Source organism: Merops nubicus, unplaced genomic scaffold, assembly GCF_000691845.1.
Source record: "Merops nubicus isolate BGI_N331 unplaced genomic scaffold, ASM69184v1 scaffold641, whole genome shotgun sequence".
NCBI lineage: Eukaryota > Metazoa > Chordata > Aves > Coraciiformes > Meropidae > Merops > Merops nubicus.
The window spans coordinates 8,827-80,915 of NW_008590045.1; the positions used below are offsets into that span (position 1 = coordinate 8,827).

The 72,089-nt window shown below is 41.4% G+C and overlaps 1 protein-coding gene across 1 annotated transcript; it reads right to left on the reverse strand.

Moving 5' to 3' along the window:
* Positions 1 to 18,783: 18,783 nt before the first annotated feature.
* On the reverse strand, positions 18,784 to 51,548 carry LOC103782034 (protein arginine N-methyltransferase 8). Its single transcript, XM_008949766.1, has 9 exons — positions 51,359 to 51,548; positions 44,218 to 44,373; positions 38,692 to 38,755; positions 34,462 to 34,604; positions 33,982 to 34,069; positions 31,030 to 31,145; positions 24,398 to 24,548; positions 20,893 to 21,014; positions 18,784 to 19,120 (listed from the first exon to the last, which is right to left on the reverse strand). Exons 1-9 carry the CDS (start codon positions 51,437 to 51,439, stop codon positions 19,037 to 19,039), a joined length of 1,005 nt encoding a protein of 334 aa, XP_008948014.1. The 5' UTR covers positions 51,440 to 51,548; the 3' UTR covers positions 18,784 to 19,036.
* Between the last annotated feature and the right edge of the window lie 20,541 nt (positions 51,549 to 72,089).

The window sequence follows — 72,089 nt, forward strand, 5'->3', positions numbered from 1 at the left end:
TTGCTTATATTGTACGGTGCTCCTTCTGGGCAAAAGGTTTTGTTTCTCTGAAGTAGCATTTTATGTTTTGGAAACAAGTCAAAATAATGGTAAAGGGTCTATATAGTTCAATAATAGTCCTGATACAACTGCTAATGTCACTGCTGCTTACATGCAAACACTTATAAAAGCAAATCCTGCAGTCACAAACGTTAGCCAGAGTTGTTGCCCAAAGTCCATAACTGGCCAAATTGTATTTGTATGCAGTGAGAATTGATTGTTAGGTTAGAAAGGACAGAATCTGTGGGGAAAACACACACTCAGAGACACATAAACACTTGTACCACCATCCTGCTCAGGTGTTAGGTAGGTCAACAGTCTCTTGAAGACTCAGGTTTCTTGGTTTACCTCTGTGAGGTCGTTTGGGGTTTTTCCAACGCCTGGATTTGTGGATTCATGCAGGGACAAACGGCAGCTGGGGAGTGAGAGGTCCCTCTCCAGCGTGTTGGGTAACCTGTTTGGGAATCATTACTGCTCTTACTTCAAGCATCTTCTCTTTTTCTCCTGTTTCCCAGTTACTATTGTGGAGCCTGCTTCTTATGTACAACCTGCATTTGTTTCCTTCTTTAGTTTTAGGTATTTTTCTTTTTAGGTATTTTTGTTTAGTTGTTTGGGTTTTTTTTCCCTTAACCAGTCATATTGTGAAAATGAAGAATTCCACTTGTATGATTTTGATGTACTTAGAACCCACAACATCTTCTTCCAGATCTTCTTTTCCTTCCTTGTTTTCAGCTCATCTCCCTTACTCTGAAATAAATCGGAAGTAATTTTATGGAAATCTCAAAACTTCATTATGCAGAACATAGAAGTAGGTGATCCTAAGGGTTCCCTTGATCTATAAGAGCTGCAGTCAGGGCTGGTTAGGAGAGTTTCTGTTAAGACTGATTGTAAACACAAGTTGGTTCTCCTTCACAAATTTACTGATAGGAAAGGAATTTCTACATAATTTTTTTTTTTTTTTTATTTTAGGTCAGTGGATGCAGGATTCTTTTCTTGTCTGCCTTTGCTGCTTCCCAGCAATTATTTTTGTGACATGTTTCTTTCAGATTATTCTTTAATAGTTTCTCACAGGGACTCCAGCCTTTCTTTATCATTGGATGTTTTTCCATGCCTAGTTTGTCTGCTGTGTTGGAGCACAAGAGTGTTACTTCTTGTCTATTGCATTATGTGCATGGGGAGTATTTTTCTCCCATCTGTATCTAGCAAACTTCTATGTATTTGAGGATGGTTATTGTGCTCCCTTTGTTCTTAGCAGTACTATTCTTGTCTTTACTTATTATTAAGTTTGATTCTTGATTTTTCTTCAGTGTGTTTCCTTGATGGGCCACCTGGCCATTGAGCTAAATAAACTACAACTATCTAGATGAGATTGAGATTCTACAGCAGGTTTCATTGCCTAACTGGATGAGCCCTTGTCCAAAGGCATGGCACAACAATAAGGAAGAAAATTACTTCTTTCATCAGGCTTGTGCTGGATTAAAATAGTTGTGGTGGTACATTTGAAGAGCTTTAGAAGCTTCTCAGCTTAATGCTAAAAGATAATGAACTCAGGCATCAAGTTAGCTCTGAAGAGGTGCCTGTTCATGTGTCAGGCTTACAGCAGAACAGCTGCAAGGCTTTTTACAACGACAATTGGAGTGCAGGAAAATGCATTTCTTGTAGCAAAAGAATGCAACTGAATTTTTACTTTCCAGTATTTTAAAAACATAAATGTTATCTCTCATAAGAGTGTTTTAGATAAATCCAGGGTGACCTCACTATTAAGGTTACTACATGTTGATTCGTGTTTTCAAGTGTGCACAAAATTTGTACCTACAGGCAGGTCCTAAAAAAACCCTACCGAAACGTACCAACTCAGGCACGAGTGCAGGCAAACCAGCTCCCTGAGCTTCTAACTATCACAGTTAGGGAGAATGGGGTTGTCACGATGGAAAATAGTGATGAAAATGTCATTTGAAATACTAAAAGTGACTTGTCTTTTGCAGACCAGTGCAAAAATAATGATCTGTGAACTCTTCATAAAGCCCACAGCCTTCGTTAGTAGTATTTGGAGCTGTGCTTGTTTGCATCAGCTCGTGTCTTGACCTGTTTTGCCAGTCCTGTGTTACCAGGAGATTCAGAGAGGAGGACTGAAGAATGAGAGCCAGGACTGCCCCTGCTGGGAAAAGCACATGAGTTCTTTCAGATTTGTGCTATGGAAAGCAAAGGCTTCATCACTCCTCAAGACATCCAGGTAAACCAAAACAGGCTCTGTGAAATGCACAAAGCTCCTAACACCCTTAATGAGTTGAAGTGGAATTAATTTAGAGTTAAAAATTGTAACATCCTCCTGACAACTTTATAGAGGTATGTAAGATTTAAAATAATCTCTTTGAAGTCTTGCATAGTGTTTGCATTTGTTTCCATAGAGAAAGTAACAAAAAAAGTGGAAAATAAAAGTGAAGTTTAAAAAGCTGCCCCAGGGATTCAATTCCATTCGTGTTGAGAAAGCTGAAACTCCAGTATATTCATTACTTTGTGATTTGCCACAGTATCATGAATGTATTCAGTCTACCAATTTTATTTGTCTGGGGTTTTTTTTTCAGCAAAGTAGTGTAAATAAAGTCTTTCACTTTGGTTTCACCTGACAGACAATGGTGACCTCTCAGCTGGATCACATGTGTATGTAGGAAGTACAGAAGGACAGATCTTAGCATTATTCAGTGTTTACAATAATCTTACCAAGTTGTTCTTAAATTGTTTGAGGGGCCAAAATGAGATTTGCTCAAAACATTGATGAAAAAAACCCAACTATAAAAGCAAAATCTTTTGGAAATAGGATTACTAGCTATCAAGAGCTTCCCGTGCAGTTGCTGAGTTTTGTGTTGACCTGGGCTAGCTGAAGAAAGGACAGAGGCTTGCTGTGCTCTGGGTTTTACCAGTGTGCATTGTCTCACTGAAGCAACAATGCAAACAAACAAATACGTTGTTAGTGGTAATTTTGGTAAATCCAGATGCATAGAGAGTTTCATGGATTATAATTTTGTTGTCATTCCAAAAACTGAATGGCATGTATTTTCACATAGTTGAAGACCTGTATATCTATATGTATATGTATATTAAAAGTTTTAATATCTGTTTTTACAAGGAACATATAATATTTATTTCTTTTTGATTCTAGGTTTTATGGTTAGAGTGCTGACAAAGTTGTATTTCAGGTTCTAAACCAGATATTGCCAACGATGCTGCAGGGAAAAGGGTTGCAAAGAACAGACAAAGTAAGTTTCCTCTATTTTACCATGGATGTTTGTTTACCATATTGACAACTTCAGTATGTGTCTGGTTCATTTAAATACAGAAATAAGGGTGCTCAGAAGACTTTACAAGATGTTTATTTATATTGACTTTTATTTCCTGCTGGGCCGAGTAAAGATCAAATACAAATCAAAGACCTTCTAAACATACTGTATTATTCTTATTCCACCCAACGCTTTGGTAAATCAAGAGTTAATTCAGCTGAAATCAGTGCAGTTCCATTGATGGAAAAAAATGGGTTCAGACACATCTCCTCCATTTGACTTTGCAGCAATTTAGTGACATTGAATAAAAATTACAAACAAAAGTCTTTTGTGTTAATTGCAGCAATTCAGACATCCTGATCCTTTGAAGCCAGTGATGGCTTTCACGTTGTGCCAGCTTCCTTGTAATCCAGTAGTGGATTAACAGAGATTTATTTGGACACCAGTGACAGTAATCTACAATGTTTTCCAAGGGGTTTGGTACCTGTTATTTTATTAATATACATAATGCTGTCTTGTACTGAACATACTGTTAGTTATTCACTATGCTTGATTAGAATGACTAGTTAACTAGAATCCCTGTATTGTGAACATGAGTGTGAAATCAGTGTAGCTGATTTTAATTGCACTTTCATGCTGTTCACTCCCTCTGCAAAGACATACATCAATAAAGTAAACCATTTTTTTTCCTTAAAAGTTACCAAGTGTTGGTGTCTTTTGCATCTTGCTGTTTGTTAGCTCAGTACTGCCTACCACTAATGAGGCATTGCTAACATTGAGCTTTTTAATCCTTAGTCATGTGATATAAGGCATGATTTTCAACAGAGTGCTGAGTATCTTAAAAGTGCTGAGTATCTAAAATCAAATTAACCTAAGTGGAACAAACAAAGTTTTCCAATGTGTCTATAATATAGTAATTAAAGATTTACTCATTCCTGATTCTATCATGCTGTTTGGTTTGGTGTTATGTCAATACAGTTTGTTCAGAATTTTTCATTCCATTTCAAAATATCAGATGTGCTCAACTTTGAAACAAATGAGATTTTCTGAAATTGTAAGAAAGCCAGTTCTACCTGAGCCTTGAAACCATAGCGTTGCATTTTGGGCCTTGAGGTTATCACAAGTAATGAGAATTAGTGTTGCAAAATGTTTTGATTTAATGCATATAGCAGAATTGGCTTCAGAATTTGCTCTTGGCTATTTGAATTCTGTCTTTTCATTTAACAGAATAAAAGCTTGGTATTTTCAGATGAGTAAGCACAGAACACATTATGTGGCAGTGCAAATTACTCTTTAAGCCCCAGTGGTATCTTTGGATATGTTTTCTTTCTGTTTGTTTTTTTTTCCTTCTTTCTTTCTCTTTGTTTCTCTTTCTTTCATGCCTTCCTTCTTGCCTTCCTTCTCTAAGAGTCTCATATTCAAAGGTTCTATGTATTTTTCCAGTAAGCCCAAAATGAGCAAATAAACAAAAACGCACCTATGATACCAGCATAACATCTTGTTTTCCTAACAAAGAGAAAGCCCTTAAAATTTCTTTGAAGAATAAAAGCAAGAGGTTGGGAAAACACTGACTTAATCTTAGTAGCAAGGCAAAGTGTGGCCTCAATTTATCTGTCTGTTGATTATCCACAGGGAATTCAATAAAGCAAAATGTTGGTACATTTTTAAAATCTCCTCTCCCTCCCCCCCCCCCCCCCACCCCCCCCCCCCCCCCCCAAGGAAACACACATAATCTTGGGGTTTCTACTGCAAAACTAGTAAAATTTGGTTCAGACTCCAGCTGTAGGTGGAGAAGCAGATATTTATCAGTCAGGTTTGCAGCAAGACCCACAGGCTGTTGTACTGAAATAGCAGGTGGGTCTGTGTTTAAGGCATGATCAGAAGAGAACAGACAGCTCTCAAGAAGCACTTCTTCAGCAGGTCTCAAAGAGCTGGCAGTAGGAGTACACTTTCTGTTTTTCTAAGTGTAAAAAAAGTAATTTTTCTGCAGCACCTCCTCCCTCATCAGTGCCATGTAGGCTGTAAGAATTTTACAAGGGAAGACAAGTTTTAAAAGTTGCAAGAGGTTCAGATCTAAAGCTTTGAGAAAATGGATCTGTTTAAGGTGAAAAACTGATAATAAATAAGGTGTTTTGTTGATTAAGTAACAGATTAAACATGCATCAAGTTTTTGTAATTGTTTGGAAGCAGGCACAATGCATAATTAATGCTGCTGAGAAATCCTTTGGGGACTATTCTGGATGGTTGTGTGCTTTAGAGGCTCTGTTGCTTTCCCTTCTCAAGAACACCTTGGAATTCCTTTTGCTGCTCTTCTGTCCAACACAAACAGGTTCACAATGTATACCCTGTACCTTTTGTTTGAGCCAGGGAAGTCCTGGTTAATTCCCCCAGCCAGTTCTTACCTTGGCTTGGTGTATTAACCAGTTCCTATTGTTCCTGGGTTGCAGGAAAAGCTTTCTTTGGCCCTAAATCCCTTCTTCACAATGGGACAGATTAGCACTTCTGTTCTGATAAACTTTATCAACCTACTAGCTTTCCATTTTAGTATGTTGTACATACAACAGGAGTTTAGGGAGGGCATTAAAGCAGAGGATGTCACCAGTGTGCATTTATTTTGCTTCCCAAGCTGAGAAGAGGTTTGACTTTTCCTCGTGCTTTCTCCCACTGGAAATACTCGTGATTGTAGCTGTTTGCCACTTCAGTTTCTCCTGTTTTTGAGAATCTGTCTATACTGTTAAAAGAACCAGAGTAAAACTAATAGGGCCAAATTTAAAGACAAAATTTTTCTTTTTTTTCTTTTTTTTTTTTTAAAGCCTGTCTTTAGATTCTCAGGAAAATATAAGTGGTTTTGTGGAGCTGACTTCCTAAAGTTTTGTCTTTTTTGTTGTGAACAGGCTGCATTTCTGAAGCAGACAGTCATGAACCACATTTAACTTGTTAAAGGAGCAGCAGGTTTGCTCCTTGCACCATGCAGCTTTTTTAGCTTTGTTATATTTATTCATTTATTTGTTTATTTGAACATTTTAAAGCAGCTTTAATTAGGACAATATACTCTCTATGCCCTCTTCCCAATAAACTCTCTTCTTGCTTGACCTCATGGTGTGGAAGGCAATAGACATACAGTTCTGCCAGGAAGTTTTTCTAGCTGTGTGAAAATTAAGGCATTTCTCCAAGGTAATCAAGCCACCAGGATGCTGAGACTCTACTTCAAGTTCTACCTCTTCCCTATGTGATCGGAATCTATATCCTCATTGTAAAGGGTCCATAAAGGGAAATCATGGAGGCATAAAAGCAAATCTCACTCAGTTTATTTTGTTTCAGTCTATGATGTATGGGAATTTTCACTCTGGGAAACAAAAGGACCTATCCTGTATTGTGGAAGTTCTGTAAAGTCTAGTCCTCTTGTCATGCTGTAGTGCTGGGTAGAGTTGCTCCATGTTTTGTCATTCCAGAGTGTTGAGGGACCCGGTAACAGCAGCAGGAGTTACACCGAGAAGGTTCTGCTTGTACTACTTTATTTGCTCAAATAGCCCAGCTTATAACAAGGTCCAAGTTGACCCTGCCTTAGGTTATTGCTAATTGGTTACAGTTCTAAGTTCTCTCCCCCCCCTGTTATCAGTTCCTGTTTTGTTTCCTGGCTATGACATCAGTTTCTTTTCCCGACTACAGCGCACTACAGCATTAGTTTTGTTTCTTGACTACAGCCTGCTAGCAGTTAAGAGCCTTTGGTTCATATCCCTGCACAGATTCATAGCCTGGGATCTCACTGCTGTGGAGGTATAAAAGTCGTGCCCATTTTCCCTCAAAAATCCCTCCACACCAGAGACTGCATCCTGAGTTACCTTTTAGCCTGGAAGAGCTTGAAAAAAGGTTTTGTTACACTGGATACTGATGGCAACGGTTCTCTTACCCTGCAGGAGTTCTCCACAGGGTTCAGTGGGTTTGGAAAGCATGGCTCCTGTGTAGAGCTTTATTAATGTTCTGTACTCTTCACAGAAACAAAGAAGCATTTTATATTAACAGTACACTTAACAATGCACACAGGAAGCCAAACTACTCCCTAGACAGAGCAGATACATGTAGCAGGTGAAGAAGTGGTCAAATATCTACAAATAGACAAAGGGCTCCCAGGTCTTTCTCTTCCATATACATTTGCATACTGTGGCATGATACAAGATGTAACCATCTGAATTACACCTTTTAACCCATAGATCTATGATTGTACCCTTTTTAAGAACAGATCTATGAACTAATTTTGGAAAATTGCCCTTGGGGGGCAAAAAACAGCTTGTGTTTTATTTCCTGTCAGGTCATAAGAACTAAAAGGTAATTAAGATTATCTCGAAGATTAATGTAAGACAGTGTTGAAAATGTGTTAATATCACTGTCCTTACAGTTGTGGGAATGCTTTCTGCAGCTAATTAATTCTTCAAATGATGCTACTTTATTTTAAAACAAAACAGGATGAGGCAATTATTATTACTGCATGACGGGAGCCAAGTCCTTTGTAACAGCACTCTTACTCATCTTCTCTGCTCTGGTGAGTTGTTCTCTCCCAGCTGTCAGGTTCCTGATAAGATGACAAGGTCAGTTAAGGAGACAGTGTCTGGTTGTTTACACAGAATCAATTTTGTACTTAAATTTTAGCTCTGTTAATTGTAAGCATCAAGTTCAAGCATTTTCTCTAGAAAACCAGTTCTCTTCTGTGTGTGAATTGTGTGCATGGGCCTAGCAAACAGCACCTTCATTTTTGTTTGCAAATCATCCATCATTTGGAATTTGAATGTTCTCATGTTCCACCTCTCCCACTTTAGAGCTAGATGAAGTACCTTTAATGAAGGATATGCTTTAATCTGCAAATTGCCAGTATCTGAAAATGAAATAATGTATTGCTGTTTCACTTTCCATGAGTAAATTTTATATATTTCTTAGTTAAATGAAGATTGTATTGATAAACAGTCCCTGCAAAATCAAAGTTTTGTGTTAGGTGAGGCTGTAGGTGACTGCCACCTCCAGCAGACTCAGAGCCTGGGGATGTCTCCTGCCCAGCTGCTGGAGCCCAGTCCAGAGGCTCGGATGGATGCTGCCACTGCTTTCCTGTCTGCAGCTTCAACTGTACAGCCCTAAATCCCAGAGACACCTACACGTGAGGGGACGCAGGCACACCAAGGGCACAGACCCAGGGCTGCACAGACTGCCACAGCCAAGGCGTTGCCTTCGGCAGCACCTGTGTGTGGGATGCACAGAGAGCACAAGGCTGGTGCAAGGTGTGCTGTGTTCAGCCTGCTGCACGGGACTGCTGGGCATGTTCTAGGGACCAGCCTGGGCAGTCATACGTTTGGCTCGGTAACCGTGCTGGTGTTCCTGGCAGCAGCAGAAGCTGTGCTTTGAAGGCTGCTTTAGAAAACCAGAGAATGGTGAAAGCAGAGTAGGGTCTGTATAAAACTTGTACTGCACCAATCGGTAGGGGAGAATCCCTTCCATATTTCTAAATGGTGGCAAATCTGAAATGTACTCTAATTTCTCTTTGCAACATTTTCTGTTTTCTTTGTTGTCAACATGCTCTGCTGGATACTATGAGGTAAAAACGCAACTTGAAAAACCATAAAACCACACCAGTATTTCTGTTTCTTTGGGTCTGTGGTAACTTCTAAACAGGAATTTAGGATATAACCCTCTGCAGAAAATCGTAATGCTCTTTTGCCTGTATTCCTTAATTCTGACTTGCAGATGTTCAAATAAAAGAGCTGGCACATTTAGAATCTGATGGACCATATCCAGACTTCCCCAACTGAGCACAAATGCATTAATTATTCATGTGGCAATTTCACTTCTGCATCCTCTACAACTACTGTACTTCTTTCTTCCTTTCTTTTTATAGCTGCAGGTAAAAAGCCTGTAGCTGTTTATTTTAGTATTCTTTGCAGGTCTCTCTATTTTTGTCTCTCTTGTGTGTGTGTGTCTTTCTCTCTCCACACACATATGCTGTAACTTTCTTTTTTTGGTCATTAATCCATAGTAGAATCTCAGCTTCTTTTTTGAGGTCAATGCTGATACAATCAGCTCTGAAGCCAGATCCCATACAGTCAGATCTCTCGTACGTACGTGTTGTCTCCACACCCTCCCACTCTGACAGGGCAAGTTTGGATAGTTTTGCACTTTTGATTCTAAGATAGTTTGAAGCTTCATCTCTTTGTTAATTTGCCTGAACACTTCAGGCAGTTGATTTCAGTAATATCTATAATTGTTTAGCCTCATGTTTAATTTAAAGTGAATCAACTAATATGACAATCCATGGTTATTTCTTATAATAAACTCTTCTACAGTGTTCTCAACACTTACTAGAGCAAGGAAATACAAGGAAATGCAAGGAAACATCATGGGGTGGTGCTGGTTAGAGGAAAAGCTGCCAAGAGAGCCTCATGACTTTCATGAAAGTCTTTCATGCCTGATGTGGTGTCAATTGCCAGGAATACCTAGATAACAGAGTCACAGAATGGTTGAGGTTGGAAAGGACCTCTCAAGGTCATCAGATCCAACCCTTCTGCTCCATCAGGGCTACTTCAAGCCAGATGCCCAGGGCTATGTCCAGCTGGCTTTTTAGTATCTCCAGTCAGGGAGACTCAACAACCTCCCTGGGAAACCTGTGCCAGTGCTTAGTTACTCACAGCAGAAAAGTGTTTCCTAATTTGATCTTTAGTAGGTCCCTCTGCTATGACATTGCTCCTTATAGTAAGTTCTGAAAAATGCTAATGTGTGTAATGTCTAATTCTTAGGCCAGTTTTTTGGGGGCAGATTGCTTTGTGTGGTGAGCTGATGCAGCCTGCCCACTTAAACGTGAGCAGAACATGAGTGGTGATGAGAATGAGGAGTTCCAGTTCTTAAATTTGGTGGATCATCTTGGAGCTAAAAAGGTTTTGAATGAGTGAGTCTTCACAGGAACAGTAATGGATTGCGTGATGGTACAGAACTGGGTTTGATTTTAATGGAATCCAGCGTGAATGATGAGAACCAAGGATGCTCAGTAACACAGTGATGCTTTTACAATTAATTTTCTTGGTTGTCAGAGATGATAAAATGCCATTCAGTCAAGATTTTCAAGAGCAAAGCTATTGTACTCGAAGCATATGAAATGTTTGTGCCACGTGAAAGCTCTGCCATTAACCCAGTGATGTGCCCTGCGTTTTGAACAGAGGTGGTTACTAGCAGGTCATCCACAGATGCCACTGATTTTCAAACAAACAATGCCTGATCACTGCTTTTTCCTTGCAAGAGCTGTGTTTAAAGTGCATCAGTTAACCATAAGAAATTATTTTTTTCTCCCCTTTTTCTTCTTTTTCTCCCCTCCTTGCATAATTGCATGTTGTGATTGCTCTGATAATGCTACCTGTTCTAGGACTGGGATGAATCTCTCTGAAACACAGAATCCAAAAACTGCTCTAAGAGCTTCGTGTGTGTTGGCCTGACATATACTGGTCGATCACAATCAATAGGTCAATGAATGTTTTAGGTCAAAAAAGCATCGAGCAAAAACTGGGGAGAATCTGATCAGATAGTAGGAACGTTTAAGAAATCCATGAGTGATCCTTACCATGAAATAAAAGTGCTCATCAGTACTTCTCTTTACCCAACTGCCTCCTGCAGGAAGGGCCTGATTGTCAGGTATCTAGAAAGGCTTTCATTATGCAGAGAATTTGATCATCCACTCTTTCTCTCCTTACCTTTATTTTTTCCTTTAAATATAAAACTCTCTGCTGGCTAGGTTCAGCCTTACAATGTGTATGGAAGAGAATGGGTCAAAAAGAAACAAACAAAACAAGTTTTCAGAAGAATTTTTTTGGCAAAGTGTTAAAAGCCTTATCATTCACAGTAGAACTTTTTTTTTTTTCCCCAGTATCTGCTAAATAGATTTGGAAACAAAACATTCTCTTAGTAAATCTTTAAATCAAAATTTTCAAGATGTCATGTTCTGATATTTATAGCAGTCCTACCATGGAATTAAAATTAAATTTGCTTCAACAGACCTCTAAGACTTGAACTGAAAGCCTCAAAACCAAGATGCCTCATTTAGTCACAATACTTTCTGTTCTCTTTTCTTCCATCCCAGTTAGAGCAGCAGTGTACAGAACTTCTCACTGGCGAAGAAGAAACCAACGTGGAAAACACCAAGCTGAAGGTGACTAACCAGGAGCTGCTGAGATACCTGGAGAACACATCACACGAGCTAAGCCTGGCTCAACAACAGCTACAGGTGCATCAGGAGGAGGCATCAAGACTACACGAGGAGAAGGAAATGTAAGTCTCCAGCTGAAGTGGTCCTAGTGCATTTGCTTAGCGTGCCAGTGAGCCTCCTTCTCAGTGTTCAGTTCTGTGTTTTAACCTGGTGTCATAAGCAGAAACCACCAACAGAGACAAGTGAAGTTCTAGTCAGTTATACCAGAGTATGTTTTCTGTAGCATATCTGGCTTCTACAAAATCTCATGCTACTTCTTCAAGATGTCAGTGTTCTCCCACCCCCCACCCCCCCATCTGTTGAGGGTGTTTGGAACTAAAAAGTTTATTTGCTTAAAAAGTGTCTTAGTTTTGACATATCAGTGTGATTCCTTACAGAACTTACACTTGTGGAACATCCTCCTCAAAGCTAAGTCTATCTGAAACTTGCTTCTCAGAATGTACTCTGGCTATCAGATGCTAGGAGATGTTTGTTTTCTTCATCAAAAGCAAGTCTAGTACACTATTTTTGACCAGGGACCCTGGCCAGTAAGATGAAACTTAGCCTATGCAGCTAAATCACAATTCACACAAGGCTTTATGACAATCCAGAACCATCATTTTTGATTTTCCAGTTCAAATGTTTTGGATTTCAGATTCTGACTCTGAATTAAAAAACATCTTTCAAGTGGAAATATTTACAATTTGTGTTTTGCGAGAGAGAAATGACCCTTAAGTGACACAACCTACTGCTGTGGCTTCAGCCTGCTGCACAAAGTAAAAGTTACATTGCCCTGAAGCTGTAGTTAAAAGAGATGTTCACTGAAGTCCGTTTAATGGAAGGTAGTTTTGAGAGCACTGTTGATGGATTTGTGAATCCAGTGGGTGCCAGACTGTGATTCGTGTGCTGCCCAGCTGTGTACACGGCAGCAAGGGACTCTGTAACTCAAAGCTGTGGTTATTTGGCATATCTCAGGATAGAAATGATCAAATGTAATATTCTTTTTCTGTTAAGTTTTGTGCCAAACTCTATTTAGTTATCAATAATATAATTTTTCTTGAGTGTATAAATAGTGAACTTTGTTACTAAATTATTGTGAAAAGACTGGCCACTGTGTTTAGAGTACTACTTATAGCTTTGCATGTTTGATGTGTGTTTTGGAAGTAGGCACTAGAAATATTCCTCCTCAAGGTGGTTTGCTTCCTCTTTATGGCCTCTCTTATCAGATCCAGAGCAACGACTGTGCAATGAGGGACAGATGCCATCTGCAGGGACCTTCCCAGGCTTGAGAGGTGGGCCCATGCCAATCTCAGCTCCTGGAACAGGCTGCCCAGGGAAACGCTTGAATCACTGTCCCTGGATGTGTTTCAAGTTCATGTAAATATGGTGCTTAGGGACATGATTTAGCAGTGGACTTGGTAGCGTTATGTGAATGTTTGGACTTGATGATCTTAAAGGTCTTTTCCAATCCAAATGATTCCTGAAGTTCCACAAGGCCAAGTGCAAGGTCGTGCGCCTGGGCCAGGGCAATGCCAGGCACAAATACAGGCTGGGCAGAGTATGGATTGAGAGCAGCCCTGAGGAGAAAGACTTGTGGTGCTGGATGCCAAGAACGTGCACGTGCAGCTCAGGACAGCTGTGTCGTGGGCTGCACCAGAAGAAGGGTGGCCAGCAGGTCAGGGGAGGTGACTCTCCCCTTTTGTCACAGGCAGGAAGCACAAAGCACAAAGCTGGCACTGCCAGCAGACCTCTGGTGCCAGGGCAGGCACGGGGCTGGGTGCAGACCCAGAGGTCTGTGTCCCGCAGGCCCTGACAAGGAGCGTGGGATGCAGTGGGGGCTGCTCACCCCATCCTCCCACCTAGCTCAGGGCTGTTTACTCCCTGCAGGTGCAGATGAGGAAATTTTGTGTTAACTACAATGAATAATTGTCTGCCCACAGCCCCATCCCCACGCTTTGCACATCAGTAACAGAAAAGGGGTGTGTGTGTGTGTGTGTATATATATATATGTATAGCAGCAGCTGCTTTATTCTGCTACTATTCTATCCTATTCTATTGGACCTTGGAAAACATGAAATGCTGTTGAAGGGCAATGGATTATTCTTAGAATCTAAAACTGTTTATTTTTCTGATTTCAAGCTGCAGCATGACAAATCAAGCCCTTGCATGAAGAGGGAGGTTGAAGTGTACTGCAGGTGGATGTGACTGTGCAGGGGAACTCAGCCTAAAGGAGTGGTCACTGCAGGCAACGTGTGGACTTGTGCCTGTAGGACTGTTTAGGGAAGTGAAGTTAAGCCTTACAATAGGTGACACATGGAGATCCATTGAAAGGTAGCAACTGCCTAATAGAAGAAGCAACTTTTTTTTCATTTTTTTTAAAGTTTGAACCTTTTGTCCCAAGAAGTGATATTTCTCATATTTTCATTCTTTTGAGTCAGCTTTGGTAGCTGTTACACTATCTGAGAAATAATAATCTGAGGACAAACACCTTTTAAATTATTTTTTGAGGTGACTTTTAATTAGCAAATTGAAATCCAGATTTTGTTATTCACATCTAGCTTTTTTGTGCAGATTAACAATGAATTGACCATGCAGTAGTCAACCTTAAAACACTATGCTGACAAGTACATTTCTCTGGAGTCTAAAGATCTTGCACTGCTAGTGCTTCAGAAATAACTCTACTTGTTTTCTAATTTTAGTATTATTAAGTATTACTCATTTTTAGATACTCGAAGCACATATTAAAAAGATAAAAATATAGGAAAAAATAGGTATACTTACAATTATAGAGTTATTTTAGAAGAAGCAAATGTATCCTTAAAATTATGAAAGAATTATGCCATGGTTACATAATGATTTCTAAATGGTACATTTTAGTAAAAAGTCTAGGGCACAGAACAGAGCTTCATCCTCTGAAATTATTTAATACAAAGAATTCCATGGGTTGTTTTCTATAAAATGTCAGTGCCTTACCCCAGCCCTTAGGGTCTTTTTGATAATTTTTAAAAATTTAGTTTAAAAAAAAAAGCACAGCAGAGTACTCCTTCCTGGTAAACTCTGTCCGTGTGGCAGTGTGTGACTAGAAGCACCCAGTGCTCTGTCCTGCATGGTCCTGTGGCTCTGCTGACCAGGCTGGGCAGGGCCGGGGGCTCCCCGGGGGATGGCAATCTGCTGCCCTGGGCAGCCTCTGGGCTTTGGCAGCGTCTGACTGTCCTGGTTCCGTGTAAAAAGGGGTTCAGGGCAGGACCCACACGGAACAGAACTATGGACTCACCTCTCCCCCCCCAGAGAGAGAGAGACACTTTGGGAAAAAAAATGAAGTATATTGTTCAACAAGGAACAGAAAACGAAAAAGGGAGGTAAGGAAAATAATATATACAAAGATTTGGGGAAAAGTACAAAAAATAAAATATACAAAACCCTCAGAAATGGTTCCAGGGTCCCACGGAGTGAAAGGAGAACTTTCCTGTCCGAGCTCCAAGGCAGGAGTGAAATAAGAACCCACTCCCTGCCTCTTATCAGAGTGTGTGTGGGAAGGGGAGGGAATACAATGGTTTCACCCCCACCCGGGGTCCTCCCAGTTGCTGGAAGGTCACGCCCCCATTCCAAGCCTCAAACCACAACACTGACCACGGCCGCTTGGTATGAGCAGTGCTTTGTCTCCTCCTGTGCACCATCTGCAGAGAACAAAAAGAGCTTTTAATTTGTTCTATGCATGGGAATTCAGGTAGTTTTGAGACCCTGGAGGTTAAGAGGGACTCGAGGGTCTAACACTGAATCCTTCTGTAAAAAACAAACGACACATAAACGCTCAGTGGCCAGAGGACGTGTCTGGTGTGTCACTGGGCTCTCCTAAAAAAAATTGTACTAGGAAGGCAAGGATGAATCACTCTAACATACAGGACTCACAGCCCACCATGCCATTAATTCTAACATGTCATGAAAGAAAATGAGATGGTTTGCATCTGTAAAACAAAGAAAGTTGTCAAATTAAAGATGGTTATAATCAAATGAATGGATCTGAATGACTCATTTGAATGTTTGAATGTGCTACCTGAGGTAGATAAGGGAAGGAATGACTAATAACAATGAATTAGTTGAAAAGTAGCATAGATATAATTAAATTATAACAATTTGCTTGCTGAACTAATAATAACCATGAATTTTAATTAAGTATTATCCTGCTAAATAGACATGTAATTCCTATGAAATCATATACCACTGTCTCTATCACTAAATGCAGTTTTATGAATAATTATTATATGAATAATCCCATTAATTACTCATAAGTGATCCAAAATACACGGGACTAGATGCTGAGCTGATAGATATACATACAGCCATTTTTGGTGAGAAAAGCCTTGAACCTGTTCTCATGCAGGCCAAGAACCAGATCAGCTGTGAAGTCCCAACGGTTTTTAATGATCTGCTCCAGGATCTCAGAGGACAGGGTTGGTTTTAGCTGTTTTTGCTGTAGTCCAAGAGGAGTGTGTACTGCCAGGGCACATCCCAGCCCACCCGTGTTGACTCTTGCTGTGCTGCAGTCTCACATCTTAGGAGTCAGTGTACTACAAACCCAAGGTCTCAGGCTAATAATGCATGTGTCACGTAACTTCTGTGCAAGACAGGCAGCACAGCTAGGAATTAAAAGGAGGAATGGCAGCCTGAAGGGAGTCGTCCAGGAGAAGCTGCAGTGTCTGTGTGACACGCTGGGTGAGGCCGGGGATTCTGGAAGGCATCACAGGGAACAAGGAGGCTGTGATGCAGCTGATGTGTAGTCTGATGAGTGAAAGAGTAAACATCACGAAGGGAGGGAGAAATTTGTAGCAATGACTTTAAGAGGAGTATGCTACTTCACCTTCTGCATTGCTGAATTAATTCTCCTTATCATAACCCATGGGGGTTTGTGTTTTTCCTCCCTCTCCTTCCCATTCGTGGGGCGGGGGGCAATGAGTGAATGGCCACGTGGTGCTCAGCTCCTGGCTGCTCTGAGCCACACCACCGGGGACCCGCTCTCGGAAAGGTTCAGTCAGGGCTTGTCTGGACAGGGCCCTGAGCAACAGCTGCTAGCTCTGAAGTTAGCCCTACCCTGAGCAAGCAGACTACAGGCTTCCAGAAGGCTTTTCCATTATAAACTATTCTAAGATTCTGTGACATTTTACAGCGAAATAACTCCAGCTACTCTGTTTTGCTATCCCCTTTACATTTTGAGTATCTACTTTTCCCCCTTTCTTCTGTCCTCTCCATATATAGTCACTGCCTGCAGATAAAAGTAATCTGCTCTTACCCAGCTGAGAAAGGAGTCCCGTGCCCCTGACCTCCCCTGCAGAAGGAACCTGGCAGACAGGTAAGAGGCAGGTCACTCTGGTGCCCTCCTGCTCCACCGCCCTCCCCACCCCTCCCTCTGTGACTCCTGCCTGCTCAGGAAAAGCACACTCACCAGGGAAAGCTGATTTCCCGTTTCTGTAACACTCACGGGGCTCTGTCATTTGAAAGTAACTGTAGTACTGTGCTGTTTTGTCTATTATGCCAGTGACACTGGGGCGTGCTTTTGTTAAGTAAATCTTTCCTGAAGTGTTATTTACACTTTAAAAAGAAATGGCTGCGATGTGTTCTGATCACAGAGAACGTTACAGCTGCCAGCAGGCACCGTACTTGAAGTGACTGATTATGCAACATGCTAGTATGTGTGTGATGTATTTTGTATGTAAAGCTGAGTCAATGTCATATTATCTTCTTAAAATGGGGATTCTGTCTTCATAATATACATAGAAAACCACATACCCTTATATAAAATTACCTTGAAGTTGTTCTTGATTACTTACAATCAAATCTGTATGTGGTAAATTAATTTATGAATTAATATTAAGACAAATTCTGTAAGATTTTTTTTCTGAGAATATTCTTTAAACTAGCCCAGGTAATATTCTTGTCTATATTCTGGACTACTTCAACCCCTACTAGAATTCTAAGACTATGTAAAAAGGCTCTAAAATTCCTAATTCTGCATATAGGAAGGTCCCTAGAACAAGCCCTGCAAAAACCAAACCAAACTAAACCACATCTGTGAAACTAAGTTTTTGTGAAGGGAAAACCAATAGTAATAGTTTCCTAAAAAGTGAAAAGTTGAGAAATACTGGCAGAATACATCTTCAAGTATGCTTTATTTGCAACTGATTAAAAAGATTGTTTAGGCAAAAAACTAGTGAGTCTCATCCCATACACAACGGGACATGATTCAGTGCCTAATGCCAGACTGGAGAATGGGTAAATAGGGCTGATGATGCAGCTCTTGATGAATTACAGGTGATTAAATGGTCAACGTTCATATACTAAAAAGACTTGATACATACGTATGAAGAATTATAAGCAGTTAATATTTTAACCATAAGCAGGAGATTCTGTAAGAAAACAAGGCATGTAAGTGGATGGGAAAGTTGCAGGCATCTCAGTAATATCAGAAGCTATAGACTTTTTTTAAAGACATTAGCTTGGTCCTGCAAATCACTGCACTCTTGAGAATAGTATTCGCAATATAAAGCTTATCTCAAACACCATCAAAAGGAAACACTATTTCCTATTTTTTTTTTTAATTTATTTTGTATTAAGAATCTTGCAAAGAACTGAAATATGGCACAGCCAAGAAACATTAATTACTCACCATTTCAGAGACTTTGCGTTCATCACATTTAGATACTAGGTGTCTGATTTCAGAACATCTCATGCAAAATCCAGCTATAAAAACTCACCACAGAATATTCTCAAGGATAAAAAGCTAATGTTTTTTAAAGCTCTGACAGACATCTAGTTGTGAAGGTGAATTTTAAAACTAATGGTCCGCATTTTCCAGAGCACATTCAAAAAGATAGTTGTTGAACTTTCTGTAAATGTCCAGCTCTTATCTATACTTTGCATGGAATATTTTACCAAAGCTATGACTTTGGACAGCTAATGGAATATATCACTGTCTAGAGTAGTGCCAGAGGTAACATTATTATCTTTCCATAACTGCATAATGATAAATAAATAATCACAAAACAAATTCTTATTACGAAATGATTCTTTTTTCCTCGTGTACAATATATATATATTGATTTATATTGAAGTCCAGTAATACTATTACAGTAATGTGCTGTACTGGCCTTTCATAGTGAGAAAACTGCCCTAGTCATCTTAAACATGCAAAGCTTGGAAGAACCAGAAATTCACAGTAAGTAGTACAGTTTGTATATGCATCTTCTGCCGTTCTAAAGTTAACCAGAAAACTCAAGACTTGTTGCTTATTTTTCCTATATGTTTGACAAAAGCTACAGTTCTATAGACTGTACATTCACAGTGGGATCCCAGCCCCCTGTACGACCTGCAGGCAGGGTCAGATTGCCACTTTCCATCAGAGTAAACATTCTAGGATTTAAGGTAACAATCTTGTGAGCAGTTGTTCCCAGCTTGAAGTTCAGCAATTCGGGACTTGATAAAATTCTCCTTTGTGTCTCTGACAGGTTTCTCGCTAGCGCATTTTGTAGTCATTAGACACTGACATTTCACATAGCTGTCCTTTAAAATCCAGGTCTACTGTGAAGTCCAGGTCACGCTGTAAAAAGATTTAAACATGTAAGTAAGACCGTAAGTTTAGTGTATTAATTCAGTTACCAACACTTGGGTTGGAAAGACCTGCAGATCCAAGGGATACCCACTGAGGGTTCTAACCTACTTTGGTTTTATGTGTTGCTAACACTGAAAATGCAGGATATAGGCTGTGTAACAGCATTCACCATGCAGTCTATGTCTAGGGCATATTTCTGTGTTCTTCTGAAGGCTGCTACAGTGTCCTGGTTACAGCTAGGAAGCTTCTGAAACGCTGTGCTGTTGTATGTATTCTAAAACAATTTTTTAAGGGTATCCCATTGAGATACTCTTAGTCTAGGGTGAAGGGATTTCACACCAGGAGTTATTCCAGGACAGATCTAGTAAACTTCCTGTTGTAGAGAAGCCTTCACTCGTTCATTATGTTATGACATGGTTTTTGGAAAGAGACACTACATAGCCCTACAAAATGAAGCTGTCTCTCTACAAGCTTTCGAAAGGCTTCACGTTTCAGAAGAACAAAGCTCTAACAAAGCTCCTTTTGAACCAAGGTAGTCTCTCTGCCTTATGATAACTATCAAGGACATATTCATTTCAGCACCTAAATCTGCATTCAGGTGCTTACTGCTGTGCAAAAGAAAATATGAAATATTTTCTTCATTTTTCCATCCAAAGAAAATTGATGAGTTCAACCCAAAAGAAAACATTCCATTCTCTCAGGGACAAAATAAAGGTGGGAAACAGACTTTCCCTCTACTTTCGCCTCAAGTGGTAGGTTCAGGAGTGAATGTGTTTGTTTTAATGCCAAGATTATTTCGTTTTTTATTTCTTTCCGTGTACCAACACTACTATGAAAACAATATCCCATCTATACTCAGTACAAAAAAGGAAAAGTAATGCAAAAAAAGGAAGGCAGTGAAATGTCAAGAATTGCTGCAATCAACAAATGCAGTATTTCAACAATTACAACAACTGCATGGACAAATTATAACCAGGGTTATTTTAATGGCTGTATGTTGTAATGGAAAATGGAGAGATTCTGCCTAAGGTTTTTGGCAGAAAATGCTGCTACTGTTTCTACCAGAAGCCACACTTCTCACGTCTTGCTCTTCTGTCCAGGCATAGGTTGTCCATCAGACCATGCCTCGTAGTCTCCTTACAAGTTAAAAGAAACACTGAATAACTGACATACTTGGGGAGGGATTCAACCTGTAGCACATAAATTGAGGAAGTTTTCATCAGTCATGCTTTAGTTTTAGTCTTCAATAAAACCTGACGTATTTTCTGTGGAAAGCCACAATTTTTAAACAGCCATTTCACTTGATTAGTGAATTCAAGTACATGTGCCCAGGGAGTTGCTAAACCAGAGTTCCTGGGCACTGAGTGGGAAACCTGGCTACAAATGAAATACTTTTGATCATCCTGTGTTGTCAGAAGGGATCTTGCCACTGATTTTAGTGACAGCACAAGGAGACCCTTGCCTAATTGTGTCACAAAATGTGAGCCAAGCTGATTGCAGAGGGCACCTGACTTGGTCAGGCACTGGAATCACTTCTTCCTCTCTGTGCTAGCTGGTTTGCAGGCTGAGCTGTGTAACATTAGCATTGCATTATCATTGCTGTCACCAGCTTTGGCAAAGCTGTGATTAGAGATCTTACTAAAACCCATTAATTTAGAGCCTTTAGCATGCCCATTGTTTCACTTACACGCATTTTATGTACTTTTGATTACAGTTTGTGATCAAGAGAGCTGGAATTAGATTCACCGATGCTGACTCACCACATTTTTTGCATTTGGTTTCATGGATATAGTCCCATAGATTTCTTCTCCTCGTCTCACAGTTAAATAGTCCTCTAAGTAGAAGACAGTTTGCTTCCAGTGAGTATAGGGAGCATCAGGTGCTAAAAAATACGAGTGTTATTTATAGAAATTTCATCTTTGTCTTACAGTTCAGATGAAAACTCGGGAACAATTGGGAAAAAAAGCATTTCTTCTCATAGAATGCTTTAATTTATATAGTATATTAGCAAATGTGCTTTATAACACCACGATTCTATTGAATGTCAGTGGGTTGCCTTCTCATTTTTACTGGAATATGTCAGATGCCAATCACATCCAGCAACAAGGATTCCACAAGGGGGGTTACTGGGCATGATAAGTGCTGGTTTTGATGCTTTCCTTTCAACCCACACACATTCAAATTGGGAAAGTCTTTACCACAAAGTGCTTTGAAAGTCAGAAGCCTAAATTAGTTCAAAAAGCAATTACACAAAACCATGAAAGAAAGGTTCATCAAAAAACATTAATGGCAATGATACAGATGAAACGTTTGACTCATGATCCCAGAACATCAGATTTTATAGTTTCCAGGATGATAGAGCTGCAGAAAGGACACCTGCACCTTGACCTCTTTTTGGACTTTTGAAAAGCATATTCTATGGGCAATTTGCCACAGATGGATACTGGTCTAAATTAACTTCTATTCTTGCTTAGCAGATGCATTTTGATGATCTTCTGCTCTTTCATGTTTTTATTTTACTTACTTGGTTTCATTCCTGATTTCAAATCTTTGAGCAGTCCCTAATGACCTTGCATTGGTTATTTCATATTCTAGCATTATGCAGTTAAGAGCATCTAGGAATTTAAGAATAATTGTACAAGTTCAGAGACTTCCCCATCTGGAAAAAAAGCCTCTGATAAATTTTTTTCTCTTCCATTTGTTTCCCCAGTCACTATTTTGACTACAGACACAGGCTCACTGCAATGAATCATGCTAATTATATATAAACACCATTTAATAAAACAATGATCTAATTTCATTTCAACATCAGTGTTTAAAAAAAAAAAAATTTGCTTTAGAAATTGTTTGTGACTCGGGAAACAACAAAGCTTTTTAAAATAACTGTCAGGACAGTTTGGGGTTTGTTTTTTTTCAAAATTCCAGAATCAGAAGACCAACACAAACTTCTGTCAGAAACTGTTGGCAGGCTGCTATCTTCCAAAGGAAAAGTATTTTTCCAGATAATTTGTGGCTGTGAGTCTAAAACTGTGCCTAGACAGTTTTAATGACTGTTAATCTCAGTTGCTAAACGGAGAGATCTTGCAGTAGTTCAGATCCAGAATCTGTTTTCCATTTGAACACACCTCTGAAAAGTGTCTGACTGGAAGTGTGAGACCCAAACTGGACTGAAGGTCTGTTGTCCATCCTCACAGCTATCTTGTGCCCACGTGCCCGTGCCCTGGTCCTCCTTAGAAAAGCCTGACATGTCTGGAACGTTGTGCTCCGTTGACAGGGTGTTTGTGTGGAACAGAGGCACACCTGGGCCTCCAGTCCACTAAAAATCACACACTTACTTTCTTCAGAATTAAAAAAATGATATATCTACAAAGTGGTGCTTCCTCACATTCCAGTCTACCACTTTGGAAGGAGGGACAGGCTGCTCAGGACAGTACAGGGACTTAGGGCGTTTAGAAAGAACATTAGGGGGCAAATCTCAACTAGAACTCAGCCTGGCCACCACTGCAAGGGATAATAAAAAGTTTTTACAAAACTTTTAACAACTAAAAAAAGAATCTGGGAGAATCTCCATCCTTTACTGGATGTGAGGGGAACACTGCTACCAGGGATGAGGAACAGGCTGAGGTACTGAATGCCTTCCTTCCCTCAGTCTTTAACAGTCAGCCCAGTCACCCTCATGGTATTCAGTCCCCTGAGCTGGAAGAAAGGGATGGAGACCAGAATAATCCCCTCCTCATCCAGGAAATAGTAGTGAAGGGCCTGCTAAGCCAATGGGACACCCACAAGTCCATGGGGCCAGATGGGATCCCCCCAAGAGCGCTGAGGGAGCTGGTGGAGGAGCTGGCCAAGCCTCTCTCCATCATTTACCAGCAGTATAGGATCTTATATGGATAGAATAGATTTGGAGCAATTATCCTAATCTTTTCAACAGATGTTTCTTAAAATATGTACGTTCACATGCACACATAAAACAGAAACACATTCCACTGGCTCCTTTGCAGGAAGCTGCATTCTGAGTTATATAAAACACCTCTCATGGAGCTCTGGCAGTGTAAGCAGACCTCCTTTAGGCTTCAGTTAACAGCACAACATAGTAACTACACCATTCTTTCAAAGATATTTTTCATGGAAAACTGGAGGTTTGACTATGTTATCTTTTAGAAAAGATTAATGGTTTGCCTTCTGCTGAAAAAAACCAAATGCCTAAAACCTAACTTTTCCACCTTAGATAATTTTTTTCAGCATGAAATCAGAAGCATTAGCAGTTCAGGATACCACTGCAGTGCCTCACAGATTGCTCATGTCTCCCGAGCTACACTTTGCTTCCCAGCACATACTGATGCTTATCATGGTGTGGGAAATACTGTAGTACAACACATTTATAGACTAATCAGGAAAACATGGTTACTGAAAAAAGGAAGAATACAAGGTAACAAATAACATCATCCATATGGTTATAGTTCTAGAATCAAATACAAGTAAGTATTTTAGCAAAGTAATTTGAGCTTTGAATCTCGTGTAAAGGGTTGAGAGCTCCTGTGGAGGGAGAAAAGGGAGATTATGAACCATATTTAACTCACATCAAGTCCCACTTACACTTGTTTGAGTTGTGTAATGGTACTAACTTTAACCAAGCACCCACAGTAATTTGTTGTTCCTGTCGCTAAAGAGGTTTAAATGTTTTTACATTTCTTACAACACTGTCTATTCACCCCAGTAAACGGTGCCTTACAGGAATGGAGTTATTCTGTTAAGTGTCTGCACACCCGGGTAAGTCAGAGTTCCACATTTGGGTTGCTAGAGCTGATTTACATAAGCAGTATGTGTGGGGTTATATGTTGGAAGAAAATGATGGGTTTATTCTAGAATCAGACAAGGAGGAGCTTCTGTTGTGTTTTGCATTTGGGGGCAACTGGGATGCAGAGCTGCTGTCTCTTACTGAGCTCACAATTCCCTGTCTAACCTGAGAAACTGGACACGGGATTTACGGAAAGCTGGTGACGGGTGTAAATTCCTAGGTCATAATCCCTGCTGAGCTCTAGCCTCGACAGACAAGCTCAGATAGCTTGACAGTGAAATCCTGGCTCTTTTGAAGGAATTTTGCAGAATTCCTACAAGCAGCTGTCCTTTCCCCATCCTGCTCACCTCCCTCAAAATTAAAATAACCTTTATCACTGAAGTTCAAAGCTGGTGGTACCTCCCTGTACATCCATAGCACTGGTATATTCATAGAGTAGAAATGAAATTAAAAGAAATACAGATTACCTGTAGAAAATCCCATCTTCTTGTGGCACTTTGTAAATTCGATATTAAAATAGGTGACCAAGGCATGAATGTAATCATTACGCTGGATCTGGAGGCAGAATGCAGAAGTAAATGCCAATTCTTCAGTCTTCACTGTATAAATATCTACTTCCTGTTGTGAGGAGAAAGAAAGAGGCATTTACATGGAGATGTCTGTGAGCTTAGTTAAGTGACGTACTTAAGCATTTTATTTAATGATCAGCAACAAAGACAACTGTCAGCCCTTTAACACTGCAAGAAATCAACGGTACACTGGAATATATCAAATAATTAGAAAACGATCCAGTTACCTGACTAGACAGAGTGTGATAAGAGAGGCCAACTCACAGAAGAGCTGGGAATGGCAGGGAGGGGCTGCAGGAGTCAGAGGAAACCAGGGTAAGAACGTGCTTTGACAAATACAGGCACAATGGGTGTTGAAATGGAGATACAGGTTCCAGTTATAAGACCTTTTATCACTAGGGACTATCAACATGAGCAAAGATGGCAGAGTTGGGTTTTTAATAAAAATAAACTTCAGGTTTGTTTGAGCATCTCTGGAAGGAAATGTGCTTTGGCTATGTCAAGCATGAGGCATGACAGGGGTTTGCTTTCTAGATGGATGCCAGATAACTGATCCCAAACAGTAAGCATAAGTTCTTGATTTCTATTATATTCTCATAAGAATATTAACTCATCTAGTTCATGTTCTTGAACTACACAGAAAGAAATCTTGTAAATTAAACTATGGCCTGATTGCGACAGTTGGGAGCAATGATGTAGTCTCCAAGATTGCTTATTTCCATCATTATTTAAATCCTACTGTTCAAGGCTTAACCAGAGCTTTTTTAGATGGATATGATTCTTCCAGCAAAATATTGCTGTTATCTGTGTCATTTCTAAAACTCACAGTCATGATAGAGAGGACACTAAGTCTGAAATATTATTAAGTGCATTCTAATGCTAAGGGGAATTTTTCCTATTGGTGCACTAAATGTCTCTGCCTTTACTCTCCTTCTTGTCCTTGTCAAGGGCATATTAAGCAAGAGACAGATATCCCCAAAATATCTTTCACTCTATTATTTGGAAAGCCGTTGTTAACAATAAAACTGCTCATGCATACAGAGAAACAGAAGCTTTGTAGGCAAAATTCCAAATTTCCTCTTACTCTATCAACATAAGGCAGGAATCGTATCACTGACCTCACCAGCATTATCAGACTCACGCTGCAAACATGGAGAGCAGAACCTGGAGGGCTCTTTTAGCCTCTTCAGGGCACAGTATTGGGCTCTCTTAGCAATTGCATTCTATAAGAGAAGTCTGCAAAAACAGACATCAAAAGATGCAGCCACATTTCAGTTACTGAGGTCTCTGCATGGAACATGCATCATGTGTCTGAAGCTTAGAAAACTGAGCTGCTGAGATGATTTAAAGAGGCCATATTTTTGGCCTATCTGATTAGCAATATTGTTCAAGAATAACTTAACCACTGGGACAGCATTAAAATGGAGTTATCATTTGGGTTTGGGGTTGGTTTGTTTGTTTTCTCAAAATAATTTATTTTTTTAAAAAGCATACTAGGAATAAGAATTTGTTATGCTTCCTGGCAGGCTCCCACAGCAGCCTGCAAAATTTGACAGGCTAGACTGGACTGGTGGGTGCCAGCTGCAGGTTTCTGTAATATTTGGTGGCTATTTACTGGTATCACTGTGAGGAAATTGCGAATTAAGGCTGATGATAAGACACATAAAAGGGATCTTGCTCCCTCTCTCTGAGCTGTGTTGGCTCTGCAGACTGAAGCAGGATCAAAAGCAGTAGGAGCCATTTTTATTAGAGAAGTTAGTGAAAATGTTTCAGAAATATTGAACAGATGTGCTAGATAGAATGGTGGTCACTTTTGCAGTAGTTTTTTTAAGGACTGAAACATGCCTTTTTTACTATGCAAGATTTGTGGCAAATAGGGGGGTTACTAATTAATATAGTTTTGAAACTGGCCTGATCCTGTTTCAGTGATCTCTTTGAATTGTCCTCTGACTACTATATACTGTTATATTAAATGTCACTGCTCATTGAATGTTAACTACAGCTAATAGCATGAGGGACAAATACTATCTCTGCATAAAATAAGTGGAGAAGTCATGATTTCACAGATTTCATTCTGATTTTGAAAACAAGAACAAAATGGGCATAGTTAAGCATGGTCTCGTGAAAATGCAATTCTTAATTTCACTAAAAAAAAGAAAAAAAGAAGAGTAAAGCTGAGTAACAATGAAGTTGTCAGAATTGCCAGCTAAATGCGGAGGTCCAGGCTGAGGCACTGCAGGGGAGGCCACACGCCACCCCACGCCACGTGTCCCTGTTGCAGACAGACAGGTCCAGTGTTCACACGAAAGGAACGGTTCTTGGCTGTCCTCTGCCACCACCCCCTCTCCTGGTCCCTTTCCCAGGCAGCTTACTCAGCTATGAGCGTGTGAGCATGGAGGTAAGTTAAAGAATCAAATCTCAGTGAGTGTCTGGCTTTGGTGGCATTTTTTGTTCGATTGTTTTTGTTGTGTTTTTTTTTTTTTTTTTTGATTTGGGGTTTTCCTCCCTTTCCTCTCTCCATTGTACCAGCTGCCTTGGCTTGGCCAAAGAGGGAAACGGTCACCCCGTGCTGGTGAAGGCAGTGTCACAGCATCACTGCTGTGAAGAGTCACAGCAGGGGAAGGTGTGGACGGACGTCGAAGCTGGAGGACAGATGGCATTGGTACAAGCCTCAGGAAAACCATTGATCTGAAGGCTGAGAAGTAAAATTAATTGCTAGGGAAAGGAGAAACAGGCAAACCCTCTTTTCTGACAAGCACTGAGAAGATGACCTATATTGCCAACTGCACACAGACGTACGTGTGTGAGGGGAGCACTGAATGCAACAGTCAGCCCCTAAAACACATTCACTTTTCCAAAAGAAAAATAACTTTTTAAATTTTTTTTTAAGTGAAAAGAACTAACAGTATTCATGTGGGGAGAGAAGAAGCAAAATTAAATTAAGGGTGTTTCAGGGGAGCAGTGAAAGGAATAATGGAATATCTAAGATTGCTCTGACTAGATATTGCAGCATATATTGGTTTTCTATTAGATTAAATAATAGGGTAGCAAACATAGCTATGACTTATTAGACAGCAGAGACCTCATCATTCTGCCAGGGCCCTTCTTCTGCTGTCTTTTCCTGTTTGCACAGAAGGAAATGCCTAACACTTATTAGCGTGTTGTTTCAGGTTTTGTTTGGTTTTGGGGTTTTTTGGTGACAGTGGGGGAGTAAGTGGAGTTAGATCTGAGGATGCTGAAAGGAAAGGCTGCAGGGAGAATTGTTGGAAAGAAAAGAGCGACAGGGAAAGTCACTTAGGAAAGGGAAAGTAGATTTTCATGTGATGATAAGAGTAGAGAAGAAAAATAGAGCAGTTGAAGGAAGATGGAAAATCAGTGGCATAGGTGCCTCTTGCTTTACCTTAGGAGAAGCTGGGAGAAAGGAATGGGATTAGGGTGTTCACTGAAGCTGCAATGGAGCAAAACTCTTGAGGAATGCCTTGTCCTAAACCTCTTGGGTGAAGATTACTATGGAAGACCACGGGACTAACCAGAGCTCACAGACAAGTGCCTCACCTATGTGGCTGGGTCTCTAAGCAACAGTGCCTTTTTGCAGAAAATACTGCAGGTCCTTTGAAATAAGGCTTCATACAGGTGAATCATGATATTTCAAAAACAGTGGAAATTACTTAAAGACCTGGATATTTGAGCATAAAGGGTTTTGTTGTTAGTTTTTATTATGGCATGTTCTCTCACAAATAAGAATGTTTCACTTTTTTTTTTGTGTGTGTGTGTGCTGGGAAGGCAGTTTCTGCTTTAAGTGGGGTTCAGCTGTGTAATCTTAAAGTGGTGTGTGACCTGCAGGAGCTTTAAACTCTTCCTGGAAAGTGTGGGACAAATGGGAGCCTAAAAGTAGATTTATTTCCCCTCCACCCCCTCCTCTGTGGCTAGATGGGGTAGACCTCCAACCATAGTGATTCTATGGTCCTATGATATTAATGAAAGTACAGCAGTATTTTTCATTATAAACTACATGCAACATTCTTAATAGTTGTTTGGTTTTGTGAGTTTTTGTCACTGTCTCATTCCAAGTTTTTCTACAGCTATGTGAACAATTGATTTATTGTTATTGTAGTCTCTGGTGCTGGCACCAAATCAAAATTAACATGGAGAAAAAGGTTTGGGTCAAACCCATTTGTATTTCTCTAACATGCAAGGGGATCAAAGAAGAAAACACAACTGTTTTACTGAGTTTGAAACAAACTCTTCCATTTTTCAGGCAATGTTACTGACAGCAGGAAGCCCTCTCAGGGACACTCTTTTTGTGAGATCAGTTATTGATTTCGGTGGTTTGAAGATGCTTTGGTCCTACCACCCTCCCTGACTAATTTGGTTTGGAATTCAAAGGGCTCCTGCTTGGGCATAGGAAAATTCCTATGCCCTTGGGATATACTCAAGAGATCACTCAAAGGGGAATTGCTTCCCCTCCAGAGAAGAGGCTCTACTCCCTGCAGGCACCACCCCCAGTGTGCCTGTGGCTTCACGGGCAGAGTTCCTTGAAGGATTCAAGACTTGGGTTACATTCAGTTCCTGAACAGTACAAATGAGGACATTTTACTCGAGTCTCCAGTATTCTGTCATGGTTACACAGCATGCAGGGGTTGATGTTTTATTTTGCTGATTTTGTAGAATAATCCAGAGCATCTAAATTGGGAACTGAAATAACTGTCTGATCTGTTAGGAATGTATCTAGTGCCTAGTCCATCTACTGACTAATACACAGGGAACCCAGACTCATCTGGTAGGCATCCTAAGTTAGCTGGGTTTGGATCCGTACACCCCTAAAATATCCCTTTGTGAATCGAACAGGAATGAGCTGCACCATCTTGAAGTGCTAAAACAACATATTTGAATAATTAAACATTATTGCTTTGTTTACTCTCGAATATTTTCATAGGCAAATAATATTCCCTGAATTCACAAATAGTTTCAGGATCAAAGAAATGCATTTTATAGAAATCAACCATGTGCAAAAGTAAATAAAATTTTTAAAGTAAATGCAGCTTCAGTTTTTCCTGCTTCCATATTGCTAGCCTGAACAGAAGCAAACCTCCCTCCCTCCTGCTATTCATCGACAATTCTCTCTCTAACAGGGTAGAGTTTGGAATGAAGAGTGCCTTCTGCCTGTGTGGTTACTCCCTGCTTTGCTCCCCAGGTGCCACCACATGATAGGGCTCTATTCGTTGTACAGACAAAAGATGGCAGGCCATGCAGAATTAAATATAAAGCTTGAAAAAGAACAGTTTGAAAAATTTTGTCGTTCTTAAACCAAATTACTTTCAAAGAACTTCTAAAGTGTTAGATTTGCACTTCATTGAAGAGCATGCAGCTTCTCTAACATTTTATTACAGAGAAGCCAACCCATTTTGCCCCCTGACCTCTCACTCTCCAGCCACAGTTTGTGCAGCTAGCTGTTTACTTTGTATGTGCTGCAATTCCAGACTGCCCTGGCTCAGGCTGTTCACAGACACAACCCTCCTGTGCTCCCCTGGGTGCAGCTGGACTGTGCACACACACGTACTCACAGGGAGTTTCTCTTTCGGGCTGTTTTTTTTCCTTTCAGTAAAGGTTCTGCAGACTAGAGGTATGTCTTTCCTTTTTGCATATGGAAATACTTAATGCTGTGTTTCTTACTGATAGAAAATGAAAGGGAAAAATTAGAACTCAGTGAACACATTTTTGGACTCATGGACTTGATTACCACTGCTATTGATGGTAATAGCCCTATCCATGAGAACAGTCCTACATGAGGAGAATTCGTTCACAGGGAAGGAATTTTAGAGCTTTCATGTGTTCCTGCAGGCTATGGATTCTTACCCTGTTCTCGTGAAGAGGGAGCAGTGACCATTCTGTCTTGTATGTACAACAGGGTACAAACCAAACTGTCTTTTGGGGATAGGAGAGCATAGTAATATTCTGGATAAGTCTAAGAAATAGGAAGTTACACAAATAAATTAGGTTCCAATTCTGATCTCATACTCTGGTGTAAATTAGTTATTTCATCAGAGCTGACCAATGCAGAAACTGATGCTTAACTCTTTCTAACTGCAGAGAGAATTAATTCACCCCTTCTCCTCAGCATCATCAGTAATTTCCAACCTCTATTTACAGGAACATAGGGCAATTAAAATTCATGTCTAAACACACCATGTCTCTACTTATCCAGTATTTGCACATGTACAATTTGTAAGTCTTAGGGTACAGTTACCAGTAGCCAGGTGAGTTGCAAGGAGCATCGTGCTTTTGGATATTCTGTAAGTGCTCAAGGTATCATGCTTAGCTCAGGGGACAGTACTGGAGATACACAACATGCTAGTATTGACTAATCTAAAACCACACAATTTTCCTCCTTATTGTCATAGCAAGCTATGATGATGCCTTCTGCAGCTAGAAGCATACAAAGACAGTAGTAAGACATAAGCAGCACGTCCCAAAGAATCCTACAGTTAGGTGTAAACATTCATAATTAGGTATATTTGGAATTACCAAACCTTTATTAAACAGGCATTGGTCACCACTTGCTTTGGATCTACTATGTCCACCAAAGGCTCCTTCATGGCAACATCCCTAATACAGGTCATGTCAAAGCCGTACACATTCTCCCACCCTGTCAATGCAAATGGATGTGTCAAAGATTAGCAGTAATAATAAAACTATATCTTGTTTCTCAAAGCATCTCTTATTGGAAAGAATTTCTACCATCCCCTAACTTTTGCTCTCCTGTTTAGCTCTTTGCTCCCTGCCCCAGCTGTTTATGTCATCTTTGCTATTTTACAGACAATGCAGTTGTGGCAAAATAACCCCTCAATGTACACCTTTGAACAAGTGGCCATTGCGCTTTACGTTGGGTTTTTTGTCCCAAAAACTGTGTTACATGAGATTTGTTGATGACTTTCATGGCTTTAGCTATCTGAACATGTTGTGCCAAATCATATACTATGTCAGGACACTTGGGAATAGCTGCTAAGGTTACTCCACCCTTTCCTGTCCCTTCTGGTTAATATTTCCTTTTTTTATAGACTGCTCTTTTCCTTAAGGAGTCTTAGTTCCGGCAAGTGAATTACTGGCAGCAGTAGAATTACAAGGGTGTTTCAATATCTGGGGCATCCAAGTTTTAATCTGCATGTACATCATGACAAAAAAGCAAAACGTCCACCTTCTACAAGATTTAAAAGCCATGCTGATCTTCCATATTTGAGCTTGTCTTCTGATTGTTCCAATAAAAGCTTCTTATCTTGCTGAGGTTTTATTTTCTTGAGCAAAATGAAAACATGGAAACATAAGCTAGCTTTGCTTTTAAGATTGGTTAACAAAATGAAAAAAAAAAACCTTCAAAGTGAAATCTTAATCTTATGAATTGTATTAAGGTCCACTTAATCCTCCATCTGAAAGTCTAAAGTGAATACTATGAACTTTAAAATAATGAACACAAGCAAGGTAAACTGGTAAACAGCAGCAGTAGGCATGTTTGAAATGTCTTTCTTTTTTCCACAGCATAGCATTTGAGCTACTGATGTTCTCAGAGGACTGTGACTGGAAATGTAGTGTGAGCAAAAAATCTGCAGATTTTGAAATTGCATATACATAGGGGTATAAAAAGTGAGGGAGGAAGTGAAATAGGGGAAATCAGAAATGAAAGTGTCTTACAGAAAAATATTTTAGAGGAGAAAAAGTGTCCCAAACATTTATTTTTATTTATGAAAAAATAACTGAGTTGAAGACAGATGTATTGATTATGAGAAAACAAAAAAGGCTTAAGGCTTAGAAAGGAAGGGGTTCAAAAGCAAAGGTGAAAGAATGCATAAGGGAGGGTTTTTTTGCCAAAAGGGCTTTAATTCCTTTGCAGAATGGATGCCTCATATCCTTTTGAATCTGTAAATTTTGTAAGGAATTTAGCTGTCAAGGGCATCCCACAAATGAGGAGAAAAATCTAGGTTGCACATGAGGAGTAGATATAAACTCTCCCCAGCACCTGCACAGACTTCTCATCACTGCCTCACTGCTGGGCCTGCTCAGGACCCAAACCAGCAGTTCTCTATATTGGCACTGAACTTAAACACAGAAACACCAGAATTCTTTTCTGGGAACTGCAAGGCAGGGAGTGAGGAATTAGGCATTTTCATTTAAAGGTTGACAGAACCCAGAACCCAGTAATTTTACCCAAGCCTTTGCATATGGCCTTAGTGAATGAAATTGTTTAGGAATTTTGTGATTTTTTTCCCCCCAATGGAAAATGCCTTTAAGTGAAATTGAGCAGCTCTAGAAAAATAGAGAAAGAAAAAATTAAAATAAGAGTGAAATAAAGTAGAGATTATTCATTTCATCAGAACTATTATGAAGAAATAAAACCAAACTTGGATGACCTGGGGAAGAAGTTGAATGTGAACCAGAGTATGACCTTGTGGTGATGGAAGTGAACCACATGCTGAGATAGGAGGAGCTTCCAAAACTGGGTTTGTTTAGCCTGGAACAGCAAAGGCCAGTGGTGAGATCTGACTGCTGTCTGCTGCAGACACCAAGTCAGTCAGATTCCCTCCAGGTGACAAGGGACAATGAGGTCAAGTGTCAGCAAGAAGAATTCTGACTGGATATTCAGAAACACATTTACTCCTGAGGGAGCTTCAGGATTTGAACAAGTGCCCAGAGAAGCTACGAAGTCCCCAAGCCTTGACTGCAGGGCTGAGCCCTGAATGACCTGCTCCAACTGTGAAATCTGGCTTGCCCTGGGCAGGAGCTGGACTACATGGCCTGCAGAGGTCACCAACAGCACCAGCTATTCAATGAAACTTCCATGACAAAAGCCATTTTAAATGTAAAGGAAAAGTCAATTTTATGCATCTGTGAAGTAAAAAAAGTTTAGAACTTTTTTCATATCAAAGTAAAACGGAAATTTCTGATTGTTAATTTTTAAATTAAAATTCTCACATCAAGGGTTTTAAAAAGTTAAAAAATAATTACAAGGTTTTTTTCTTCTTGACAAGCTTAGTAGTGAGGTTTTTTTTCTAGGCTTATTTATTAAAATTTACAATTCATTTGCATCTTATTAATTTTTCTGGTTTTGTTATTTTAAAAACAAAAACCAGCACTTGGATGGCAAAAGAATATTATCAGTTTTAATGGCAATTATGTGGGATGATATATTTATCAAAACAACAACAGAACCTAAATCTCCCAAAATCCACATTTTAAAACAGAGGTAGAAGTATCGATATAACTCTAAGCAAGGTCTACATCAATCTATTCATGCATTTTAAACTACTGCAAGTCTCCTGAATTTATTACCAGACTAGTTTTCTCAGTGTTCATGTTTATATTGGAATTCTAGCCTGGGCAACATAGTTTCTTGGCTTTCACAAAACTTTGCCAGTAAAAAGATTACAGTAGGTGGCTATAGAGCAAATATTTTAGTGAAACAAGCATAGAGAAGTGCTGCTGTTACTCACAGTGAATTTTGAAGTCCTTGTACTGTCTGTCTTCGATTGCTACCACGTACAAAGCAGCTCGGTCTGGAAACATTAGCCCTCCAGGTTTCTGTTGATGAATTGTGGGGAAATGGATCTCGTAATCTATTCACCTGACAAAGACATCACATTTTGAACTGCACATACAAAAACCAGACAAGCACCCCCTGCATGCCTTTATTGTTTTCCTTCAAATTGTCACATCAGCTCTAATCTCAGCAACTCTTGTAGCCTGTAGCCATGTCATTAGAAAGTGTCTATGTGAATTTCACCAGCAGTTAATCAAAAGCAAAGCTCCTTCACTGAGATTCCCTTTGTTAATCTGTTTCTTAAAGCCTAGAAAATGGTGCTTGGAGATGTAACGGTGACTTGTTATGGTGACAGTGGGAGAGGGAAGGCTTGTACAGTCAGAAAATAAATGATGATTGCTCCAGCAAAGAGTAGGACATGCAGAGCACCTACCAGCCACTTGTCTCGTGCGAAGATGACTGTGTTTAACATTGACTCATAGAACAGACAATAACCCATCCACTCGCTGATGATGATGTCTACTTTATCCACAGGTAATTCAACTTCTTCGACTTTACCTTTAAATATTGTAATTACTGAAAAAAGAATCCAAAGAAATATGTTTCACATAATAAAACAACTGATTAAGTTCCTTGCCAGTGAGTGTCAGGCAAACCTTCTCAATGGGATTCTCCTCCTGAATGCCTGTAGATAAGTGATCACTCCATGCAGCTCAACAGATTTTACACTATTTTAAAACTACTTGCAAGAACTATAATAAACAGACGCTTTAGTAGCAGTATAGAAGAGAAAAACCAATAAACACAAGCTCCAAGCCAAATAAAACCTATATATAAAAAAAAAAACCACAACAGTAAAACTGACCTTACCTGGTTACCTGCATGATCTCATTTTGCATGCCCCTTGGAATTTTGAAGATTTCTAGATCATTGACCAAGTAATGCAAAGAATTCACTTAGACTCCTGTAAACATCCCTGTAGAGTTACACATACTTGACCTCATCACTGAGATTTTAGAGAATTATGGAACTAGTGTCTAATTCTCACCTGCTTTTCAAACATATTATGCTAGCTTCACAATAAGCAAACTAAGGCTTATTTCCTTCATGAATTCTAGGGAGCTGGTTCAACTAAGAAAGTCAGATCTAGCCTGACAGTGATAACAAGCTAATTCCTAAAAAGCTGTCCCTACAATACAGAGCTGATAAGTGGGCCTTAAGATAGAGGAAGTCATCCTTGAGGTTGACCCAGACAACTAGCCCTAAGGTGTAATTCTTTAAGGGCATCCTGATACCAAAAGAAACTGTTGGTCCTCCAAGGATAGGAAAGGAATGTCCTGTAGATATGAAGCAGCTGCCAGCATATGCTCCATCACTACATATGGTGAAGGAGGAACTGGAGCTCAACCAAAAGACACGAGTACGAGACCCTGAGACCAGCAGGGATGCCCCGGAGACCACTGACCCAAAGTAATGAGCACGGGAGACTGGGAGGAGAGCACCTGACTGAGCTCCTGCCTGCTCCACACAACTTTACTTTTACTGAATCTTCCAGTATCAGCAGTGCACAAATAAGAATGTTTGTTTGTACAAACACAGTTCTCTCATGAAAAATAATTTTTCATTCTTTTGTTTCATGACTGAATCTTTCATAACACACTGGCATTCTCACTCTGAATCTTCTACCTTTAGACTTGTATAATTTTCCACAGTTACCTGAAGTGCCTGCTGGAAAACATTGCTGTCAGGTATTCTGTCACCAAATTAGTTTCAAGGAAATTAAAAAGGTTGCTAGAAGTTTGATGTAGTAGAATATCAGGTCCTCAGAGACAGTATTACAATACATCACACTACTTGTAATACTATACACTAGTTAGAGAAGACTGGGTATGCACTGCAGAAGTAAATCAACAAGCATTTAATAGAATTAGTTGATACTAGAACAGATACTTTGCTTAAAGGAAAATTAAATGCTGGTCCATATTTAAGTCAGTTGTAACAATCTTGTTTTAGGAGCTTTACAGAATTCACTAGTCATTCTTGCTTTTTTAAAAAAATATACATCCTACCTAAAAATGTATTCTGAATTCTTTAAACAAATAACTTTTAGCTTGGGTTTGTCTGCTGTTTTATTGTTTTTTGCAGTGAGTAAAGTCTCACAGTTCTGGATTCTTCCTTGACAAGGTAGTTGATACACTTGAAACACGGGAATAAAGTCAATAGGGAATATTTTACTTTCCATTACTAATTGATAAGATTACTGTATTAATAAACAGCAATTTTTAATGATGGTTATTTTTATTGATGGAAGTGACCAACATTCAGTTTGAGGAAGATGAAGATAGCTACGCTCATTTAGCTAGAACTAGGTTAGCTAGTTAGTCCAGTGATTTTTAGAACTGAGCTCAGAGAAAATGAGGTTTTCTTTTTCCAAAATACATGCAGTACTAGTATTAACTAACGAGATGTGGCCACTTTATTTGCACAGCAGTCTTTTAATCCAGACTTGCCCCCTGAGAGTTTGGAACACTGTAATTCAGACTGGTAACAAAGATCTGCTGTTAAGAGTAACCTGACTGGGAAAGAGCAGAGTTCTCTTATCCCTCTCATTCTTTAATCTCCTTCCTTTCACAGCTAATAGCTCCAGCCACTCATTCTCTTTAGTTCTCTTTTCTTCTAAGAACTTTCACTGCCATAATTTTTCTGGAGTGAATTTCAGCACTGTTGACAGCTGCTGGACCAACACGCCTGCAATTGAAGCATTCTGTTTGTATCTCAAACAGTGACAGTGTAACCAGCAGCAGCAGCAGCAGCAGCACTACCCATCTCCCTTCACTCTAATGAAACAGCTTCATAAGGCATCACTGAGGGGAGAGACTGCTGTCCCCAGCTTACTGTATCTGTTCTGCAAACAGTGGGGCTTCTCTTGGATCAGCCCCTTTTTATGACTGTATTTCTTTAGACAATTAGAAGGGGAAAAAGAAAGATTTCCATGAGGAACAAGATCCTTTGGTTCAGTACCTGGTTGCATTAAAAGAAAAGTGGATGTACTGTAAAGCATGTAACTGTAAATGTTAGTTCAGTTACTATAGAATCATAGAATCCTTTAGGTTGGAAGAGACCTCTAAGATCATCAAGTCCAACCATCAAGCCACGTTATGTGATTTGTTTATAGTGAAGCCCAAACTGCAGATGGACAGGCTGCTGAACAAGGCAGCTCTCCTGCCAAAGGGCAGGGGTCTCTACTTCTTCCTCCAGCGTTGCCAAGGACTTGCTTGTGGGAAAAGCAGGAGGAGGAAGCAGAGATAAACACCCTCTGCAGCCTCTGGAGCATGATGAGTCCTTCTCACTCACTCTGATAACACACAGCTCCTGTTGCTGGCAATGCACTGGTCTGTGGTATGCTGTCTGTGAAAGGCCTTTCTGGGAATATACAGGCTCTGCACCAAAGGTGCAGGATAACCAAACTGAGGTCAGCACCTCACTGCTTCAATGCCTTACCCCTGCTGTGGAGGAGAGTGTTTTGTGGTCCTCTGCTTCCTTCTTTTTCTGAACCAGAAGCTGCACACACTGGATGGCCTCACATCCTACGTCACTGCTGTTCTATTCACACCACACGACTCAAATACACACGCTGTACAAAAGATTCTTCTTCCAAAACAGCTCTGTGGTAGTCAGAAGCTGCTAGTGACAGCAATAAAAATTACAGCAGATCTAAACCAGAACAGAAATCTATTCTTGTGCATATGCTGGCAGAGCACTAGCACAGCCAGCTAAAAGTAGGGGCAAATAATAGTCTGGCCAGCTATGACCTGTGCTGCTCTGCAGCAGAGGCAAGCTCCTCACAAAGCACTGTTAAAGAAGGAATGACTCACAGCCTCACTTTAAAAAGCCTGATTTTTCAGGTTGTTTCAAACTTATCTTGTGTGCAGTGATTTTGAGGAGGACTGAAGACATGAAACAGAGCTTGCTGGAGATTATTTCTTGTTAAGAATTTTCATTAGGTTGGGGTATTTTTAGTTTTTAGGGGTTTTTGGTTGGTTTGTTGGGTTGGTTTTATTTTGTTTTGTTTTGTTTTTTAACTGAAGTGTTTCCACAGTCCTGGAAATGTCAATGGTCTTAAAGAAAAAAAAAAATTCTATGATACTGTTGTTCTGAGAACTGAACATTTTAGTTTGTGTGAATGTCTGTCTATGTTTTTTTTAAAAAAAAATATTTTTAAAAGTTGGAAATCAGAAGAAGCTCTTAGTGAAAAATCTGTATTGCTATGGAATATTTTTTGCTTTGAACCTTCTTTCAGTTTGAATGGAAAATGTGTGGGTGTATTGATTCTATTTAAGAGATGAGGCAGAATTCAAATGGCTGAAAAATTTTGGGAAGTTCAGCTCTAAAACAAGCCTTCTGTCTGCTTTGCTAAATCAAATTGCCTGCTGAGGAGTCCTATTTGCTTCTGTTGTCTTGAGCCTAGAACTATCTATAGAAGTAACTTCTCCCATTAGGAACTGTTGTAGTGCCTAGAATGAGGTGCTTAGTTTTGTTTTCACATAAGTAATCTATGCAAACCTACTATTTAGATATAAACCACACAACATATATTAATCAGAAAAAGCAAAAGAGTTATCTTTTCCTTCTCCTGAAGAGAATATTTTTATATCTGCCTTACTGTTGTCCAAGTGATTGGCCTTGATAATTTTCTCCGAGTAGTCAGATATACTTGAGCATTCAATCTATGAAAAAAAGAAAAGAAGAAAAGCAAGGAGAAGAGTGTTAGAGAGCTCAGCTGTATGAATAAAACAAAATCTACTGAAGGTAGCAAAGACTCTGCAGAACATGCAACCACTGTCAGAGTAAATCAAACCTGTGTTGGCAGGATCATGGTCAATGATATCTTAATTTTTAAACTCCAGTCTGTGCTTGAGTTAAAGTGGTTTATATAGGTAAGATTTTTTAAAAAACTTTTGAAGTGTGGAAAAAAGAGGTCCTAACAACAAAATGACATCATTTATTATTTGTATTGTTTAATTTACTCCTGCTACTGCAGAATGTCACCTTCTTCCCCCCCCAGAACCAATCTGCTGAAGGGAATGAATTAGCATGGTGCTACATTTCCTCACGCATTTTAAAACACAGCTTTAAAACAAACTTTGTGAATAAGGTTAAAATTCAAACTGATGCCCATACAGATCTGTGTCAAGAAGCAATTGCTTTTCTCTGTGAAAACATGGTCATCTTTGGCAACGTGTGCTATCCAGCCAGAACCAGCCATCTCCCACAGCAGACACAGCTGGCAGCACTGCAATCACAGAGCCATCCAGAGCTGTGCATCTTCTCCTGTGACCACTTCTGGGCTTTTATTAGGCAAGTAATTACAAAATGCTTCTAGTTTTAGATTTGCCCCCAAATTTGTTAAAATCTGAGTTCTAGCATAAAAGCCCAAGTCTGCAATGACATTTGATATCTGGTAGAGAAATTCTGCATTCCATTAATCTCCCTTTGAAAATCATGAAGGCGAAATTTGCTGGTAGTCACCAAATCAGTTCCAAATTTACCTCTTCCAAATTTGACTGCCAACAATACTTTGTATAATCCTTGTCTCTCCAGCTCCCCTATGGGAACGTCAAGGAGGATGACATGACCTCTAGTGAGCTGCTTTGTACGTCCAGTGAAGGCCATTTCACCTCTGAACACCAGACCGTGCCTGACCTCTGTGGTGGCACTCATGGATGGCAGGAGAGTGGGTGGAAGGACACACAAATCCACTATTCTTTTTATATAGCCCACGAAACAACTAGACATACCAGCAGTCATCCTACCAATGCCTGTCCCCATGGGAACAGCAGCATTAGTTCTGCTTCGCTTGCCTGGGGATATAAACTGCTCCTTAAGATGTCTGACTCAGTGGCCTGAATCTAAACCAAAACTGGCTTGTAGAAGGGAGCACCAGAGTGCCAGTCCAGAGAGTCCAAGGCAGAAATCCCGTGGGGAGAACTCCATCCTTTCTCTCTGGCTTCTTCTTCCTTTAAAGTATAGACTAGATGTCTGTGCTTACAGCCATTATAACATACTCAGTTTTCCTATTTGTATTCACATCTGCCTGGCATTTTAAATTCCACTGCCCGTTCTTTCTGCTTGTTTTGGAGGACTTCTAAATAAAGCAAGGGTGTGTAGGTGTTTGGAGTTTGCTTTCCAACCTTTTTAAAGAAAAAGATGCAAAGAAATAAAAATTTCTATTTCATGAATGACTAGAAATTTAAAAAAAATCAGCTTCACTCTCAAAGCAACAAAATGATAAAAAACCACTCAGTGTTCCAGGAAGAAATATATTTCAGGAAATAAACTTACTTTCTGGTGGCTAGAGCTGGTTGTCTCTATTTTGACTTGGACACTATACTGTGGGACAATTTCATTTTAAAAAGCAATTCATTTCAGAAAAAGACAACGGTGAATTTGTGAAGAAATAGGAAAAAAAAAATCTGTACTGTCAAGTTTTTCCCCAGTAATCCTTCAAGTCAGCGACCTGCTCCAATCTGTCCAACTTCCCAAAGCACTGTATTTTACAAAAACTGTGCTTGAATAAAATACGTTTGTACCTCAGTTTACAATCATAGAATGGTTTGGGTTGGAAGGGACCTTTAGAGACCATCTAGTCCAACCCCCCTGCCACAGACAGGGACACCTCCCACTAGATCAGGTTGCTCAAAGCTCTGTTCAACCTGACCTTAAGTACCTCCAATGACAGGGCATCCACAACTCCTGGACAACCTGTTCCAGTGTCTCATCACCCTCACGGTAAACAATTTGCTGCTTATATCCAATCTAAATCTACTCTTTCTGTTTAAAACTATTGCCCCTTATCCTATCACTCCAGGCCCTGGTCAAAAGTCTCTCTCCACCTTTCTTGTAAGCACCCTTTATCTATTGAAAGACCACAATAAGGTCTCCCTGCAGCCTTCTCTTCTCTAGGCTACTAGAGAACCAGCCCAGCTCTCAGAGCCTCTGTTCACACAGACGTGCTCCATCCTCCTGGCCAGACTTCCCCAAACCCAGCTCAGGACACCAGCTGGCTTCCTGGCCCGCAAGCACACGCTGCTGCTCACACCCAGCTCTGCCCACCAGGTCCTGCTCTGCAGGGCTGCTCTCAAGCCCTCCGTTCACACTGACATTGGGAATTGCCCTCACCTTGCACTTGGCCTCATTGAACTTGATGAGGTTCACACTGGTTCACTTCTCAAGCCTGTGGATCCCTCTGGAGAGCATCCTTTCCCCAGCCACATCAGCTGCACCACTCAGCTCTGTGTCTCTGCAGACTTGCTGGGGGTGAACTCGATCTCACTCTCTAAGCCATCAATGGCCACATGAGATAGCAGTGGTCGCAGTATGGAGCCTTGAGGGACCCTTGAGTTTCCTCAGCTGTATCCTGTTCTGTGTTTATATTCATCTCTACTTTCATTTTATTTCTCAGGCTTCAGTCTAATGCCACAAATGTCTCCATTTTTACCTGGCTCTTTTCTGAAGCAGTCACCACATGCCCATATTTTCTTTTCCCCCAGACTGTGTCCTTATCACTGCACCTTTTCATCCAAATCAGCTAACATCTGACACGTGCCTTTATTTTATGTGTCTGACTCCTTCTCTACCCTGCCTTATTTGTCTGAAAAATACCACAGAATTCAGGTAGTTCTACTGCAGTCATTGTGCTGCATTTTGTATGACTAAATGCACCAGATGAACAAAGGTTTCAAGGGATAACTGAATGTATTTTTCTGTCCCTCATTCACCCCCCTCAAGCACCAACAGCCACATGCCAATCCAATCTCTACATGTCTTACAGTAGCTCCCCAGGTAGATGAACATCATGGCATGATCCTCCAACAGGGGTTAGGGATCAGAGCACATGAAGAAAGAACAACAGAGTGGAGTGGTTCTGTTCAGCTTGTAGAAGAGAACCCCCTTATCCAACAGCTATCTTTAACTGTCTAAAAAGGACTTGCAGACAAAACGAAGTCAAACTCTCCTCTGAAGTGCACAAAAGCTATTGGCTGTGGCAAAGGAAATTCCTGTGGATGGTAGCACTGGAACAGGTGTTGAGAGATGATTTAGAGTCTTCATCCTTGGAGGTTTTCCAGATTGGACTGGACACGGCTTGAACTACCTGATACAGCTTTAAAAGTAAGTCTGCTTTGAGCAGGAGGTTGGATTAGATACTTCCAGAGGTCTTCTAAACTAGATCTTTCTATGAGTCAGTAATTCTGATTTACATCTCCTGAAGACCTAGAGATGATTCTAGCAGTTGGCTGAGGTAGTAGCAAGGATTAAGTTCCAACAGTGAGTAAGAAGGAATAAGAAGAACCAGACAAGGTAGTGACAAGGTATTATTTGAATCTGAAGAAAGGAAAGAATGTGAAAGAGGAGAGTGATTTTAGTGGCACTGTAGTCTGAAAACCAACACTCTGAATCTGTCAACAGGTTCCCACATCACACTGTTTGAAAAAATCACATCTAACTGTAGACAAGAAACTGAAACCTCAGTTCTATGTAATAATTCATGGCAAATGTTTGCTTTTTAAAAGGAACACTCACTTGTTGGCACTCTTTGCCAATAGGACCATAAAATCTGAATTTGACTGTAAGATTGCCACTGTCATATCCCTGAAACATCTGCTTTCCAACAGACACAGCTCTGCAGCTTGCTTTGTGACAGGGTTTGTGGTGAGGTAATTCACCTGGCAAGGAGGTTGAAGCTCTCAGGCCATGGCAGAGGAGTTTCACACCTAAGTGAGTTCCTTTGAGAGCTACACCTCCCAGCTTCAGTACTGAACACTCCATGAGTAAGCTCACACTGATGTGCCACTGAGCTTTATAAATGTCTAAAGTGCAGCCTGAACTGTAAAGAAGTACAAAGACAAAAAAAAACCAACAAACTTGTGGAAAAGTATTTCATTTTCTTTTACTAGGTAAATATTCTGCCAGTGAACAGGCTTACTGTAGAACCAGATAAGCACCAATGCCAGCACAAGAGAGGGAGAAAGACCATATGGCCAGGGATCTGGGAGACAGGAAGGTGGGAGCACAGCATCACACTTAGTACATGCTTCTGCGTTTGCAGCACTGCAACATCTTTGTGCAAGACTTGCACTCCTGCCCCAGAGAAGGCCACGGGTTTACTCTCCTTGAGGCTCCAAACTGGTAAACTCTGTATCTGGTTTACAAGAAATACATCCTCTCTGCCAATTCTTTATATTAAGCCTCACGCTTAAACTCAAAAATTTTTGCCAGCACCTTCTGATTTCAGCTATCTATACATCCATGCTCTAGTCTGATAGTCAGGTGAGGCACTCAGAATTAATATCAGATTTTGAAGATATACCCCTGAGAACTGAACAGGAGCTCTTGCATTTCTTGCATCGTTACCAGCAATAGAGATGCAGAGTTCAGATACTCAGTGACAGCGTGGCCTCAAATGCACAGATGTAGCCAACTAAGTTTTAGTAAAGAATTTTGTCAAAGGAGTACACAAAGAAACAAAACCTAGTTGCCCTTTTCTATGATCTGTTTGCCCTGCAGACACAAGTCCAAACCAAAAGTAAATTGTATTTGCCACTTTAGAGTCAGTACAAATAACTTAATATACTTAGGAAGCAAATCTATGCTCTAATGACTTCCCTGCAGAGAACTTCACACTCATGCTCCTAAGGTTCAAAGTATTTAATGTAATCATACCCTTCTGCCTCTGAAAAGCATTACTGTAGGCACAGAAACATGCACATGCTTTCATGCTTGATTCACTGAGTTGTAATGTACAGGGAAAAGTGTGTTTTAGAAATTTGTTTCTAAGACTGGGAAGTTGCAAAACTTAAGAACTAAAAAAAAGCAAGACATTCCTTTTGACACCTCTGAGTAAGGAGCAAGTTCATTTAACAATTTTTTTTTTCAGCCAAGAAAAAATGCAGATGTCTACCAGATCAAAGACTCCACACAGAAAAGACATTACACCTCAGTTTGGAAAAGGCACACTACCACAAGTCATAGAAAGTAACAGAACCCCACTGAAGTCACTGTAAATCAAGCCATGCAAGAGCTTGAAAAGAATAATTTCAAACCAAGACAAGTAAGAAAAGGTAATTTACCAATCCAAATTCTCGGGCAAAATGAACAAACTCACTCAAAATATGAGAGGAAGTCTTCTTACCCCATAAACCTTCTTGGCTCCAGCCTTTGCAGCAAACATGGAGAGGATTCCCGTGCCACTTCCAACGTCAAGGACAATCTTGTCTTTAAAAACATGTTTGTTGTGATACATTGAGTTTCTATATGTTAACGTGCGCACTTCATCCTTTAACATTTCCTGGAATAAAAAAAAAAGCATTGTGTTATTATTGGAAATGCTTATATGCATTCAACACTGCTGCTGAATGCATTCTTACTATAATTAAACCATTACTAACAACACAGCTCAAAGAGTTTTTCAAGTTAACTTGGGGTGCACACATCAAACCAACTATAAAATGCTAGCTACTTAGAACTGAATTATTAAGAAGAATCATGACATCCTTTGTAAAAATTTGTTTCTCTAAATATTACTTCACTGCTACAATTGACAACCAGAATGTAACCTATTCACAGCACTGCTTTGGGCATAGACAGCAGCCACAATACTAAGAAAGTTAACAAAGGCAAATGCAGAGTCCTCCACATGGGGAGAAACAACCTCATGCACCAGTGTAGGTTGGGGACTGGTTCTCTGGAAAGCAGTGTTTTGCCAGAAATTATTTTGGGAACCTGGTGGACAGCAGCTTGATCATGAGCCAGCAGTGTGCCCTTGAGCATTTTGGGCTGCACTAAAAAAAGCATTACCAGTAAATAAAGGGAGGTGGTTCAACACTAGTGAGACCATAGCTGGGGTCCTGTGTCCAGCTCTGGGTTCCCCAGGACAGGAGATGTTGGAGCAGATCCAGTGAAGGCCTGTGAACATGATTAAGGCATTGGAGCATCTGACGTGAGGAAGGACTGAGTGAGCTAGGAAGGAGAGAAGGCTCAGGGCATCCGATCAATGTGTATAAACATCTGGTGAGTGGGGAAGGACAGAGCCCTCCCAATGGTAACGAATTAAAGAACAAGAGGCACAAATGGCATGAACAGGTTTTTCATAGCCTTGTCCAATCAAGTTTTTAAAATGTCCAAGGATGGAGCCTCCATAGCCAGAATATTAAACACCTCCCAGTAACAAGTATTTTTTCCAGTTAATTTTGTGCCAATGACATCATCAAGCTTCTTCAGCCCTGGTGGAAACAGCTCATCAGGCCCCACAGGCTTACGTATGTCTCAATTAAGTGATCCTTCTCTCTTGAGGGCAAGTCTTCCCCACTCTACACTTTGTCACTCATCTTAGGGACCTGGGATTCCTGAAGGCAAGTCTCACAAGTGAAACCAGAACTGAACAAGTATTTTCAACGTCCTTTGTCACCAGATTTGCTGCCTCATTCAGCAACAGTCCCATCCTCTCCTCAGTCTGCACTTTGCTGTTAGCACGTAGGGAAGCCCTGCTCTGTTAACCTTCCCATCCCTTCCCAGATTCATACAGAGATGTAACTTAGCTTTCTTAACCCTGGCCCTGAAATTGCTCCTGGGTCACAGGGCCCTTCTTCTACCTCTTTTATGCTTCTTTTTTGATTTGAATTTTGTCAGGAGCTTCTTGTCTGTCCATGCAGGCCTCCTGCCACTGCTGCCTGACTTCCTGCATGTCCGGATGGACTGTTATTTGAGGTGGTGAGCCTTGAAAATCAGTTTTTCTGAACCCTTCTCTGCAGGACCATTTTCCATGATACTTTTCCAAGCAGATCCCTGAAAAGGGTGAAGACTGCTCTCCTGAAAGCCAGGTTTGTCAATAAGACAAACAGCATCATGCTCTCAGGATCCCAAACTTCACCATCTCATGGTCACTGCAGCCAAGCCTGTCCTGGCCATCACATCCCCAGCTGGTTCATTCTTTTTAGCAAGTATCAGGGAGAGCAGAGCACCACACGCACCACATATATCCCCCCAGCTTCCCATGGGTTCAGATCATCTGTGGCAGGAATTTATCATCACACTCAAAAAATGTCCTGGATTGCTTATGTCCCACTGCCTTTCAGCAGATGTTGGGGTGATTAAAGTATCCCATGGACCAGAAATCAGAATCATGCCTCTTGCAGACTTGATACTTCTTTCAGTTGTGTGAAGAAGAACTCATCTACTTCTTCTTCTTCTTGATTAAGTGGCATTCCAGTCATGTGAGCAACCTCATGACCCCTGTGAGACCGTAGCCAAGCAACTGCACACTAACTTCTAATTCCTACTGTTCATTCCCCAGGCTGGATGTATTCATGCACAAGCACTTCAAAGAGTCTCACTCTGATGCTCATTTTCCAGAAAAGATAGGAATGCTTCCTGCATAATGTTGCCTCTTGGCACTTCCTTTTTGTGTTCTTATACAATGGGGTGGGGCCCTTCTGCTCTGTTTGGTTGACTAAGAGGCTCACACCACATAGAGGTCTGTGGGGCTGGATGGGATCCACCCAAGGGTGCTGAGGGAGCTGGTGGAAGAGCTCACCAAGCCACTTTCCACCATTTATCAGCAGTCTTGGCTAGCTGGGGAAGTCCCAGTGGACTGGGAGTCAGCAAATGTGACATCCATCTACACAAAGGGCTGGAAGGAGGATCTGGGGAACTACAGGCCTGTCAATCTGGCTTCAGCTCCAAAGAAGGTTATGGAGCAGATCATCTTGAGTGCCATCACATGGCACATACAGGACAACCAGGCAATCAGGTCCAGGCAGCACAGACTAGTGAAAGGCAGGTCCTGCTTGCCTCACCTGATGTCCCTCTACGACAATGTGACTCTGTGGATTTTGTCCACCTGGACCTCAGTAAAGCCTTTGACACTGTTTCCCACAGCATTCTCATAAAAAAAAAAATGGCTGCTCATGGCTTAGCTGGGCACATCCTCTGCTGGGTAAAACACTGACTGGATGGCCAGGCCCCAAGAGTGGTGGTGAATGGAGATAAATCCAGTGTTCCCCAGGGCTCAGTATTTGGACCACTCCTGTTTAACATCTTTGCCAATAATCTAGACAAGGGGATAGAGTGCACCCTCATTAAATTTGCAGATGGCACCAAGCTGGGTGGAAGTATTGATCTGCAAGACGTCAGGGAGGCTGCACCATCTGGACAGGCTGTATTGATGGGTCAGTGGTATGAGTTTCAACAAGACCAAGTGCTGGGTCCTGCACTTGGGTCACAACAACCCCAGGCAGTGCTCCCAACTTGGAGTAGAGCAGCTGGAAAGCTGCCCAGCAGAAAAGGACCAGGGGGTATTGGTCAATAGCCAGCTGAATATGAGCCAGCATTGTGCCCAGGTGGCCAACAGCATTCTGGCTTGTATAAGGAACAGTGTGGTCAGCAGGACTAGGGAACTAACTGTCTCCTGCACTCTGCACTGGTGAGGCTGCCCCTTGACTGCTGTGTTCAGTTCTGTACCCCTGAGTGACCCAGCCTGCCATGAGACAGGAGTGAGGGCTAACTTGGTGTGCTTTGGGAGAGGGGTTAAGGTGTCTGGGACCATCAGGTTCCTGTGCTGTCTCTGGGCATGTGGAGACTCACTGAGCTGCCATGCCAATCAGCTGAAGGAAGGAGTCTTCTGAAAATAAGATAGTCCCATTTTGGCTAAGCAAACAAAAGCAAACAGCTGTGACACAGATTTTGAAGGCTATAGTGTCCAATCAAAGACCTTTGCCTAATTAACAGCAAAATAATATTACACTGTTCTTCTGCTGACCACTTGCCCAGTATAGAATAATATCATCAGTAACAGGCAGAGCAGCAGCCAAACTCCTCCCTCTGCTACACATCACACCCCAGAGACCCAAAGCGCCCGACAGCCAGAGGAGGAACAAGCCAAAGCACTCACCCACTGCAGTGGACACGAGGAGGGAGTGAGCTGGCCGAGGAGCCAAGCTGTGGGAGGTGGGAGCCAATCCAGCCCATGAGTGCAGTTACATAGCAGGGACTCAGAGACAGCTTCGTGTTCCAGCCCAGCCGTCGTGGGATCTCCACTCACCATGAAGAGTCAGGGAGCCCTTCCCACAGCCAGAATCCCCACACAGCACAGGCACTGCATAGACCAGTCTCCCAACTCCAAGCAGCATCAGCTCTTACAGAGGTGGCTTCTTCCCCCACCTCCAAGTTACTGTGGGGGCACGTGGTGGGGATCTCCTCATCAGTTCCCACCCAAGGCTGGACAGACCCTGGGTGAAAACCCACCAGGAGGGGCTTTCCTGCCTGGTTGTGAACATCACCCATATGCCAACCCTCATTCAGGGCTGGGGGTTTAACCCCAGCACTGCAAGTGTACACCCCTAAATATGGTAATGAGCCTAATGGAGTACATACTAATCATACATAAATATGTTACTCAACTCTCCACCCAATTCATGCTAAATGTCACCTGGAAGGCAGGGACAGACAGGGTCAGGATACAAAAACATGCCAACAGGAACACCTCTCTTGGCAGGGGGCAGGAAGTCTGCAAGTCCAGCAGAGATGCTTGGCAGGCGGTTCTCCTCTTCCTGCACCCAAGACATGGGCACCTTCTTGGTAAGAACTGCACCTCCCATATATGGTACCCCTTCTCCTGGTACTGCTGTTGTCTATTACACTATGACAGAGGCTTGCACCTCTGGCCGTGTCAAACGTTACCTGGGAATTATGATCTCAAGCTCAATTTTCCTCTTGCAGTCAGTGCATTTATCAATGGCAATTCTGAGCCTATTGTATCTGTCACTTTAGTAAATCAAACCTATCCCTTTTTTTAAACTGCTCAAATCAAGCCCTTAGTGGGGCTCTGAGACAGAACTCTTAAACCTACTTTTTGACTTTGAGAAACTGCTCAGTGTGAGCCCTTGGGGCCCTGGCAGGGAAATGTCACATTCTTACTCTTCATGCAACAAGCGTGCCTAAAGAAGGGCAACAAAGCTGGGGAGGGGTATAGAGCACAGGTCTCATGGGGAGCAGCTGAGGGAACAGGGATTATTTAGCCTGGAGAAAAGGAGACTCAGGGGAGACCTTATTGCTCTCTACAGCTACCTGAAAGGAGGTTGGTAGCAAGGTTGGGGTCTGTTCTCCCAAATAACATATAATAGGACAAGAGGAAATGGCCTCAGGTTGCACCAGGTGGGGTTTAGGTTGGATATTAGGAAAATTTCTTCACAGAAAACGTTGCAAAGCACTAGAACAGACACCCAGGGAAGTGGTTGAGTCACCATCCCTGGAAGTACTTAAAGGACATGTAGATGTGCTGCTGAGGGACACAGTTTAGTGGTAACCTGGCAGTGCTCGGTTAACAGTTGGACTTAGTCTCTTCCAACCTAAAAAATTCTGTGATTCTATGATTATATGAACCTTTTGTTTACCAACTGAGTCCACCACTTTCCCATGTGACTGTAGGTCATCGTCTCTTTCCTCTATTATTCTTAGCTTAAAGGTCTCCTCACCAGGTTGGCCAACCTATTGGCAAAGACACTTTTTGATTGGTTAGTCAGGTGGATTCCAACTCTTCCTAGCAGATCTCAGTCCTCAAAGAGGGTACTGTAGCTATAAAAGCTGAGAACGTGGCATTGACACACTGAACAACCAGTTGTGGACCTGCAGGAGCACTTCTCCTCAAGCGTTTATTTGCACTGTTAGAATTGAGGCAAAAAAACCCATCTCACACACCTTGCTGTTGATAATCATCCTAAGAGCCACGCAGTCACTTTTTACATGTTTCAGGTCTCTTTTGTTTTCATGTGGAGGAGCAGCAGAAGTAATCCAAGGCTGGTCTAAAGGTTGGACAAATGTCAGCAGCATCTCCACAATGCCCCAGATCCAAACACCTAAACAGCAGGTTGGACCAACAGAAGAGGGCCCCTCTGCCCTGCAGGAGAAAGTCTTCCACTACTATCATTTATTGCTTCCTTTCAGTGCTTCTGCATGGTCCAGGGCCAACTGGTTCTGATGTTTCATTGGACAGAACTTCCTGCCCCTCGTCTACAATGAAGGCACTGAACCTATTCTGTAGCTAGAGATCTGCAGGTGGTTCAGGAGCCTTCCTCCTGTTGCCAGAAGTCATAGTTTCCAGCCTTCACCAACAGAGGAGTCTCCACTTCCAAACCTGGTTAAGCACAGATTCCCCCTGGAGACTGTCCCTCCTTTCAATACATTTGAGAATTTAGGCTCTTGCACCTTCAGGATCTTGGAGAAGATCCAGTCACTCCCTTCCTCATGTCCCTGATGTTGCAAAGCCTGCAAACATCCTCTGGAAGCTCCTTTACTTGTTGACACAGATCCTCTACCAGTGCACACCTCCTACAAGCCAAGGAGGAAACCTTCTACTTCCCACCATCACCAAGAGGCTCCAGGTACTCCTTGCACTGCATGAGACAACGATCAGGAGCTCAATATGATTTGAGGTGTCTGATGTGTCTTCTATATTTCTTTTAGGTCTCCTTCCCACTAAATTGTTCCTCTATCTTATCCCATTCTGGGATTGAGAATGCTACACCAGCAAGATGTATTCAGTAGATAGAAATCTTCTTGCCTCAGAACAATTACTGGAGTAGTGGAAATAAATGCTGTTTGTTACGTGGTTTGGGAAAAGTGACACTGATTTCACATCGTTGGCCTTTTTGCATCCTAGTCTTTTAAAACCCCATCCTTGAGGGTCACATGAAAATAAGATATTACTGTCTTCTTTAGAACTGGTCAACAGTCAACTTTTTTTGATGGTAAATGTGGTCCACTATGTATTTTAAATTCTTTCCAAGGGTGTACTTACTGGAGGCTATTGGGGCACATGTTCCCACTAACACAGTGTGTGTGTTCAAGCAACATGCCAGAAATTAATTGGCTTATCCTGCCAGTTCAGCAGCTGTCCCACTGGCACCTGTGCTCGGATATTCAAGAGAGCACAAGACCTAACTTAGCAATAGGGTAGTTTCCCTGTGTGGCTGGGGTAGTTTGCACACTTCACAAATGCACTACACTGATGCACTCATGAAGATCACCAATGTACAGATAGCTAATATGAGCCCTGTGGAGAGCTCACCTAAGGATCTAGGTGGGGCAGAGGGTTTTGAGTGCAGGTCTCCAGAGAAGTGGGTGATATCTTTGGCACTTACCAAATTATGCAGTCTCTGAAGAAGGGCAGCAGAATGTAATAATGACCATCTGGGAGGGGGATAAATAACTAAGAAATTACATTATGATGATGATGGTGATGATGAAGTACTAATTGCCAAAATAAAAATAACTATTACCTCATGAATTCCAAAGTGAGCATAGGAATCAAAGTAATAATCCCTGGATGTCATCTCTTCTGGATTGATGAGTTTTGCCATCTTGCCTCTGCCTGGACAGCTTGGTTGCAATGGGACATGTATGACAGATTGAGCTGGCTTTGGAACAACTGGCTGAGGAGGCTGGGATGGGATGGGGCAAACCTAGGAGAATATGGAATATTGTTAAAGACATCATCAAAAGAAAACATTTCTCTCTACGTCTGGCACAGCGATTTTATTATAACTAGCTGTGAGACAGCAAGATCAAATATAGGGTATCATAACTGAAACTTAGGCTGCCTTCTGTTCCTGGCTCTCTAACTTATTTGCTCTATCTTGGAAAAAATCCCTAACGACTTCTTCCTTGATGTCCCCCCCTCCAAATACCTACATCAGTGCAAAAGTAATGGCGAACTCCTGGTGTTGGCTGAAGTCTCTGACTCCAGATACTGACAACACTTAAGAGCTAGATTTCCTCCTTTAGTGTTTTTTCTGTCAAACTGCCACAGCTTTGTGAAAGGGAAGTTGTAATAAATAAACAGTTCCCCTGCAAACCAGAGTTCATAATCACAGGATTTTGAACACAGTGTTGCCAAGAGGACAGGATTCACAATCAGTTCCTAATTCTAAGATAACGTATCTGGCTGTATTGATGAGGTAGGTCTGAGAATGCTCACAATACCTGAAAGTTCCTGACACTATCTGAAAGTCTACCAGCATGTCCAGAAAGCATTGTAAGGAGCTGTGTGGGATACATCATCCCTTGATTTAGTTTCTTGGTTTGGGGAGATGCAGGAGTTGTGTGCTACCAACACTCCCTGGCCCATCACACTTCACTTCTCCTTGCATACTACATTTCCAATACCAGAATGCTCACACCCCCTTGACTCAGGTTGGACACCTGTAGTATCTGAGATAGAACGTTTCACAGATGTGAGACACAGAACATGATCTGACCCATAAGTATATCTGCATCTTTGATCCTTAACATGAATCAAAATGCTTAAAAATGAGAAAGATGCTACAGCTTCACATATGCACTGTCACCTGCAAATTACAGGTCAACAACTCCATATATTAAGAAGGTCAATCCCACTCAAAATATGTCACTTTCTCTTGTACTTTTTTACTTGCAGATTTAGTAGTTTCCCAGTGGAGACCAGATTTGCCTCTGCCTCTCCTAGATACTTCCATGAAGTGCAATCTATCTTCTACAGCTTCACAGCGCAGAGCATCAATCCCTTGGACTCTCTCTGAATAGCAGCAATTAGCCTAGTTCAGTTTACTTCACTATAATTAAAAAAATGACACATTTTTTTCCCCTTGTTCATCTGAAGATTTAAATGTGTCATCTTTTGATGGTTTCTTTGTTTTATCTGTGAAAAATGAATACTAGCAATCTATGCTCCTGTGACACCTGTGCTATGGGTATCATGACTTTATGCAAAAGGGGGAACAGAAAACTGGGTAGGGGTGCTGATCTTTTCATGCAGCAACATTCCATGACAGGGACCTTAAATCAGCTGCATCATTTCTGTTTTAGGCATATTAACACAACACTGACCTTCCAAATTAAAATTATGTCTTTTTTTGCAGCCTCTGCAATACCAACTTCTGCTGACCACTTGCCCAATATAGGATATTATCATTAATGGGCAGAGCAGCAGCCAAACTCCTCTCTCTGCTCCCATGTCACACACCAGAGGTCCAAAGCACCCAACAGCCACAGGAGGAACAAGCCAAAGCACTCACCCACCACATCCCGTGTGAAGAGGGAGTGAGCTGGCTCAGGAGCCATGCCATGGGAGATGGAATCAGCCAGGCAATGAGTTCAATTACACAGTAGCTTCCCAGAGAGACTCATGATCCTGCTCTGCCATCCTGGGAACTCCACTTGCCATGAAGCCAGGGAACCCTTTCAACAACCAGAACCCTCACACAGCACGCCCAATACATGAACAAATCTCCCAACCCCACTGCAAGCAGAGCCAGCTCTTACAGAGGTGGCTTCCTGCCCCACCTCCAAGTTACTGTGGGGGCACCTGGTGGGGATCTCCTCATCAGTTCCCACCCAAGGCTGGACAGACCCTGGGTGAAAACCAACCAGGAGGGGCTTTCCTGCCTGGCTGTGGGCAGCATCCATGTGCCCACCCTCATTCAGGGCTGGGGGTTTCACCCCAGCACTTCACCACTGCTGTAGCAGTAGGTACACAGTATAGCACTGTAATTCTGAAACTCAAGGTCACATTTTGGCGAGTGGGGCTCAGGAAACTCCTCTGTTACAGATTTGTTGTAGACACTGTGAACAATTTCAGTTAAAAGTAACTCATATCCTATGAGAACAAATACCTGGGAAAAACATATAAACATAGCAGGCAATTACAGAATAAAGAAATGTAATGAAAGGCATTATTTGTATCAGAAGCAATACAGTCTTCAGGTGTACAGCTCCGTGCTTACTAAACTAGTGTGCTGGCTAAACCAGAACCAAGTCAGCTTGCAGGGATACGGTGCACCGGCCGTCGGAGACACCGTGTTTATTCCAGACAAGGTTCCAGCCAGCTGCACTCAGCTCCAGAACATGGGCCACTGCCTGTGCAGATGAAGTTGAAAAGGATGCAGGCAGCTGCCTCAGGACCCGTTCATCGCTGTGCTAAATGTGCAGCCCTCTGTTTTTCCGTCTCCCATTTGCTACTGAAGATAGAGTTGAAGGGTCTGAAGGATCTGAGAAACAGTAATTTTCTGCCACTGTTATGGGACTTAGATCCTGCTGCTCTGTACCATTTCAACACTCAAGTCAAAGGGAATTACAGAAATATTTTCCTACTTTTAAAAACTGAATAAGGTTTCTTTCCTTTTTTCCGTGGCCAAGGTGGGTAGATTTCAGATGCACCAAAGGCACTAGCACAGGAGTGCTTTTTAAAAAGCTTTTAATTCTTAAAAAAGGCAAGATTCATAACCCTCATTCATGTCTCAAAAGCTCACATCTAAACATCTTGACATAGGTGTCTGAAGCACATATAGGCACTTCAGTGACAGACATGAATTCCAGATATATGGAGCACGTGCATCAATGGAAACTGTTGAAACCCTTCTTTCCTGAAAACTGGACCTATGGCACCATGGATTTACGATGCTCTCTGGATATACAACTCCCATAATACAAAAGAGAACTGGGTATTCAGAAGTCATAGGCTGTTCTGAAAATTTGAGCTTTTTAGATATATCCACCTACCTGCAGAGAGGCAAGATGGTGAAACATGCACAACTCCTTTTTAGAAGGTTTGTGATGGCAGCTGAGGTGTGCAGCACAAAAATACACTTTGATGGCAATGTGCATTTCTTGATATTACTATGGAGACAGAGGGCTGGAGGTTAAAAATCCAGTCCTTTGTAAAACTGTTGTTTAAGCTGCAGTGTTTTCTCCTTGACAAATTCTTAGTCATTTATGACATTTTTATGGCATTGAAGAGGTTAACAGTCTCTTTTGTCTGGAAATGCCTACCCTTTCATTAAGAAACTACACTCGTTAAGAACAGAATTATAGCTTAATATGATTCCATTTCAGCATTGTCTTCTTTTTAAACAGTTTTATCGTATCTAAATGTTGATTATACTTATTTCTTGGGCCAGATAGCTTTCTGTGCCAGAACTACTAGAACAGAATATATTTAGCACAATTTTCACTAGTCTGAATTTAGTAATCTACACCTTTAGCATGCAAGAGATTATCACCTGATATGTAGTCACTGTAACAGTTTAAAAAATACGTCTTCTTCCTTCCAGAAATATAAAGGCATAGCCAAATATTAGAGATATTTGGAATACTCTAGCCAAAATTTAGGGTTACTTCTACAACAGCTTCTTGTAAGAAGCTTCTCACTAGGAGAAGAACATGAAGACATGACCCTCTGGAATGAAAAGCTTTTGAAGCTACACATAACAGAATTGAACTGAAATTATAAGAGATGAGATGACAGGATGTAAGGATGGGAGAGAGAGAAGTCTGAGCAGTTCTAGACAATTCTGTGTGCCAGTGCAGGTAACAAAAATGCTCTTAATCCAACCTGCCCTCTTGACTGCTTACTACACATTACAGTGCAGCTTGGGTGCAGGAGCCAAAAACAGGGGACAAGCTGCAGTTATGAATGCTGACCGTTAACTGAAGCAGTGCTCCTTTTTATAAAGATGGTGATTCAGCAACACATGTAGAGTAGGTCCAGTGCAGGTCATCAACAGTCCTAGTTCAGCACAGAACAGAAGGAAACATGAGAGAAGTGTCTTATTATTAACTGAAATTTACTCTTTGCAAAGTGCCTCACAAAGGGATACAAAACATTATTTTAAAAGTGCTGAGACACTTTTCTTTAGGACAAGGTTGCATTCTGATTATCTCTGGCCTGTGATAGACCTAATGTCTATTATTGCTTTAGATTTCATCTCACAGACTTAACTGCAACACTTCCTGGGTTTACAAAATCCCAGCAGGGATTGTTAGCAGGAACAGTAACAGGATGCTTTCGAACAGGACCACTCTGAATTTGTGCCTTGCTAAGGCAAACAGGCTTTTTGGCTGTTGTATGTACAGCAGTCTTTCTCCTGGTTCAGAATCCAGTCTGAAAAGCTGACTTTGGTTTGTAGGTCACAGAGCAGCACAAACTGCAACCAGCAGCCTCTCAAGGCCAGTGGCTCTTGCAGGTGGCAGCTTCTGGTCTCGTTCAGATCTGCAGCTATGTCTGTCACGGTGAGGCCGTAGGTTCCTGCTCTCCACTGGGCCATCCCATCCCTTTCAAGGATTCATAAAAGGAAAACAAAGCAAATTACAAAAAAAAAAAAAATCCTACCTTCTTACTGTTTTAAGCCTCTCCTTTTCTGACTAAAGAAGATGAGAATTTAATTTCATTTCATCATTCTTCATTCCTTTGGTAGAAGCTGATACATTACAGCAGTGAAAACTAGGAAGGTGCCTTAACAAGAGGTCCTCAGCATATCAGTGTTGACTGTGTGAAACTGATATCATCATGGGAATTTAAAATTAAAACCTGAGGTCAGCTGTTAGAGCTAAGAATGTTACTGCCAACCATATGTTACACAATTGGTATTACTTCCCTCAGAACTTGAAGTGCACCTAATACCTAAAATAGCCATTAAAGGCCAGGGAGCACTTAAATTGGCTGATCACCATGGAATGTTTTCCCTTCTCTTCCATTCAATTATCCAGAAAAAAAAGGCAGCAGGTAACAACTATGTTGTATGTTTCCCTGCAACACATTTTCCTTCTGAGATTTCTGGTTTTCAGGGGGTTTGACAGATCTCTTCTCTTTGCAGTACTATATCCAAAACTCTCTAGAACAGAACCAAACAGGATGTATAGCTGTAAGAAAGGGAAACAGTCTGTTGTTCTGACATGGCTGTTAGAGACTTAACTTCTGTGGCAGTTCAGAGGGAAGGTTTAAAGTATGTCTACTGCCCATCTATGGTTGAAAGTGATGAAGGTGGAAAAGCCAACAGCAGAATTTTTCATTTTAATTAGGCCATAGCCTCTGGGAAATAAAGAGCTTTTCCAAGTTCAGTGTAATTTTAATTCTAGTTTGCATTTCAGGCAGTTGCACAAGGAGAGAAAATACTGCTGCATTAAAAAAATCCACCAGGTCTTCCTCCTGCTTTTAAAATATTAGTGACAAACTCAAGGAATCTAAAAATAAACTGTATCAATTTCATTCTTGGGCATTCATTGCAGAATCAACTCAATATTTGGTAGTGATAATTGTTAACATTAAATGCTTACTTCTTGCACTGATACTGACATTTTAGTATCCCATCTGGCCTGATCAGGCAAGCACTTCTACAGCAACAAGACTCAGTTACAGTGTCCTGGCTCAGGGACCAAACTCACACTGCCACTCCCAGCTCCCACTCGGGTTTGGCATGGCAGAGTGAGAAGCTTGTGAAGGTGTCACACTGCTAGAACATAGTTTAAGCACAGGCTTAAACTATGGAACTGTTAGTCTTGCCCTTTCCTTTGTACTCTACAAGTGGTCAAACAGCACCAGTCTTGCTTCATTTTTTTGAGACAGGATGGAAACCCTGACTTTTATGTGTGGCTGTCTGAGTGTAGTCTTCACTTCTTGTCAATCCAGGGCATCTGTGTACTGGTGAGGCAGTAGCTGCAACAAGGGAAACAAAGGAACAGTTCTTCCTGCATGCACACAGCGCTGAGAGTTCAAGGTTTCTGGTGAGTGATGGTCTCTGCTGCTGGGGTAGACTGGGCATTCTGCAGTCAAATAGGATAAAGAAATCATTCCAAGCTATGTTTCCCTGGGAATAGCTCAAAGCCTATATTGTTATTTAGCAAGTCATGACACAGTTCCTTTCCTCCTGCAAGGCAGGGCTCAGGAAATAATGAGGTAGTTTTCTAGGGCTGTCTTCATACAAACTTGTTGGAGTAGCTGGACGAAGGATCTGGGTTTCTCACTGCTCTGCTGTTGTTGGCCCCTTCCCTTCTATGATGTGCATCAAAGGAGACTCATCAGTGTCACCTTAATAATCCTTTCTGCAGTATAGTCCACAATGTAGACAGACTGCACTGGAGAATAAAAGGATGACCCTTTCACTTCTCTGCAGAGTCAAATATTCAGTGTGCAAGACCCTATAGAAGAAGCCTCCATAACATGTGGTGGGTCACCCACATAAGCTGATGTAACTCCACCTAAGTTCTGAATTATAGACCATTTATCATCACGGCTACGTAGCCATGAATGGTGCACAGGAATCTATAGTCAGACTATTAGGGGCTGTTAACAGATGGCAGTTAGTTGTATTTTAAGGATGATTAGGCAATTCAGCTCTTTTTGTGCAGAAAAAAAAAAATTGAAATTTAAGGACAAGGCCATTTTCTGAAGCATGAAACCCTGGTTTTGTTAGCAGTTTTCACTCTGAGGCCAACCATAAGCCAGGGAAGACATGCAACTGTCATCTGGAATCCGCGAGCAAAGATGTAAACGTGACTAATGCTTTTTATTCATCTGCCAGTGAAGTGAGATATTAATCTGCCATATTACTTTAAAACACCTCACATCACAAGGCACAGCTTGTTGCAGAAATAGCAGCAGAAGTTACAGGAGCTTGTACTGAAAATATCAAAGTTGAAGACAGGGAAGAGGAAAGGTTCGTAGCAGATCATTGCATAAAGACTTACGAAGCTGCAAAGCCAGAATTATGAACCTACCTTCCACTGTGGTTTTCTTATTGGTTGCTACTCTCATTGCTGCTGTGTAGGTACCTGCCCTGATGAACAGAATCACAGTTCCAGAGATGTACAAATAAATACGGGGGGGGGGACCCACAGCTCAATGCTCATGATGTGTTTCTTGCAGGGGGAAGAGCTGTACCACTAGAAAGCTTCCTCTCAACCCCATCATCACATTGACTGACTCTAGTTACAGAGAACAAGAACCAGGAAGTGATAATCAACTATAAACCCAGTTATTTTTAGGCCCATCCTCAGTATCAGGCAATAAGCTGAAATTCGCATCAAGTACAGCTCTGCTATTTTTAGAGGTTAAGTACTAACAAAAACAAAACCAAAAAAATCTAGAGTATCTGTACAAATTATTTTCTTAAATTAGCGGAAAATGTAATGTAAGCACTCCTCTGATGAGCAAATTTCTAAGGCACTGACCCCTGAATGTCACTCTGCATCTGAAGTGCTGGGGTGTGACCCCTGAGCCCTGAATTAAAGTTGACATGGATGACTCTCACAACCAGGCAGAGTGTTTCTCTCTGATGGGAAGCTGTGCTACAGACACCCAGCTAGCCTGAGAAACGTGTGATTAAAACTAAAACTGCCTAAGAATTCCTGTTGGTTTTCTCTCAAGGCTTGGCTGACCTTGGACAAAAACCAGTAAGGAGGACGACACCAGGTGTCCCGCTTTTGAACTTATTTTTGAAGGTCACTTCCATGACTGGGGCTGTTTTATTCAACAGTATAAAAGCTGCTCCTGCTCTCAGCAAATTTGGCAGCCTACCTACAGGCAGATGCACCGTGTAGGGTGTTCCCTGCTCCCAGAAGGGCCCCCAGCTGCTCACTGTGACATGGGGACAGGACACAGAGCTGGACAGGACAGGTAACGTGTCTGGCAGTGCAACTCTCTGGCAGTTACTGCAGTGACTTCAGAACGACTGTGAGGGGACTTCTGACTTGGCTCACTCCCTCCTCTGTTACCCATTTCTGACTTGGTTTACTCCTTCCTCTGTTATACCATCTACTACTAGTAGGTCTATTACCCTGCTTATTCCTCCTGCTGTTAACCAAATTACAAGAGTTCTGTATTCACTATAAAGACAATCAAGTTTGTGCATGCTTTCTACTGATGGCTGCATTATTCATGCTGGGCCACGTAATTGTCCAAACAGTATCTGATATCACAGTCGTTCTCATCCCCACTCACTGAGCTTCTGTTGTTTCACAACAGTTCTAGGAAGACAAATTCTGCAGACCTTGCTGAGCTTTAGAATAGGGAGAGGAAAGAATTTCCAGTTGATCACCAACTCCATATCCTAGCCAAGCTTCTGACCCACACTTCAGCATAGTTTCAGACATAGTGCAACTCTTGAGGAGGTCCCTGCCCAAGAAGTATTCAGGTTTATCCTTTATTACTTTTTAACCTCTGCAGCATAAATGAGGACAGAAAGGAGAACAAGATGAGAAATGGCAGTTCCTGAGCTGACATGCCAGAAGAAATCAGCGTATTGATTATACAGTTCAGCATCACTTCAGAACTACCAGCAAACATGCACCAACCTTGAACAGAAGTCTCACATTAGACACTTTGACTTGTTGCTTAGCAGAACACAGTGTGTTTCCAGGCACCCTGCCACCTCCTTTGGAGCTGCAGCTTACTGGGTCTTAGCAACACTGGTACATAATCAGGCTTGCAGGGGTTTTGTCCTCTGTATGGATTTTAAATCCATTTCACTGTGTGACTTTGAAGAAGTCAGCCATGCATTACTGCAGGCTACCAGAGCTATCATCCTCTTGCGACTGACTATCCTCAGAGGTGGAATGTGGCTATCTGAATCACCCCCTCAGGCTCACTGGGGATGGGCAAGGGCAATGTGCCCATGAAACTCAGGGAATAATGCAGGGTGTTACTGACCACAGTTGCTGCAAAGAACCCGACTTTATCTCAACACAAAGGGGACTAGATGGTGGCCTTTGTTTCAAACAAGCAGCTATCAATATCTGAGTGGATCAGTTTAAGTATTTGTCCAGGAGCTCATTAAAAGAGTTCAAATGTCTCCCTGAACTAGACAGATCAGCTCCACATAAAGTATAAAAGTTGAACACAACTAACAGAATAATTTCAATGAGAGCATGGTCCTCAAAGTAAAGAATCACAATATGGAAACCCTGGTCCTCAAAGTAAAGTATCACAGTAAGGTAACACAAGATAACACAGGGATGAGCTAATGCAAACAAAAGGAATCACCTCCTGCTGATGGAGATGGGAGAGGGGGAAGTGAGATGGCCCGAATGCAACCTAAAGTAACCTAAGACTAATTAGCACGGCGAAAATCACACCCCTGGGACACCTAACATGCTAATGTCAGACTGCATTTGTACAATGAACTAGCCACCAGTCGCAGCATGTGCATCGAGGTGTTGGTTATGCAGCTGGAAGATGACCAATGAACAATTATTGCACAACTTTTCTTTGTTGTAATCTGTATAAAACTCTACAGCTCCTCTGAAGAGGTGTGCCAGATTTGGGAACTGTCGCCTGGCACCCCATTCTGTCCAGAAATACATTCAAGTTTAGAAAGTGGATCTCTGTGTGCTCTTTGGCTCCTGCACAGGGGGCAGGAAGCTAAACCCCAGCTGAGACACAGCAAAAGCAACAGGCTTGAGCTGTCTTCAGCTTGCGTGTTCCCTCCCGGTGACTGGGAACACCCGGCAGCATTACAGGGAGCACTGCACAGAAACTGGGCACGGGACTCACGTTGGTACTATGGCCCAGGGGCAACTGCAGCTCCTGCATTTTGCTAAGTGTAACTGACATTTGTATTGTGTTTTCAGTGTATTTTGTATAACTCTGCTACATCAGAAATCCTATGTAATGTCACCTGTCGTCAAATAAGACATTAATAAGGCATTTGATATTTAACATTACACCCTCCATGCATGGAATATCTAGAAGAAATTGGTCAAGAGAGTATTTGACTCTAACACCTATCTGCAACTAGTATTTCATTTGTAATAATTACAGTAAACCTCTTGTAAGGACATTCAAAGCTTTATTTTTGTAATCTATAAATGGCTCTAACTGTAAACAAATCACTGGGGAGAAAACTGGCAGAAAGCCTTTAATTTGTGCTCAGGAGCCCCAGTTGCTAAAACAAAACTAGCAGCTTTTCTGCCTCACAAGCACGGTTACATGTGTGGTGGGAGGAAAGTTCTGACTGTTCTCTTTTGGGCACCTGGAAGTTCATGAAGACACTTCCCCTGGACATTTACAATGAAGAGTGCATCTTCTCTTCCCTCTCCAGGCTTACCTTGGAGTAAGAATATATGAATTTTGTAGTGATTTCAGATTATTTAAAACACCACAAATGTGTGCATCCAACCACCTTCACTGACACTCATTAAAGGGCTGCCTCCATCCTGTCTTTTGCTGTTACCAATTCCCTTCTGCTTCTTGCTGTTCCCATTTCCATCAGGGGTTGGGTGTTTGTCTCAGCACTTCCACTGACACTGATCCTTAGGGCAGCATACCTTATTGTGTACTGAGAGCTGGCAGGGAATGGAAACCCTTCCCTGGTTTATGGACACAACGTAGAACGCTCTGCCCACAGCATCCAGCCTGTCACTGCCCTTGGCAGCCACCGGTGCCTCTCTGCAGCAAGAGATTGCTACACCACCAGACAGTGCCAGCTGAAGCTGACTCCTGGCTGCCGGCCTCAGGCACACCAGGGCAGCCTGCCTTCTGCTCCTCCACCTCTGCAGCTGCCACACGCCCTCCCATGCTCTTCTGGTGACATCCTGTGTGGGTCCTGGTACCTCCTTCTTGTGAAAGGCTTTGGCTCTACCTGGTGCATTCTCAAGAGCAGATGGGCAGCACAGCTTCCAGCACATACACCACGGGGTCGTCTTTCAGTCAGGCAGTCACAGAGTAGCAATTAAAACGACTGCTGTAGAATCACTACAGACTGAAGAAGTATCTTCGCTTACGAGAACTGTAGAGGAAAAAGGAAATTACTAGAGACAAACTGAGCAGAAAATGTAACTGACAGTAGAAAGATCTGCACGACTGGGATTCTGTGCAAATTGGTATTGTATTGATGCTGTGTAAATGGGCTGATTAGCACGAAGACTAATGTTCTTTGATTAAGGTATTTCTGACCTGCTTCTTTCTTAAACTGGAAAGATTAGAGAGTTAATCTCAGCTTTAGAAAGATTTTTACTATTTGCAGTTGTGAAAAAAACCTTGAAAACACCGAGTAAAGTTTCTGGCCTATAACAAGGACTATAAAGGGAATGCATTGACGCAAATCCAGTGGCTTTTTTTAGCCAGTCTTACCACCTTTCCACACACAAGGTTGGTGTTACTGTTCTTTAGACGCAATGTGGGTACAGTATGATGTACAACAATGCACAATTCTTCATTGCACCAGCCCCATCAGTGTTCCAGTAGTGGAACAGCCCTTCAGTTTCTCTCATCTTTTGACGTGCTGCTGGAAGGTCCAAAAAAAACCCCAAACATCAATATCTGTAACTGTGAGACAAAGGATAGGACTGAAAGTTTTGCTTGCTAGTTTTCTAAGCATTAACACGATTTAAGAAACAGGAAAAAAAAAAAAAAAAGACAGAAGCAAGAGAAATAATGGAAGCAAAAATAGTGTTTCCCTATCGCCTGCTGTTGGCTGTCACTAAATTCAGATCTGCCAAAGCTGGTTTATCTTCTTCATGAATCTCATGACCACAAGAACAGCATTTGGCTCACTCCACTGCCACTCATACCTCAACCCCAAGAAAGAAACCTTTTCCCCAGTTTGTCTAGTGGTGATTGTTGGAAGGCACACTAAATTAACATGGAGAGTGAAAGAAAATTCAAGGTGATTCAAGGTTTTACTGACACGGAAGAGTGCTCTTTTTTTTTCCTTTCTGGAACATATCAAGCTTCTTGGGATCCTATTTCTTGAAATATTTCCCCTGTTCATGGAATGATCGACAGCTGAGTGGGATAGAGGAGAAGCACTGTCTTTCACTTCTGAACTGGCTGCACATTCAGGATTAATGGGGAGGGCGACCTTTCTGACAGGAAGGTGATTCTGAAAATGTGAAAAACAGGAGAAAAAAAGGGATTTTTCTATGGGGCTATGAATCAGGGGATTATGCTTTCAGGACTGTCATACATGAAAAAACTCCATGTTTGGTCTGTTAATATTACTGCACGATGGCAGCCAAGTCACTTTAAGGTCGTATTCGGGTGTGAGATGGGCAGAGTTGCCATTCAGAGGTGTCTGTCTCTGATCAGCCAGGACAAGCAGGTCAGCAACTCAGACACATTGTTAACACGCTTGAATATACGTGAGCATAATCCATATCCTAGTTCGCCCATTTAAAGTAAACTAATAACAACAGAAAATAACAAAGATTTGTTGATCCACTTATAGAGAACATCAGCACCCTAACCAATGAGTTGTGCATATTTCTTAAATTGGCACAGAAAACAAATTACTGTCATCAAGCAGATCCCAAAAGAGTGACTTGAACAACTCAAACCTTTCCAGGAACTCAAGCATTGCAAAAGCCTTGTAAAAATGGGGTTTCGGAAGACACTGAAGACTCGCAGTGAAACCATTCTGTGTCAGATGAGAAACAGGGCTGCTGCTTCTTCTCCTGACAACGTAGTGATCTTCAGCAGAATTCTAAAGCATGAGGAGAGTCCAAGGAATGTGAGGAATCCACTGTTCTTCCCCCAGCAGCACAACCAACACAAATGATGTGTCACAGGCAGTAAGGTTACTTTGGAAGACCATACCATGAAGAAGGGTCTAAATGATTAAAAAATGAAGGAAGAACACAGGAAACTGACCACAGCATCTCCCCTACCTCCTTAAAAAGGTCCAAATAAATAACATCATCTTTGTTCAACCTAGGATCTCACACTAAAAACAGATGATTAAGTAAGATTTTGATGGTAACTCGGTGTCAGACATTGTGAAGTCATACCGAGCAGTTAAAAGACTTACAATAATGAAAAGTGATAAAAGCCAAATAGAGAATTGTTGGCAAGTACATTAAGTAATTAATTATATTGATTTCCTTTGTTCTGGACTGTGTATCCTGTAGAATCCAGTGACTGTAATAAATCATAGTTCCTTTCTATTTTATTGAGACCTCAGTTCACCAGGTGTAAAAGAAAACATAGCCAACAGAGATGTGAATATAGCATTCCACAGGACTGAGTGTTTGAAGAAACCCAGGGACTGTGTTCCTTTGTTACAGCTTCCGAAATATAATGGATTATTTAGGTATCAACCAAGGAAAGAAAAAGGATTAAATGCATAATATATATATCTCTCTTAGATTTCTGATTTTTTTATATCTTGTGTTTGATTTCATGGAATCACAGAAGAGTTGAAATTGGAAGGGACTTCTGGAGGTCATCTGGTCCAACCCCCTGCTCAAGCAGGTCCACCTCAAGCCAGTTGCCCAGGGCTATGTCCTGTTTTCTAAATATCTCCAAGGAGGAAAAATCTACAACTTCCCTGGGCAACCTATGCCAGTGTTTCTAGTGATGTTCACACTAAAAAAAAATATTTCCTGATCTTCAGATGGAAACTCCAGTGTTTCAGTGTGTGCCCACTGCCTTTTTTGCTGCCACTGGGCACAACAGAAAAGAACTCTTTGCAAACTCCCTTCAGGTATTTCTATGCATTAATAAGATCCCTCTGAGCTAAACAGTCCTAGCCCCTCTCAGCTTTTCCTCCTATGAGAGATATTCCATTCCCTTAATCATCTTCCTGGCTCTGTGTTGGACTCTCTCCACTACGTCCATGTCTCTCTTGTACTGAGGAGTGTACTGGACACAGTACTTCAGGCATGGCCTCCTCAGGGCCGAAAAAAGGGGCAGATCACTCTGCTCAAGCTGCTGCAAACACTCTGTCTGATGCAGCCGAGGACACCATTGGCCTCCCTTGCAGCAAGGTCACGTCGCTGGCTCCTGCTCAACCTGCTGCCCAGCAGAACACCCAGGTCCTTTTCTGCCAAGCTTCTCTCCAGCTGGGTGGCCTCCAGCATGTCTTGGTGCAGGTGTTGTTCCTCCTCAGGTGCAGGACTTTGCACTTCCCCTTCTCAAACTTCATGAGGTTCCTGCCAGCCCATTTCTCCAGCCTTGATTTGCTTATTGAAAATTATTTGGATGTAAAGCCAGTGTTTGAGCTATTTTCTGCTTCTGTTTTTCCTCATGATTTGAGATCACCAAACAAGAAAATGGGTAGAAACAGGAATCATGTACCAGATTTCCTCTTTCTGGCAGAAATATTAATCCTCTGTTGTTATTTCAGTCTTCCTATACGCTTACAATGCCCGATGCCCCAGTGGAGCTCTAAGTGGTAGTGACTTTTAAGCAACACTTGGACCCCCAATAGCCTCTGTATTTTTAACAGGGATTAGACCTTCACACCTCTGAAAAGTCTGCAAGTAACAGAACATGTCAGATGCAGTCAAGAGGCCCTAAATATAACAGATGGCATGGAAAACATAAACGGTGCTTTACAGAGTATGATTAATACTGATGTTAATTATCATCACATATCTTGTAGGAAAATGTATGGGCAATGACTTAGGAGAAACAAGCTACTAGAGAACTGTTCTCATTCTTTACACAAAGGGTACTCTGTGCACACAGTACAACTCGGAATCACTAAATGCTGCTGGAAGCTGACACCATCAACAGGTACTTGTAGCATTTATTTCTGTCCTTGTAAGATTTTACTGGTCATGGACTTACGTAGGGATATAACTTTGGCTGCCAGGAAAGATAGGTCTTGATCATATACAATGAAGAGCATAACAGTAAGTTTATGATTACTTTGATTTAATTACTTTTAACTACCTCAGGATTACACTGAGATTCTAAATGAAACAGAACAGATATTTTATAAGACGTTAATAACTTAATATACTATCTGTATTTGGCACAGTTAATCTACAAGGTACATTCAATTTTTTTTTGTTAATTCCCTTAGTGGATTTATAGTTAGCTGAAGTATTTCAGTGTGGTTTAGAGTCTTAAACCACTTCAGGCTTATTTGTCTATGACTGGACAGAAATAGTATGTTTCAGGAAATGTCAGAAAACATTTCTGTTTTCTGCTTGCAGACAATCGTGGTTTGTATGTGCTAAATCCAGAGCACTTCTGAGTCATCAAATTTTCTGTACAGTATGCACAGTAAATCGTAGACTTCATTAAAATAAACTACTGACTTGGTTTAAATTATACCACGAATTTACATTATACTACAAATCCCAGACTTGGCTTAAATTATACAAATGTGTGTCTATGCAGAACAATCATAATTCAAAAATTTAGGATTCATTTGGCCATTCCAGTTGTAGTGCAATCCCAGGTAAACCGTTCAAAATCCCTAAATTTAATCTATACAAAATATCCATGCAGAACTAGAATAAATGGCTAACCAAGTACAGTCATACAGCACAGCTAAAATGAGGGCCAGGATTTCAAAGGTATGTGGAAGGGTCTGTGGAAGGACAGTGTTGCTTTTTTTAAGGGTATCTAGTCAAGGACCTTCTCCAGTGCAGCAGGGACAGTAAGAAAAAGGAGGAAGCCAAGAACAAGAACACATGGAGACACAAACCTGACTGACATGACAAAAGAGGCAGTGATGGGAACAAAAGCTGGTAAGTCACATGAATTGATAAGGGCATGTGAGAACGTGAGAAAGTTTATTCTAGTGAGGTTATCTGGCTGGGTACTTGTCAGTTGAGAAACTAAGGAGAAAAGAGGGAAACTCAAAACAAAATACAAGAGACAGAGACCTGACAAACAAACGTGGAGACAATGGCAGGGTCCCCTGAGCACGGAGTGCAGGCCTGGGAGGACTGGTGGAGTGGGTGCAGGGTGAGCATAGGAGCGTTGTGTGTTTGCAGCGAGCACCGAGCTGTGGCAGCTGGCAAGTCTGGAACCCCGTGGGGCAGGTGAGGGGCCCAGGCAGGAGTACTGGGTGCTCAGAGGGGCCACACTAGCAATCAAAGGGTCTTCAGACGTGTGCTTGTGAACCTGGAGTGGTGCGTGCACGTGTGCCTGCACCAGTGACCTTCTGCCTCTGCCCACGGGAGAGCAGGCAGGGGCTTCAATGGCTGTGGATTCCTTCACCAAGCCCTGCAGGTAGGTGCCCCCGAAGGCAGAACCCGTCTGCAGCAGCCTGTGCAGCTGGCAGTGCCAGCGTCCCCTGGGCACGGCTCCGCGTGTCTGGGACACGTGTGCAGCCTTGCCACTGCTCACTCCACACACGGGCAAGTGTCAGACATGTCCCTCCCCCTGGGCGTAGTCCCTGGGTCCCCAGGGCACCAGGCTGGGCTCCAGTGGCCAGGCAGGAGAGGACCTGGGCTGGAGCAGCCGGGGGAGGCAGGCCGAGCTTCTCCATCGCTTAGCAGCGTCTACGCAGAGAAGCACTCAGAAATCTGACCCTGTGGTTTCCAGAAGTACTCACGCAGATCAGTGCCTTCCTAGCCAACATCCCACTCTTCCAGCCTCCAATACCCTCCTAGGGGTTCAACAGTATAATTAAAAAAAAGTCTCAAAAATATTCTCAAAAATAATTCAAAAAATATTCTCAAAATATTTTTGAGAACCAGGCTTTTACATATTTCTCCACGTATTCTTACTGGCAAAAATGTTCAAATCAATGACCTCTGTGAAAGCAATTAAATTACATTTTAAGCATTTTAATTGAGTTGGTCTGTCTTCCAAGTGTGCCACCTTACTCTTAGACCTCTTAGATGTGTGTTACAGAACTTAAGAAAAAAAGATCAGTTATATTTAACTGCTGAATCAAAGGTGTGAATGTTTGGAAGTGATCTAAACTGAAACAAATAATTATTTTAAACCCTCCCTTTCTGAACTGGGAGTCTAACAGCTCACCAGGTTAGTTGAATTTAAACTTACTTGAGAGTTTTGTTAGCACTGTATCTAAAATGTGAGCTTGTTACTTCAACTTTAAATGGAAAGCTGTATCTCCTGTAATTCTCCCTAACTAAACTGAATTTTGTCACAAGACCCCTACAGAGTAAGACAGTGAATATAAAGGATGCTACTGAATTAAAAGCTAGGACTTTTCTGAGAAATTTCCTTTTTAAATACAGAGTTTCTCTGTCAACACGTAAATGTGTGTGTGTGTATAAACATTTCATGTGGTGTAGGACTTTAACCAGGATTTTATCATTTTATAGTATGTGAGCCCACACTGGCACACTAGTGTCTTCTCTGACATGGTTTTAAGAACACTGACAACCTGGGGGCACGAAGAAAGTCACAGCACAGACACATACACATTGCAGGTGACTTTGTAAGTGAGCATATTAATGAGTCCAAGGAATTGCATACTTTTCCATGGGGCTGAAACAACAAATGATCACAATGTTAAGACAGTTGTTGAATTATTAAATAGCATAGTCTTGCTATTCAAAACCAGTGTTGTGTATTGCATCTACATTTTAGTTTGAAGATGAGGAGTACAGTAACTTTCTTAATTTGAAACAGTGTCAGAGTAGAAACTTCTGTCAATGTGACTGGATATCTTGTTGGTAATCCATTAATTATCAGACTCTGGACCTACACTGGATATGAATGTTGTTTTAATGGTGATGGTATTTTGGAAATGCGTTGAAGGAGCTAATTAAACTTAAATTTCAAGTTTTTTAAAAAAATGGTAAAGGAAGGGTTCTCCTAAGTCTGCTTAGTAATGAATAAAGAAATATTAAACATTCTTTGGACTGCCAAGGCAATTGTGTGCACTGGCTAGTCCTCATTTACAGCAAGGATGACATGCATGTTCTTACACTCTCTGTCAGTACAGCCTAACGAAGTACACTTGCTCATATTTAGCCATTGAACATTATTAGGTTTTGGTTTACCTCATCTGAGAAATTTAATTTAAGAGACCAAGATTACTAATGTATCAACTCCAGGCATGGGTAGCATATTTACTCTCAAGAGGGCTGCAAATGCCAGAATTGACTTCAATATGTTTTCAGCACTTATTTGAGAAAATTGGACATTTATCTAACATTCAGAACACAGGTAATCCCACTAGTTCCAGTTTTGTTCCATACTATACGAGGTGGATAAGGAGTGTTTTTAAATATCCTACCAGTATGGAACTTGGGTTAACAATACTCATGCTAAGTGTTACTGACACAGATAAGCAAATCAGTGTGTTTAGCATTTTTTGAATTATCAATAGAAGATGTACTGAAGCATTCAAAGATCTTCAGCAATGTACGTTAACTCCAATAGGTTCTGAACTACACCTGTTAAAAAGAGAGCTACATAATGTATTGTAAAAATAGTTTTTGATGGCCATGCTGACATAAACCAGGCCTGTAGAGCTTTGCCTTAGCAAGGAAATAAGCTTTTGCTATTTCAGACCCACCTTTTAAACACAGCTAAGAAAGGGATGCAAGAAAGTACACTAATATTTTTATACAGTCATGCGGAAAAACACTGATGATTCATCCTTTTAAATACAGTTTTATATATAGATATGGACTGGTTTTGTATCTATATACATCACAAATAATTCTGCTGAAACTGGTGCATTTAGATGAGGGCAAACCTGTCTTGAATTCACCGTGTATTTGTTGCCAGTGGGCTTGGTAAGAATACTGTTCTGCCTGGTGGAAATAGATCTCGCAAGCATAAATACTTTTGTCTTCTACTTTAAAAAGTGAAAAATATTTTATGAGCACTGTGGCTTTCTGCTGAAAAAGGGACAGACCTATCAGATAGGCAGATGACACACAGACTTTTTTTGTTCAATAAAATAATTGTATTGAGCCTACATCCCCAGAATCAGTACAGGCTGGGGGATGAAGGAATTGAGAGCAGCACTGCAGAGAAGGATTTAGGAGCACTGGTGGATGAAATCTGAGATATCATCAAACTTTAACACAGAGCTGAAAAGGATTTAGCTGAATTTTTAGCCTGCAACATACTTTCTGACACAAAATAATATGTTGCCTTTTTTGTCTTCTCTGCCCAGTAACTATTCTTATACCTGAGTTTTATTATCTCACATCCTTGGTCTGCATCAGGTTTGCAGAGAATTTAGTGGGTTATACCAAAGCCAACGGAGCTGAAAGAGCAAAGATGGCCCTCACCTTTGTTAAGGCTCAACGAAACAGCAGAGTATACCTAACAACTGTTGAACACCCCCTGCAGCCTGTAAATTCAGCTATTCCTAAAACATCTTGACCCTTAAGAGGGCAACTATATTATGATGTGGCTAACACTTTCAATTTGTTTTCCTCCTGAAACAGCTGCCCCAGCTGTACAGTTACACAAGATCTAACCACCAGTGGCAAAGGAGCAGTGCTGCTTTCCATGTTTGACCTCTCTCTTTCCAGGGGAAATAGTTAAGGAACAACCAGCCCAGACTACTGAAGTAAAACATGCCAGATACATAGCTATGCTTGGTTACAAGGGACTTCTGCACAGCACACTTCACTGACACTACCTGGCTGTGTGTATTTAATCAGTTGGTCTTCCACTATAAAGCTCTTTCACTTAAGAAAATATTCTTCCTTTCCACTCTCATGTTTCTGCAGAGCTTTTAGTTAAAAGGAGTTAAGCAAGGTGCTATAGAATATGATGGTCATGGGCCTGAGCAGATGACCTGTAAAAAGAGATTACTGCATGCTGAACTGATTTATTTGTGGAAAAGGAGGCTAAGGGACAGTTGAATAGCTGCCTGCAAGTACTTGAAAGAGTTTAAAAGAAAATGGAGGCAGAATCTTCCCAATACCAGCAGATGAGATAACGAGGCCCAAAGGCCACAACTTGCAATTTTGGAGGTTTATATAGGTCAGTTAAAAAAAATTCACCAAGAGGGCTGTGCACCACTGGAAGAGGTTCCCTAGAGAAGCAGTGGAATTTCTGTGCTTGGAGCATTGTACAGGATCAAAATGTGGTGAAGTAGAATACTCCCTGCTTTAACTGAAAGCTACTTCTATAGTCCTTGGGGATTTGATTACACCCACAGTGAAAGACTCTTCACTGACATCATGCTTTTTGACCACCTTGTCAGCAATGCAAAACCCCCAGAGCACAGGCCACTGCTCCGGTCCCTGCATCTCACCCATACTACTCACACACATCAGCTGCCACAACTTTTGCTGTTCAAAGTTACGTGGCACAGGTATGTGGCAGACCACACAGAAAGGCTGAAAGGAGTGTCAAAAGCTGCTTTTTCAGCTGTCTGACACCAGGACAGATCTGTCATGACTTCTGTTAGTTCAAGAAGTACGCCAGATAAAAGTGGCATTTCACTCTAGAGTAAACGTCACCCACTCATTAATGTTCATTCCTATATGGTGTTCTAAGGAATTTAATAACAACAAAAAATCTTCTACAGCACCTTTCACCAATAAAACACAACTCAGTAATATGAATGGGAAAGCTCA

Bases quoted from the DNA above. Each gene is read 5' to 3' on its own strand.
- LOC103782034 (XM_008949766.1), bottom strand. From the start codon at position 51,439: ATGGCAAAACTCATCAATCCAGAAGAGATGACATCCAGGGATTATTAC. The intron at 34,070-34,461 runs GTAGGTGCTCTG...ATTCATCAACAG, and splicing joins TCGCACGAGACAAGTGGCTG to AAACCTGGAGGGCTAATGTT. The intron at 19,121-20,892 runs GTGAGTCAGCAT...ATCTTTTTACAG, and splicing joins AACCAAATGCAAAAAATGTG to CGTGACCTGGACTTCACAGT.